This window comes from Schistocerca piceifrons, chromosome 2 (assembly GCF_021461385.2).
Source record: "Schistocerca piceifrons isolate TAMUIC-IGC-003096 chromosome 2, iqSchPice1.1, whole genome shotgun sequence".
Classification (NCBI taxonomy): domain Eukaryota; kingdom Metazoa; phylum Arthropoda; class Insecta; order Orthoptera; family Acrididae; genus Schistocerca; species Schistocerca piceifrons.
In genome coordinates, this window is record NC_060139.1 from 580,294,424 (window position 1) to 580,364,239 (window position 69,816).

At 38.9% G+C, this 69,816-nt stretch overlaps 1 protein-coding gene across 1 annotated transcript; it reads left to right on the forward strand.

The window, feature by feature from the left end:
* The first annotated feature begins 12,737 nt into the window (after positions 1–12,737).
* On the forward strand, positions 12,738–58,164 carry LOC124777105 (zinc finger protein 431-like). Its single transcript, XM_047252389.1, has 4 exons — positions 12,738–13,541; positions 15,893–16,957; positions 45,224–45,507; positions 53,782–58,164. Exons 1-4 carry the CDS (start codon positions 13,086–13,088, stop codon positions 54,527–54,529), a joined length of 2,553 nt encoding a protein of 850 aa, XP_047108345.1. The 5' UTR covers positions 12,738–13,085; the 3' UTR covers positions 54,530–58,164.
* The last annotated feature ends 11,652 nt before the right edge of the window (positions 58,165–69,816 follow it).

The following is a 69,816-nucleotide window of genomic DNA, read 5'->3' on the forward strand; positions in this document are numbered from 1 at the left end:
AGCTGTGTGACATTAACGAAAGTGGGTAGGCATGTTTTTACATCTGAAAGATGATGCACATTCAAATTTCACACCAATTGCATAAGAGCGGCACTAGTAATGCCACTATGAGGATGTAAACCAGATTTGCTTTAAATACACATTGTAATGGCCATAAGCCTTTCTTACCTTCGAGATTGGACATGGTGAGTTGATGTTAGCCACGAATGCCTTAAGGTGTCAAAGATGGCATCATCAACACCTCACTGAACATGAATGAGGTCATATAATAGGGCTATGAAGAATCAGAAAATGTAAAATGTAGATTCATGACTCATGCCTCTTTGTCCAGTGTATGTACCACACTGAGGGCATCTCATGATGAGTGTATGTTCCACATTGAGGGCATTTCATGGTGCCCCAGAGAGCTACAACACTACGAAGAATCACTTCTCAGCTTTTAACAAGATCAATGTGTAGTCTTCTTCTTCTTCTTTTGATAAAAAAATTATTTATCATAATATACAATACAATCAACAGCCACTTTTACATATTCACATATACCTTTACCTTTAACCTTTACATGAACACTTTCATCAGAATTTATTTTACGTTTATTACGAGTATACAAACTAAAACCAAGTGGAGAAAGATAACAGGACTTTCCAAAATCCTTATTGGCTTCTTCCCCAACATGGTAGCTGCGACAAGCAATAACATCACACTTAGAAAAATTATCTAGGCTGGTAACATTAATTAGATCAGTATGTCCCTTAACTATGGCTATTGTAAACACTACCATGGGAAATGTATCATTAACATCCAAACTAAAATTCAAATTACATCCTACAAACACAGATGGACCATCAAGTATAGAATAAGCTGCCACTGATGTAACAGGTATTTTATTCTTCTTATCACCAGATGAGGTAGTCAGCTCCATATTGTCTATTGACTTATACACTGTATGTCTTGAATGATGACAACATTTGATAATTTTGGCGTTATGTGATGTTATAGTTTATCGCACCTATCATGTTGGAGAAGTAGCCAATAAGGATTTTGGAAAGTTCTATTATTTTTCTCCAACCATTTTTAGTTTGTATATTCAAAATAAATGAAAAGGTAACTGTGATGAAACTGTTCATGTCTGCGTTAAAGTTAAAGGTGTATGTGTACCAAAATTTCATTACTCAACATTAATTATTTTTTTGGTGTTGTAAAAATGATTAGTGATTGTACTGTATATTATCATAAATAAAATTCTTGTTACAAAAAAGACTACACATTGGTCTTGTAAAAAGCCGAGGAACAATCGATCCTTCTTGTTGTAGCTCTTGGGGCACCCTGGGATGCTCTCAGTGTGGTAGATACACTGGATAAAAAAGGAATGAGTCGTGTATCTATTTGTGGCTCACAACCTTGGCTGGTTGCTACACTTCTGCCAGACGTTTATGACAGAAACTTCATTTATGATAATACATAGTACAATCACTAGCCATTTTTACATATTCACATACATCCTTACTTTAACCCAGACATAAACACATTCATCAGAGTTTATTTTATGTTTATTATGTGTATGCAAACTAAAAGCAGATTGAGAAATATAACTGGACTTTCCAAAATCCTTTTTGGCTACTTCTCTAACTTGATAGGTGTAATAAGCTATAACTGCATGTTCAGAAAACCGTGGAAAATTTTAATTCGGATTTTAATGATACTTTTTCTCATGCTAATTGCTTGTTTACAATAGTTATGGTTAGGGGACATAATAGTGTAAGTAATGTTCATGGTCTTGACAGTTTTTCTGAGAGTGATGTTTTAGCTTATCACATCTATCATGGTGGAGAAGTAGCCAACAATGATTTTGAAAGGTCCTGTTATTTTTGTCCATCTGCTTTTAGTTTATATACTCATAATAAATATAAAATAAACTCTGATGAAAATGTTCATGTCTGGGTTAAAGGAAAGGTCATGTGAATATGTAAAAATGACTGCAGATTGTACTATATATCATAACTAAAATTTTTGTTTAAAAGAAGACTACACATTGATCTTATTAAAAGCCAAGAATTGATTTTTCTTGGTGCTGTAGAACACTATTGCAGAAAGACTTGGCAGGAATGTAGCCACTGTATGTAATTTGATAGCTGGGAGTGGTGGTCATGAGAATATATGGTTGCGAGAAGTCCAGGCTTCAGATTATCACATGGTACTAACAAAAGGGAAGAACCATTGTATTCAGTGTGTGGCTGTGGCACATTGTACTGCATCTACAGCAGCAATCTGAGCAGAAGTTGGCACCAAAGTGACACAACAAACTGTTACAAATTGATTACTTCAACGAGACACTGAGCTAGGTGCCCTGTGTGTGTATTCCACTGACACCAAACCATTGCCATTTGTGACTTCAGTGGTGTCAAGTGAGAGCTCATTGGAGGGCAGGGTGGAGGTCTGTTATGTTTTCTGATGAAAGCTGGTTCTGTCTTGGTGCCAATGATAGATCGTTAGGAGGAGGCCAGTTGAGGGCATGCAAGCAACCTGTCTGCATGCTAGACACTTTGGATTTGCACCTAAAATTATGGTCTGGGGTGCAATGTCACATGACAGCAGCAGCACTCTCATGGTTATTCCTAGCACCCTGACTGCAAATTTGTATGTCTGTCTGGTGATTTGACCCATTGTGCTGCCATTCGTAAACAGCATCCCATGGGATGTTTTCCAACAGGATAATGCTCACCCACATAACACTTGTAATGCAACATGCTTTACAGAATGTCAACATGTTGCCTTGGCCTGCTTGATCATCAAATCTGCCTCCTGTCAAGCACGTATTGGACATATCAGACATGTACTCTAGTTTCATCCACAACCAGCATTATAACCATTCCTGTATTGACCAACCAGGTGCAAAAGGCATGGAACTCCATCACACAACCTAACATCCGACACATATACAACACAATGCATGCACATTTGCATGCTTGCATTCACCATTCTGGCAGTTACAGTGATTATTAATGTACCAGCATTTCACGTGTTCGTGCTTACATTAACCTGCGGTCCTGCAATGTTAACCACTCAAATATGTTACCTAGACAAATGTAGTACCAAAATTTCATTATTCAACATTAATTATTTTTTGGTGTTTGTAATTTTTCTTTCCATCAGTATACAAAGAAATGTCCAATATTACTCTTTCTTCCATACATGAATCACACAACATTCTCTCTTGTGTGTCCGTGCCTTCCATGATTCTCCCTCACGTGAAACACAGGATATACTCTTTTGTGGATCTGTGCATTCCATACTTCCTCCAGTTAAACTTGTGGACAAATGTGCCTGATTTCTTGCTGTACTCTGAACACTGTTAATGTACCTTTACTTTCATTAACTACCATCTCAGAGCTGCTGCATAGCCGCTTTTGTACTGTACCTATTCAACTGTTTACTTGTACTCAGTTTTACCTGTGGTTGAGCTAGTGGCTTACCTTTTTCACATTATTTACTACCTGCTTTGGCCAACATTAATTGTACAGCAATAATCAATCCCACACTCTCAGCTGTGCATCAAAATTATTATCTTCTTTACTTATTCCCAAACCATCATCTAAAACTGCAAACTTTCCACATTGGTGAGTTTTATGAGTTTCCATTGCTTCAAAATTTACTGACAAATTCATATATATATGTCAGACAGAGCATCCCATAGAGATTTTCTTTTACTTTGTTTATACGGTATGGTAAGTATTGCAACCTAAATGACATTGCACTGTTTCAAATTCGTGTCTTCGTTCTTTAAATAAAATCTGCACTTTCTACGATTTCATTTTGAAGTTCATGTTTGACTTATTTCCTCCTAGGGTTCCTTAACTTGACTTATGTCTGCCAGAATATTCAGTAATTTATTGCTAATCACCTCAGATTTATTACTCAGTTCAATGTGGAACTGTTGCTTTACATCTCTTTACATCTACCTTGTTGACAAAATTTAAGGGCAACAGCAGCCTGAAGTAGGTGAATCAACTCTACTAATGATTCAGCGTTAGCTTCAGCTTTTTCTGAACTATTAAGCTTGTTCAAAACAGTTTACTACGTTTCTGTACTTAGCAAATTACATGCTTTAGGTCTGTTGCCACTGTTTATGATGAGAAACACCCAACCCATAAATTCCTGGCAGTGCAGTAACAGGTCACTGTCAAGCCAATGTGAGAGCCCTGACTCCCTAAACATGTTGCAGTGTTACATGTGCATTGTTTTAAAGAGTGTTGATTCTTCTCAGCTATAACAGCTGAAAATAACAACTGCTACCACAAATATATTGAACTGGATAACAATATGTACATTTATGGTCTGATAAGAATGTGTGCCATTTTTGCTGAGAGAAAGTTGTCAAGAAAGTTATACAAGGCATACCTGAGTTGAGGTGATATAAGTGCATAAACAAGCATACTCTGGTTGTTGTGTACTGGTAACTGACTGATAGCTGGGGTATGTGTGCCTCTAAGACATGATGCATCATTAAAGTTCTTCTTAAGGAAACAACAAGAGAGTTTGTTTTCACACTGGTTTGTGTCTTCATCAGCTGTTGAACATTATAAAATAATAACCCTTTCATATTTCACAGATACAACAGAAAGTAAGAGTACTCATAGATCTTGGATCTCTTTTGTGGTATCTCTGCAAATGAACAAAAAGCAAGTAATCACTTGGCAGTATTTATGCTCAAGAGTCAGTCAATCTCACCTCGCATGTGCGGGATAGATTATGGTCATTGAACGCTACAAATTGGTCAGCCATATGTGTCTATGATTGTGTGACATTGCTGGTTGATTTTGATTCGTGCTCATCTGGTTATTCTTTGTTGCTGATATACTTCCCCCAATTATCTGATGAGATTTTTTAAATTTTCTTATACACTCCTGCATGACTATGCCACCAATGGTTCATTGATGTAACAACATGAGCGATGAGCTCTAGAATTCTCTACCACACCACAAGCACAAGCATTCGGATGAATTCATTCAACAATCTACTAATGTACATTCAAGTTTCCAAATATCACCTGCCTGCCATCTACATTAGTGCGTGTATATCATAACCACACATCTAATTGGACAGTGCTTGAACCTCACATGGATGTAAGAGATCCATCCTGCTCACCCAGGGAGTCTGTTGCTCCTAAGAGGAGTTTTTACAACTGTAGATTATAACAAAAAAAAGTAATGGTTAACATTCATATGATGCTAATGTACCATACCACATCACAACTATCCATAACTATGAGATATTTTCAGTGATCAGACTTCTCTAAGTGTTCTACCATATAATAATTGTTACACAAGATGTTTCAAAGATGATAGTTTGTGCACCTTTCAAATTGTCTAAAATACCTGAATGACATTTAAACTTTGTAACACAGCACAAACTTTTTGGCAATTCATAGATGAGGTAACAGGTGACACCTCAATCTACCACGTGTACATTTCACACGATGGAGAACACCACATTCTTCTGCAAATATTTACATGACTTGGTCGTTAATCTATTCAAAGGAATGTTCAGAACAGCAGAAGTATAGTGTCTCAACAACTCAGTTGGCATTTTGCCCTCTGTAAGGGGGAGAGGGGAGCACTATTACCATATTTACAAAGGCTTCTGCAATGCACAAGCTCAGGCGATTTCTAGGATTAACAATGTCTACTGGGACTCTTATGCAATCATTCACTGATCACTGCCCCACTTAATTAATCCTTTACATATTCTCCAAAACTAGCAAGTACATTGGAGTGTACAATTGCAACAGACATTAACTTTATTGATCTCAAGGCTAGTGTCACAGATGCAGCATTCGTAGCCTATCCATTGTCACAAGCACCTCTAGCCTTCACAGTACATGTGTCATCAAATGCAACTTTTTGCATTTTTCAGCCAGCATTTCACATGCCAACTGGTCTAAAGGTGACAGAGAACTTAATGCAGTCTACACTGTCATTAAAATGTTTCGACCCATGCTTGGAGGCCAGCAGTTAACACTACTAAATACACTTACCAGAAACCAGAGAAAGCGACAGCACATCAGATGCTACATGTAGGCTACAGGAACCAGTTCACGACTGATATCAGCTATTTCAGTGGTCCACCAGTTGTGCAGCTAGACAATTGTAAAAGATTAGGATTTCTAAGCTTTTACCAGTACACAGGAAGAAGCAGATGCATTAAAATGGCACATTGATTCTAAATGAGGCTTGTAACTTTTTCACATTATCATACAAAGCACATACACACACACTACTGAGATGTTCAACACCAAGAGCATACCTATTTACTACAGCTGAGTGTCAATACCAGGCTATCACCTCTTCATAAACTGGCCTATCCAGAAGTTAGTGCCAACACATTTAGAAAAGGAGTGGTAAAGTTTCATGTAACAATGTCACATGCCACTGAAATATAATTAGTAACCCACTTAGCACTTTCAGTCAACCAATCCAGCAATCTGAATATGTTCACATGGACAACTGATTACAGTACCTGCACCAACAGCGAAGAGAACTATTTCTGCTTCTCAGATACGATTGTAGATCATTTATAAATGACAAGAACAAGAGGGTACTCAACATAAATCACTGTGCTACACATGTAGGGATTATTCTCTATCCTGAAAATTTATTGTATACACTGCTTGGCTCTCTTAATAAACACTCTGCATTATTAGCTAGTGGGATGAAAACCAGTTACCAGCAAGTCTCTGATACCATAATATTTAACCTTCTCTAGATAAGACACAGTGTGACATTTGCCTGCTTTGTTTCTTCGTTGATAGTCCTCAGTGTCGACGTACTGCATTTTTGTACTGGCTGAAAAATGAGGAGTGGAAGTTCAACACTGACTACTGTAAATGGTGTAGCCGACAGTTGCACACTTCCGTTTCACAGTTCTTTACTCTCACTGATCACAACCCCACCAATATTACACAGAAATATGGCCAGTTCACTATTGGTAAATTTAGATAAAGCCTCATTAATAGCTCTCAGGCAAACATCAGCTTACCGCTACAGTAGTTTGCTGTTGAACAACTATGAGCAGTAAAAACCTAACTACACATTCCACAGCCCTTCAGAATAATATAGCACAAGACACACTACTACTCAAATAAATTGTACAGACACACTCATTGTTTTGCACAAAGCCTGTTTGTGTTACGCTAATTCCACTTCATTATTGTTACTCTTATCTGATACAGATTTCCTGTCTGAAAATCGGCCATGGACTGACTGCCTCAGGACCAAAAATTGGGACTTTATATATACTCACAATATTAGGCACTGAAACTATACATTGTTTGATGTTTTATTTACTGAAGTTACAATTAAAACATAACTCATTCAATTAACTGAATTGATTGAAAAATACCTCCTCTTTAACAGTTCCTTCTATGTCAAAGATTAGGCTGAATTATTTGTTTAAATGATGAAATTAACAGATATAGTTACACAAACAATACTTTTGACAAACCTGGTAAGTATTTTGGAATTAATTAACGGCTGGCTTTGCTAACATGTTTTTGAATAGTGCCAAATAAATACTTTAAGAATCCTAGTAGTTCTTTTTGTAAACTGAGTGAGGTGGCACAGTGGTTAGCACACTGGACTCTCATTCGGGAGGATGATGGTTCAATCCCATCCCACGTCTGGCCATCCTGATTTAGGTTTTCCGTGATTTCCCTAAATCGCTCCAGGCAAATGCCAGGATGGTTCCTTTGAAATGGCACAGCCGACTTCCTTCCCCTTCCTTCCCTAATCCGATGAGATTGATGACCTCACTATTTGGTCTCTTCCCCCGAAACAATCCAATCCAGTCCAATCTTCTTCTAAATGTTTATACTTACCACAGAAATTATATTTGTTTGTAAGTCAACAATAGAATCTAAGCCACGAAACAATTACTGATTTCACCCTATAACAAAAGATATTAAGTAGGAATAGTCAATATAGATCTGGTGCTATATTCTTTTATGAAAATGCAGATTATACTCAGGTATGTTAATACGCTTACTGCTACAATAGTTTGCTGTTGAACAACTATGAGCAGTAAAAACCTAACTACGCATTTCACGGTCTTTCAGAATAATATGGTAATTAGTCAAAAAAGAATTTAAGGAGGAACATGACAAAACAAGAAAGCAAGTAAAACGATCCCAGCTTGCTTTGTCACAACACAAAATGCCAATTGTCATTATTTTGTCACTTAAATTTTGTTTAATATGATTCATAAATTGAAAAATAGCATTTTCTGTGAAGAGATCCTTTTGAAGTCCAAAGTGAGATTGACTTAACTGTCTTATTTTGAGAGAGGTGTCTTGGGGTTCTTGCATATAATCTCCAGTACCCCTGAGGAGGATACAAGTAGAGAGACTGTTCAGTAATTATATCTTACTACTTTCCTAGCAAATGGCTCTGACAGCATAATTCTGGCTGTTTGGAAATATCTCCTGTGATGGTGATGAATTACATATTTGACAGAATATACTGTGTATATGTGAAGAATGGGATTGTAGTAATTTACTTGATGTATAATGGTCTCTTTAAGTGTTTTTGATTTCAACAGAGTTAATTACATTCTTTTTCTGTTTTCGCAGAGGATGGAGGAATTGTGATTTTTCTGTGTATATTCTGTTGCCTTATCCCTTGACCTACCAATCGTCTGACCTCCTTCAAGGAAGTGAGCATTAAATATGTTAGCTATCTGGCTGTAATCATTTATTATTTGCATGTTTTCTTTAATGGAAAATCCTTGCATCTGCTTAAGTTATTTCCTGGTTTCTCTTTTCTCTATTGTCCATGTAGATTTAATTTTATTATTGTATCATTAATATCAGATGTTACACAGAGTTCTTTGATTTTTAATTGCTTGCATCTCCATAGCTGAGTGGTCAGCATAAATGGCTGCCATGCAGAGGACCCAGGTTTCATTTCCAGTAAGACATGGATTCTGCCTCAGTAGGAGAATAGGTTTGGGGTGTACCCAGGCTTGTGATGGTAATTGAGGAGCTATGTAATTGACAAATAGCAGCACCAGGGCCTGGGAATTCAGCAAAGCAGCTGGAAGAGCAGAGTGCTGACCACATACCCCTCTGTACCACATTCGCATGAGGCCACATGGCAAAATATGGCATGACAACTGGTCAACATCCCCTCAGCCTCCAGGGCATGGACAAGAAGATTTACTTGTCTAACAATGGGAAGTCCAGTATGGAATAAGAACAGTATTATGAAACGATAAGATTGCTACTCACCATGTAGAGAAGACACTGAGTCACAGACAGACACAACAAAAAGATTGCTATATATTTTAGCTTTCAGCTAGAAAGCCTGCCTCAAAAGTAGAAAACGAAAAAAACACACACGCACCCACACACTGTCTCTGGCTGCTGTGGCTGGACTGAATAGTAACTGCATCTGATGGGAGCAGCAATCCAGTGGTGTGGGTAAGGAGGTGGCATGGAGTGGGAAAGGGGTTGATAGCAGGATGGGTTGGGGTATGGGTAATGCTGCTTATGGGGGTGCACAGGGACATTGTGGAAACAGGGTAGGGCTGCCAGATGCAATCAGGAGGTTTGGGAGGTGGTGGGGGAAGGGGCTGAAAAGAAGAGAAGGGGAAAAGGACTAGTGGGTGTGTTGGTTGAATACAAGGATGTGTTGTGCTGAAGTGGGAGGGAAACAGACGCTAGCTAAGGTTGAGGCCAGGGGGGCTTACGGGAACGCAGGACACATTGCAGGGAGAGTTTCCACCTGTGCAATTTAGAGAAGCTGGTTTTGGTAGGAAGGATTGTGGGAAGCCTTTCTGTGCCAACCTATTCAGGCATCTTGTAGAGGAATCCTTCCTATTCACCTGGTTCAGATTTGTTGTGTCATCTTCATGATCTGGACCAAGCGTTAGAACACCTTATCCACTTTCTTCCAGAACCTCAATATCTCTTCCCCTATTTCCTTCACTTGCTCCCTTCAACTGAATATGCCACTTTTCTCTATGTCGACATCTGCATCAAGGATAGCTACACCACTACCTCCGTCTATATCAAACCTATCAACCACTAGCAATGCCTCCACTTCAATGGCTGCCACCCGCACCAAGAAGTTCCTTCCATACAGCCTAGCCACTCATGGTCATCACACCTGCAGTGATGAGCAGTCCTGCTCCACATATACTAAGGATCTCCACAGAGGCTTTCACTGAATGAAATTACCCTCCCTACCATGTACAGTAACAGATCCCCCTTGCCTTGTCTCTTTATACACCTACCTCCCCATACACCCACTGTCCACCCACAAAGGAGCACTCTCCTCATGACTCAGTACCATCCAGGACTGGTGCAACCGACTAACTTTCTCCGCCAGGGTCTCGACTACCTCTCGTCGTGGTTTGAAATGACAAATATTCTCCCCAATCTTCCCACAGTGGTATTTCACCACCCAGTCAGTTATGCAATATCCTTGTCCATCCCTACTCCACCACTTCTCCCAATCCCTGCTTCATGGCTCATATCCATGCAACAGGTCTAGATGATAGACCTGTCCCATACATCATCCCTCACCACCTATACTCCAGTCCAGTCCTATCCTGTGCAAGTCAGGACTACCTGTGACCTACAAACTCAGCTCCAAACACTGATCATTAACAAGATACAATCTCTGTGCTGTTTTCTTGTGATCATAATGACTAACAAGCTGTTCCTCCATATAAATGGCCATTGACAAACTGTGGCCAAGTTACAGTTGGACCACTCAGTTGCTGAACATGCTGCATGACACAGTGCTCTCCACCTCAGTGACTGATTCACAGCTTGTACCATCTGGATACTTCCTACCAACACCATCCGTGTGGGAACTTCCCGTGCAATATATCCTACGTTCCTGTAATCCCCTGGCCTCAATTTTTGCTACCATCTGTCCTCCACTTACCTATTGCCTTCCCTGCTCCCATTCCAGCACAACAAAGCCTTCTATTTCACCAACACAATCACTAGTCCTCTTCCCTTTCTCTTCTTTTCCACTCCTCCCCTAACCTCCCACTGCACCTAGCACCCCTACACTGTCCCCGCCAATCTCCTGTGCCCTCCCATCCCCCTCCCCATCACGTGGCAGGCAATGTGTTAATATTGTTATTTACATATTGGCACATTCTTTTCCTGCTGTCACTGGACTTCGTTTTCTGTACACTCCATGTTGTCTCATTGAGGCAAATTCAAGTTCTTGGAATCTTTGTTCTAAACGCTTTAGTTCTTGCTTAGTTATTGTCTCCGTTTGTATCACTCCTGATGCATATGTCATGTCTAAAATATGTCCTTCTATAATAGTTCTCATTGCCTCATTACTAGTGCTAGACACATCCAGTTTGTTGTGTTTAACTTCATAGACATGAGTCCTAGGTTCCAAAGGGCCCGACTTCCAAATGAGTTTTGTTTTTTTCATTTAGTGATGATTAAAATAAACATATATTTTTCAGCATCCACATCAAACATTCAAGATAAATCTGAATGTAATGGTTGATGAGAGTTTTATTTTAACCACAGTAATGGTGGTAGAGTTCAAAATAGTGTGTGGTTGCTAGATTTTTTAAAAGTATGTATTCAAATGCTGTAACCAGGAAACTGAAATATAATTTAGCGGTACCATTGTAGTTGTTCTTCACCTTCATCAGTATTAATAAATGGCTATGCTGGAATTTGGTTGGTATGACATAGTCTTTGTGAATATTTTAAACAGTTCATTCAGTACTTCCCAAGTACAAGCAATGATATCTGTTAATACAACCACGACAAAATCATACGTATTTTATAATCAGTGTTTGACCACCTAGGAGTAGTGGTGGCTTCATAAAAGTCTGTATGCCATAAAACGTATTTTATTTATGGTGTTATGCTGTTTCTTAAATATGTCCAGTCAAGGAACATTTCTTTGTACATCACCTTAGCACGATTTGCATATACGACAGAAATGTAGGGAACAAGCAGGGATGGAAGAACTGCAAAATCAAAAAATGATGCATATTCTAAAAGTCAAAATACGAGCTCGTAAAAATGTTTTATCAAGAAACCTTCCCCATGGCCAACTTCGAATTTCTACTTCTGCAGTAGAAATACACAGGTACAATTTATTACCGAGATAAAATAATGCAGTTGCTAAAGCATGTTTCCTGGCTTCAAGTGATCAAGAAGAGTAATTAAATGGAAACGCCTTAAAATGCGAAGCCTACTATACCAGTTAACTCACAGGATTAATTTAGTTACATTCAAATTATTTTTAGCATTTGCAACTTGTAAATATGCACCATTTGCACACTGTGAGATCATTTCGTAACTAAGGCACACTGTGACTGGACTGAATAGCGCGCTAAAATTGAAAGGAACGCGCACATGGCATACTAAGCTGAGCTGATTGGTACACAATGTTCTTCCAATTTGAGGTTCAACCGTAGCAAGATCACCACTCAGCGCAGCCATCCTGCAATTCATTAAGTATGTATTCATACTTCATTGTTATACAGCAACATTAATTTTTTTTCTGTCTTATTTTTCTTGCTTCCGAATCCCAAACAAATGCAAAACGCCGGAGATGGGCTAGCCAACATACCGTACGTAAAAAATGAGGATACTTTCGCGGCGAACTCTAATAATTTTTGGTGAAGATAAAGCTACGCTATAAATTTACGTACGAACAGCGAAAGTTTACAATAAACTATTACGTAGAATGCTCTGCGGGAACGATTGGTGTTAGTAACTTGAAAGTCTGTATTACATGCTGTTGGCGTGCATGCTTTTTATTTGGATTCATGAAGCAATACAAAGGGGTTGACAAACACTGTTTGTGTTGTTTTGAATTGGGTGGAAGAAGACAGGAACCGTGAAATATCAACATGTTTGCGGTGTGAAAAATCCGTAGGTTATGGCGCTGTACGAACAAAAAAAACATTTATCCATACATATTGTAGTTTTCAATTACGATGTTTGAGTCTCTACCTATACGTGCAAGGTCACCCCTGATTAATATAACCTAACCTGTCAAATTATTTACCCTGCTACACTACATTTTCATTAATGAATGAATTATAAAATGAGTAATGGAGAAAAACAAAAACGACCTAACTGTTTGATATGTGGCGGTCAAATTTCATCCAGTAATTACGGTGTATTTTGTACGGTTGTACCTAATACTGATACGCTGCTTGCCAATGCAGTGGAGAAAATTGTATGCAAGAAACTTGTACGGTCTGTATTGTCAGCAGCATCCATCTGTGCAAAATGTTTTTCCCTTTTTGAGGAATTAGCGTGCGCCGAAACAAAGTGCACATCCATCAAGAAAAAAATTCTAACATTTTTTGAAAGAAATTCCCATAGAATAAAAAATGGTATACAGGATATTCAGGGTGTAGCGTGTCAGACAGAAGATGTGATAGAAATTAACAGTGTTGTTGAGAAACCAGATGATAAACTGAAAGAGGAGGAATGTGAACCAGATACTGAAAATTCTTGTGAGAAATCTACTACAGAACAGAAGGTGAGCAATAAAGAATTTAAGTATTTTTATGAATGTGTATGGAAAATGGAACACCTGAATTTTGTGTTTTGGCCCGTTTTTTTTTTTTTTTTTTTAAATGAAATATTGCAGAGCAATTGTTGTTATTGTCATCGTAAGACTGGTTTAATGTAGCTTTGCATTCTGGTCTATTTTCTGCAAAACAATTGCAACTTATATTTCATTGTACCTCTTACTGTGTTAAAGCCCTGTTATCTTTCTCTAATTTTAGTATGAGTTCCTTTTAACTGAAATAAACTTCTGTAATACAGGAAAATCCTGGGAGAAGCACAATTAGTGCTGGATTTAATTTTATGTTCTGCCTTATTTTACATTGTAAAAATTATGTTTTAATAGCGTAAAGCAAGACATTGAAGCTTCTATTAATATGCATTCATCATAGTTTCCTCTGCAGTACAGGTAGAGACAGAACATTTCACAGAGAAACTGGAAGGAAGCAGTCTGAGGTTCCAAAAGTATTCTCCAATGGCCAAAGTCTTAATGTGACAATGTTTCGCGTTTACAGTTCATTTTAATTATTCTCTTTCCTGTTTGTGTATTCCTGCTGCTTCATGATCACGCAACTTGATTTCTTCTGGGAGGTGTCTTTTGTACACACAGAGTATTACTATTCAGTTATCATTATTACAATGAAATGAATACCTCTGACTGCATACAGGCATTGATATAAGTCAATGGGGCAGTTGAAAATGTGTGCCCCGACTGGGACTAGAACCCGGGATCTCCTGCTTACATGGCAGACGCTCTATCCATCTGAGCCACCGAGGACATAGTGGATAGTGCGACTGAGGGACTTAACTATATATATAGAGGGAAACATTCCACGCGGGAAAAATATATTTAAATACAAAGATGATGTGACTTACCATACGAAAACATCTATCGACCTGCCAGCGCTTTTGTATGGTAAGTCACATCGTCTTTGTTTTTTTAATATATATATATATATATATATATATATAAAAAAAACAAAGTTCTTGGGGTCTGGAGGTTGATGGAGTCAGGTGAAAGGTTTTGCAGGGGGCCTAAGGTTCTGAGGATTCCTTGAAGCTCCGCCTGGACATCGGGAATGGGGTTACCTTGGCAAACTTTGTATGTGGTGTTGTCTGAAAGCTGACGCAGTCCCTCAGCCACATACTCCCGACGATCAAGTACCACGGTCGTGGAACCCTTGTCCGCCGGAAGAATGACGATGGATCGGTCAGCCTTCAGATCACGGATAGCCTGTGTGTGCGAGTGTATACCCGTCCTTTTTTCCCCCTAAGGTAAGTCTTTCCGCTCCCGGGATTGGAATGACTCCTTACCCTCTCCTTTAAAACCCACATCCTTTCGTCTTTCCCTCTCCTTCCCTCTTTCCTGATGAGGCAACAGTTTGTTGCGAAAGCTTGAATTTTGTGTGTATGTTTGTGTTTGTTTGTGTGTTTGTGTGTCTATCGACCTGACCATATTCTTCTGTGCAGATGCACAAACAGTGCCCGAACTCTTACGGGAATCGGCAGTAAAGCCACGAGTAATGAGTATAATGGGCAGGGGCACTATGAATATAGTGTGGGACAATGAATTGTGAATGTGGATCTCACGGGAGTCATGCCAGAGATGAGTCCCTGCAGTCACACTATCTTCTGTGTCCTCGGTGGCTCAGATGTATAGAGCATCTGCCATGTAAGCAGGAGATCCCTGGTTCAAGTCCCAGTCGGGGCACATATTTTCAACTGTCCCCATTGACTTATATCAACACCTTTATGCAGACAGGGGTATTCATTTCATTGTAATTTCATTCTACCAAGCTGCATGGTAACCAATGATATCTGTTCTTTTGGACAATACAGTTATCATTATTGTTCAGATTCCAATAATTGCCAACACATGTTGTACATCCCTTAGCACAGTATACTGGTTGGCCATCTGCTACTCTCTCTCTCTCTCTCTCTCTCTCTCTCTCTCTCTCTCTCTCTCTCTTTTCTTCCATTCTCTCTTTTTATCATCACCAGGAAAGGAAGTTTTGCATTTCAGAAGTTGGGCATGGGAAAAGGCAAATTTTCAAGTTGTGTCAAATTTCATGAACTCCTTTTGGGTCTTACCGTACTATATACATATTTTCCTCATTACACAACAACACTGGTAACTGTTCTTTGCTTGGAAACATTTGCATTGTCTAGGATTCAAAGGTGAACTCTCCAGCATAGCATGAGGGTCTGCTGTGTTTTTCATAGTAGTGTCTGTGTTCATTTTTCTACAAACATTTCTTTCTCCATTTATGTTTTAATAGAAAACATTTTAGATGAAATGAGTTTTTCTCTAAACCTTTCCAGACTGATACTGGCAAAGTTACCCCTCGAACTTCAATAGTTGCAGCTGGGAAAGCAGGAGCTTACAGTAAGAGAAAAGGAAGACCAGCACGAAAACCACATACACCTAAACAAATTTCTAACAAGTTATCCAGTGGTCAAGGAAAAGATGTTCATCGAGTTCGGCGTTATATACACCCATGCTCACTTTGTGGTAGACTTTTTCGTCGTCCTTGTGAGGTAAAACAGCATTTGTTGTCCCATGGGGGTGCAAAGCCTTATCAGTGCCGTGATTGTGGGAAAAAGTTTGGCTCAAAATCAGGTGCAGGTATTCATGCTCTGAAGAAGCATGGTAAAGATATAACTGAAGAAAATATAATTGACTTGTGTAAGGATGGTACTTTTATAAACTCTTCTTCTGACCAGGTAAATATGATGGTTGAAAGAGACAATAAAGTGAAGAAGGAAGTAGATGATCACAGAGACAATGACACAACAAGTAGTGATGATGATTTTGAGTGGAAAATGGATGAAGAAGAAATTTTTGGTATGTTTAGTAGTGAGGGGCAAAAATTTGACTCTGTAACCAACTCACCAGACAAAGGTACATCTAGTGAAACTGAACAAAATGGAACTGTTAATGTTAAAAATGAAGATGTTAAAAAAGATATTACTGAAGACAAGAGCAAAGAGGAAGAAGCAAAGCTATCTGATACTGGAAAATCTTCACAAGGACCAAGAAATAATGAAGAGAATAATGACAGCAAAGACGACAAGAGGGCCAGAAAAGAAAAGAAAAGAAAGCGGGAGCCAGCACCGAAGGTACCAAAACACGAGTGTGGTATCTGTGGTAAGAAGTGGCGAACTATGAGTGAATATAGATCACATGTTGCGACTCACAGTGATGAAAGACCATACATTTGTGAAATTTGTGGGCAAGCGTATAAACACAAACCAGCACTAGATATTCATGTTGGGATGCATAATGGTATAAATCCCTTCTGTTGCCCCTACTGCAACAAGGCATTCACCCAAAAGGGAGCACTTCAACGCCATATGCCCATACACACTGGGGAAGCACCATTCCAGGTAAGAAGCATATTTATTAATGCTTTTACAAATATTAATCAGAATGTTAATTCACTGGAATTTTTTGTGGCTTATTGTTGCTATTATTAATCTTAGAGTAATGTCCAACATATACATTCAAATTTCCAGCCAAATCTGTATCACATGTCTTTGGCCCTGTTGTTCCCCCTTTTACTTTTTCCTTCACCATTATGCTAAAGAATGAATGTTTTTTTTTTCCCCAGATTTCTGTGTCATTGTTCTCATTCCTTCATCACTGCCTTGACACAGTCTCAGAGTTTGACATATGGAGGTCATTTAGACATTAGACTTGATACACAATTACCAAATACAGTGATGTTTGTTGTTCGTACCATCTACTAATTTTATATGTAATAATCTACATCGTAGATTTACTTATTATAGTAATGAGCTGGTTTAGTACACTGTTGTTATACAAATTTTAAAAGTGCAATCTGTTGCACTACGACATGAAATGTAAAGTTAATTTGCAACCATTATCCAATAATGTTATGTTGAACTTAACATCTGCAATGAAATAATAGTAAGCCATTATCCAGTGATGACATGTATTTGATTCAGTAAAATGAAGTATGTCAAATGTATTACAAGAAAGTGCTCTGAAGATTGTGGTTGTTTGCCTGAGATTGCATGAAGTGCTGTTACAGCCAGTGAGTTACTCACCTACAGTTGCCCAAGCAACCTCAGGCATTGGCACTGTAGCAGAAGGCCGATGGTACTGGTGGTGTGGTAATAACATGCAGCTGTTTAATAATAATAATAATAATAATAATAATAATAATCCTGGTAAGATCAATTTACCCAAAGTATGACTTCATTCTGGAATAATTTTTTTGTATTGTATTGTATTTTTTATTGGTCTGTTGTCTACATAGCAGCTTATGCATAAGACATTGGACAAGTCAAGTTATAAATATACAGGCTGAAAGTCATTTCAAGGTGTACATATTTAAGGTTACAATAATACACTTTACACGTAAGTATTTATATAACAAATTTTATAAATTTAAATATTCTTCATTGGAGTAAAAGCAGTGATGCTGTAATTATGACTTTAGAGATTTTCCAAATGTATTGACCTCTGTGATAGCTTTTATGTTTTCAGGAAGTTTGTTATAAAGCTTAACTCCCATGTGAAAAGTACCTTTTTGAAACAGTGCTGTGCTGTTTTGAGTCATATGTAAGTTTCTGTTTTGTCTGGTAAAGTGATCATGTATATCACAGTTTTTTTGCCGTCTCCAGTCCTTACCTATTACATTTAATTTAAAGAACAAAAGTGTTTCCATAATGTATACGCATGGTAATGGAGGAATACCAGATTTCTTAAACAGGGGTTAACAAGAGTCTCTAGGCTTGCACTCAAATAAGATTCTAATGGCCCTTTTTTTGTAGTTTAAAAGTGCTATTAGCTGTTTTAGTGGTTCCCCTGAAGGTGACCCCATATCTAAGACGAGAATGAAAGTACGCATGATATGCCTTCAATACTGGATTCCGTAGAAATGTTGGAACACATGAGGCAATACTGGCCCTACGACTTATCTTAGAAGAAAGATTAAGAAAAGGCAAACCTACATTTCTAGCATTTGTAGACTTAGAGAAAGCTTTTGACAATGTTGATTGGAATACTCTCTTTCAAATTCTGAAGGTGGCAGGGGTAAAATACAGGGAGCGAAAGGCTATTTACAATTTGTACAGAAACCAGATGGCAGTTATAAGAGTCGAGGGGTATGAAAGGGAAGCAGTGGTTGGGAAGGGAGTGAGACAGGGTTGTAGCCTATCCCCGATGTTATTCAATCTGTATATTGAGCAAGCAATAAAGGAAACAAAAGAAAAGTTTGGAGTAGGAATTAAAATCCATGGAGAAGAAATAAAAACTTTGAGGTTCACCGATGACATTGTAATTCTGTCAGAGACAGCAAAGGACTTGGAAGAGCAGTTGAATGGAATGGACAGTGTCTTGAAAGGAGGATATAAGATGAACATCAACAAAAGCAAAACGAGGATAATGGAATGTAGTCGAATTAAGTCGGGTGATGCTGAGGGAATTAGATTAGGAAATGAGACACTTAAAGTAGTAAAGGAGTTTTACTATTTGGGGAGCAAAATAACTGATGATGGTCGAAGTAGAGAGGATTTAAAATGTAGACTGGCAATGGCAAGAAATGCGTTTCTGAAGAAGAAAAATTTGTTAACATCGAGTGTAGATGTAAGTGTCAGGAAGTCGTTTCTGAAAGTATTTGTATGGAGTGTAGCCATGCATGGAAGTGAAACGTGGACGATAAATAGTTTAGACAAGAAGAGAATAGAAGCTCTCGAAATGTGGTGCTACAGAAGAATGCTGAAGGTTAGATGGGTGGATCACATAACTAATGAGGAGGTATTGAATAGAATTGAGGAGAAGAGGAGCTTGTGGCACAACTTGACTAGAAGAAGGGATCGGTTGGTAGGGCATGTTCTGAGACATCGAGGGATCACCAATTTAGTATTGGAGGGCAGCGTGGAGGGTAAAAATCGTAGAGAGAGACCAAGAGATGAATACACTGAGCAGATTCAGAAGGATGTAGGCTGCAGTAGGTACTGGGAGATGAAGCTTGCACAGGATAGAGTAGTATGGAGAGCTGCATCAAACCAGTCTCAGGACTGAAGACCACAACAACAACAACTACAACAACAACAATTGTTTTCTCACTACAGCATGATTTTAATGAACAAAGAAGGTAACATGTTTTGCTCAGTTCTGCATTGAGATATTCAATATGCTTATTCCATCTGACGCTACTCTGCAGCCAAACTCCTAAGAATTTGGTTTCAGTATTGTTACCAACTGGTTCGTCATTGATAGAGACTGATGGGATAAACATGTCCTTGTTAGGAACATTGGGGAATTTTAGAGCAATGGTTTTCTTACTGTTTATTACAAGCTGATTACTCTGTGCCCAGCTGCTAAGTTGTTTCGTGACCACATTTACTCTCTGCTGTAACTGTTCATCGCCGTCACCTTTTAGTAGAATAGTGGTGTCATCTGCAAATGTGATTGTTTTGTGTGCATCAACATTTAAGCTTAGATCATTTATGTACAGAAGAAACAGAAGGGGTCCCATTACTGATCCTTGGGGTACACCACATTTAATTTGTTTATAGTCAGATAAGTGATTAGATACAGTTTTTAGTTCAATATTTGTGTGCTTGATGCACACTGCCTGCTTACGACTAGTCAGGAAGGAACTGATCCACTTGTTGGACAGACCTGGAGTACCATATCTTTCGAGCTATGATAGCAGAATTTTATGGTCCACCATGTCAAAAGCTTTTGACAAGTCAATAAATACTCCTATTGTTTCCTATTTTTTGTCCATTAGGTTTAGGATGGAATTGATGCACTCATGGACAGCAGTTGTCGTTGACCTCTTATTTCTGAATCCATGTTGTTCATTACATAGGATGCTGTTTTTATTTATAAATTTCATAAGTTTGTCATACATAACTTTTTCCAGTACTTTAGAGATGCAGGAGGAAACTGTGATGGGTCTGTAGTTATTTGCATTGTCTTTATCCCCTTTTTTATATACAGGAATAACTTTTGATGTTTTCAACACATTGGGGAAAGTGCCTGCCTGGAGTGAGTAGTCACATAAGTGTGTGAGTACTTCAATTAGGTTTGATGCGCTCTTCTTTAACATTGTTGCAGGTATACCATCAATACCTGCTGATTTGGAATTTTTTAGTCTTTTTATTGCTTTAGCTACTTCATTTTGTGAAACAGAACTGATGTACATTGATCCTCTACATGCACTTATTTTATATTCATTTGCCTGGGTGCTCTTAAAGTTTGATTGCAACATATTATCAGCAACACCTGTGAAAAAGTTGTTAAATGTGTTGGCTACTTCTAAGAGGTTTGTTTACTTTTTTATTTTTATGTGATTCTGTTTTATTTTTGCAAGATTGTCTGTATTCTCCACATTCTTTTTTTATAACACTACACATAGACTTTGATTTATTAGCTGAGTTATAAATGATATCATCATTATGCATTATTTTTGCTGCTTTTATTAATTTTCTTAATATTTTGGAGTATTTTTTATAGTATGTGCGTACTTCTGGTGAGGAATTTTTTGAGTTACATATTTCATGAAGTAGTCTTTTTTTCTGGCATGAAACCCTTATTCCCTTTGTGATCCAGCTGTCTGTTCTAGAGTTCCCCCGTATGGTTAATGTTTTCAGTGGGAATGCAAGTTCAAAGAAATGGGTTAATGTATCAATGAAAGTGTTGAATTTTTCATTTATATCGTTCATTTTGTACACTCCTGGCCATTTTTCTTTCTGTAATAAGTTGTTGAAGTAGTTTACATTATGCTGATTATAACTTCGATATGCTGTTCTGAAAGACATGCTGTTAATAATACTGCCTTGTACTTTTATGCTTAATATTTGAGCAAGATGGTCACTAAAACACGCATTGACAATTTTTAGTGAGGTGTTGTGTAAACTCTTCCTGACTAGAAACTGATCAAAAGCTGTTTGGCAAGTTTCTGTTACTCGGGTAGCTGCTTTTACTTCAGCCTTTAAATTGTAGGATGTTGCAAGGTTCAAAATGGTCTCCCTATTTCCACTATTCGTGAGGAAATCAATATTGAAGTCACCACAGATTATCAATTCACAGTCCATTTTATTTACTTTATTTAGCAATGACTCCATTTTGTTTAAGAAAAGTTCAAAATTCCCTGATGGTGATCGGCAAACTGTGGCAATAACCAGGTTGAAACTGAGTAATTTTTATAGCTGCAGTTTCATAATCCTTTTCGACATATGTCCTAGTTAAAGTAGCCTATCATGTTAACATTCTCCATTTGTGGTGGCAGTATTGTGTAAAGTGGATTGACACTCTAACATGGTGAGTTATTTCTACAAGCCTACCACATATGCTATTGAGCCCTAGTGAACACATACACAATTGAATGTCATCTGCACCACCTTACTTTGAGTCAGCCAGTTTGTTCATGAGCCATGCTTCTTTGTCAACCTGCTATTTGAGACCTCGTCACAGTTATTGTGATGAAAGAGCATTTGACATATTCAAAGGTCAGGCCAGGGTATTGCATTGCTGAGCACGTTGCATGATGGATATGGTATCAAGGTAGCAGAGAATAAAATAGGCATATGAAAACTGAACATTTAATAACATTAAGATAATTAATGTTCTGACACATAACAGCAAAATCTTTTTTAAATGTGATGAAACATATTACTGAATCCTCAAGTCAGTGAATTCGATGTAGTAAAGGCTTCGGAAAGCTAAACTTGGCAAACATATGACCTTCAGGGAGAGGCTTAGTGATGAAGATCAAATATACTGATTAGCATATGCCAAGAACAATGTCAGTTGTGACTCTTGGAACATAAAATTTTCTGTCAAACTAGGATTTTCCTCAATAATTTATAAGCCAGAACAGGTATACAGGTCACACGGTGTCAGTGTCCATCCCAGTTATATTCCATTATCTTGCAGTAGATGTGGGCTGTTCGGTGCTGGATGTGTTCTCTTAGACTTGGATGGCTTCATGTGGTAGATGGTAGTCATATTGTGAGTATTATGATTGTGTCAGTGTAACAGCTATACAACTGAAAAATTAATGTGTTTTCTGCAGGATCATTTTCTGGTATACAGTACATCCCTGGAGAAATAGTCAGTATTCAGGGATATGACAGGAATGATCATTTGAAGCACAAAAGTTGTGTAAACATGAGTTCTAAAATGCATACCTTAAGAGCTGTATGCACTTCTTCGTCTTTAATACTGTGAAACAAATCATTTCTGCTGCAAGCTCTGTGCTTTCTATATTTTGAAAGGTGGTACTATGGAGCAAAACAAGAAAAACATGTCCAGTAAACAAAGGCCCTAAAGTCTATGAGTACTTGTTCATCTGTGCTAATGGGAAACACATCTCATTTACTGAACAAGTGCTCATAGCTCTTAAGGTATGCATTTTAGAGCCCATATTTACTAGACAATTTTTTCTCATTTTGGTCCGTACTACATACTCCAAAAATATGAAAGCGAAGAGCTTGCAGCAGAAGAGATTTGTTTAAGGGTCTCAAAGATGAAGTAGTGTTCATAGCTCTTAAGATATTTGAGTTAATGCCCACATTTGCTAGCCTTGCTTTGAATGATCGTTCCTGTCATATCCTTGAATTTGACATTTCTCCTGGGACACCTGCATATATCAGCTATTGCACAGGAGTGGCTTGCAGAACAATGATATTTCTGGACTGGCTTCCTCCTACACCAGAGATTAGCCCAACTGAAAATATCTGGGCAAAGACAAAATGGACCATGCAAAAAACTGATGTTACCCTGCTCTACTAGCTTGTGGTGGTCTTTGGAATGCCACTTTAGTTGCTGGAGAGGAAGTGGGAGGAAAAAGAGTGATTTGCACTGAGATGAAAAAAGTTATGGGATAGCAATAGGCACGTATACGGATGACGGTAGTATTATGTACACAAGATGTAAAAAGGCTGTGCACTGGTGGAGCTTTCATTTGTCCTCAGTTGATTAATGTGAAAAGGTTTCTGATGTGATTAAGCCCACACAACAGGAATTAACAGATCTTGAATACAAATGGTAATTGGAGCTAGACTCATGGGACATTCCATTTCAGTTGTTAGGTGATTCAGTATTCCGAGATCCCTATTGTCATGAGTGTGCCGGGAATAACAGATTTCAGGCATTATCTCTCACCATGGTCAACGCAGTGGCCGACAGCCTTCACTTTATGACTGAGAGCAGCGGTGTTTGTGTAGTGCTGACAGACAAGCAACACTGCATGAAATAACTGCAGAATTCAATGTGGGACTTACGATAAACTTATTCATTAGGACAGTGCAGCAAAATTTGGCATTGATGGGCTATGGCAGCAGATGATCGACACTAGTGCCTTGCTAACGGCACAACACCACCTGCAGTGCCTCTCCTGGGATAGTGACTACATCGGTTACACCTTAGATGATTGGAAAAATGTAGTCTGATCAGATGTGTCCCAGTTTTAGTTGGAAAGAGCTGATGGTAGGGTTTGAGTGTGATGCAGATCCCACGAAGCCACGGACCCAAGTTGTCAAAAAGGCATTGTGCAAATTGGTGGTGGCTCCGTAATTGTGTGGGTTGTGTTAACTTGGAATGGACTGGGTCTTCTGGTCCAGCTGAACTGGTCATTGAGATTTATGTTCAGCTACTTGGAGTCCATTTGCAGGCATTCATGGACTTCATGTTCCCAAACAACAATGGGATTTTTGTAATGGATGACAATGTGCCTTGTCACTGGGCCACAATTGTGTGTGATTGGTTCCAATAAAAAATATTCTGGACAATTCAAGCAAACGATTTGACCACCCAGATCGCCCGATATGGAACAGAATCAAGAGGTCAGTTCGTGCACGAAAACCTGCACCATCAACGCTTTTGCAATTATTAATGGCTGTAGAGGCAGCTTGGTTCAGTATTTTTGCAGGGGACTTCCAGTGACTTGTGGAGTCCATGCCATATTGAGTTGCTGCACTACATCAGACAAAAGGGGGTCTAACACCATATTAGGCGGTATCCCCTGACTGCAGTGTATTATTCAGTTCATAGACTTTTTTTAGTTGAACATGATATTGAAGTTAGATAATATATTAAGTGGGAAAGAGATTACACACTGATCCTTTTGAGTACCAGAAATGTCTATGAAGAAAAGAAAAGTGAACTGCTCATTCTGTTAATTTTGTGTTTTCATTGGACAGGAAAAAACCTCACATGCTAACACAAAAATTAACCGTAAGTGTAATTCGGACTGAACTCTGCCATCACGTAGTTGCCTCCAGCCTGTCATTCCTGCCATTTACCTATGGAGACTAACACAGTGTACTGTAACCTCAAGGCATTTCTTGCCACTATTCTGACCTTGACTCCACCTGAAATCAACCTTACTGGTGGCTTGCAGAGTATCTATGTAGGTGTAGATATAGATATTTTGAATATGTCAGTAAGACATGAATGGATGGCTCTATATATTTAATTATTTATTTATTTCCTACTTAGCCTGACCAGATTAGGATCTTAACGCCCTCCTTACACTTGACCAGGAAGTACACATATTAAAGATAGAATAAAACATTCACAGCAGTAATAATAATAATAATAATAATCATAATCCCGTGGAGGCCCGGGAAAAGGATAGGCCTCCGGCATGTTCTGCCAGTCGTAAAAGGCGACGAAAAGAACAAACCACTAATAGGGCTAACCCCCCTTTTAGTGTGATTAGTTGGTTCAGGACAGAACTAAAGAAGCCTCGGACAAGCGCCGTCATGGTCGGGGACCACGCTTGAACCCTATGCCCGCCCACAATGGTAACGACACTGCTAGCCAACTGGAAAATGATTCAAATCCAAATAGAGGTGTTTTGCAGGATATGCTTCCTGCAACCACCCTAGAAGGAAAACAAAGACAGAGGATGAGATGGTCAGATGAAGTTAATGGACACCTCATGTTCTGTTATTACCAAGCAACAAACCTAGGAACCAACACAACTAGATACAGATCACAAGTATACACAACATTTATTACCAGATACCCAGAATTAAATTTTTTAACAGAACGACGACTAGCTGATCAGATCCGTGTAATAATCAAAAATAACAGGATACCCCAGTCAGAATTAGAAAACATCAAACAACAAGTACAACAAATACTGGAACAAAATAATGTGCAATCAGAAGAAGAAGAAAATACAGTAATGGACTCCAACATCCCAGAGCAAACAAACAAAGAACAACATGCATCAATTAAACAGTCAGAGGAAAACGAAATCTTAAGACAGCCACCACAACAAGCACAAATAGAACACGAAGTGACACACATGTTAGATATAGAAGAAAAATTTCAGCTGACATATATAGAATACAAAGACACAAATACAGACATTAGATCATTCTTGCATAGACCACCAAATAACCCACAAGTCGAAACAACAATAAAAACTAGCAACACAATCATACACAACAAAATAAATGAAAACACAACTATGGAAGAGTTACAACTACTGGTTTATATAGGAGCACTCACTACACTAAATATACACACTAGGCAGAGATCAGAACCAACCAACACACAGAAGAAACCCACAAAACCAGTATGGCAACGCAGGCTACAGATCAGAATAGAAAAACTGAGAAAAGACATCGGACAGCTAACACAATTTATAAGAAATGAAATGTCAGGAAAAAAAAAAAAAACGGAAAAGGTTAGGTAAAATCTCACAACAAGAAGTGATAGAGCAATTAGATGAAAAGAAGCAGAAATTACAAGCATTGGCCAAACGACTTAGAAGATACAAAAAAAGTGAAAATAGAAGGAAACAAAACCAAACATTCAACACAAACAAAAAGAAATTTTACCAGACAATAGATAACACACACATTAAAATAGACAATCCACCAAACATAACAGACATGGAACACTTCTGGAGCAACATATGGTCAAACCCGATACAACATAACAGGCATGCACGGTGGATACTAGCAGAAACAGATATGTACAAGATGATACCACAAATGCCTGAAGTGATAATTTTGCAACATGAAGTCACCCAAGCAATTAATTCTACTCACAATTGGAAAGCCCCTGGAAAAGATAAAATAGCAAATTTCTGGCTAAAGAAGTTCACCTCAACACATTCACATCTAACTAAATTATTTAACAGTTACATTGCAGACCCACACACATTCCCTGATACACTTACACGTTGAATAACTTATCTGAAACCTAAAGATCAAGCAGACACAGCAAACCCAGCTAAATATCGCCCCATAACATGCCTACCAACAATATACAAAATATTAACTTCAGTCATTACACAGAAATTAATGACACATACAACACAGAACAAAATTATAAATGAAGAACAAAAAGGCTGTTGCAAAGGAGCACGAGGATGTAAAGAGCAATTGATAATAGATGCAGAGGTGACATATCAAGCTAAAACTAAACAAAGGTCGCTACACTATGCATACATTGATTACCAAAAAGCTTTTGATAGTGTACCCCACTCATGGTTACTACAAATATTGGAAATATACAAAGTAGATCCTAAATTGATACAGTTCCTAAACATAGTAATGAAAAATTGGAAAACCACACTTAATATCCAAACAAATTCAAATAATATCACATCACAGCCAATACACATTAAGCGTGGAATATACCAAGGAGACTCATTAAGTCCTTTCTGGTTCTGCCTTGCTCAGAACCCACTATCCAACATGCTAAATAATACAAATTATGGATACAATATTACTGGAACATACCCACACAAAATCACACATCTGCTATACATGGATGATCTAAAACTACTGGCAGCAACAAATCAACAACTCAGCCAATTACTAAAGATAACAGAAGTATTCAGCAATGATATAAATATGGCTTTTGGAACAGACAAATGTAAGAAAAATAGCATAGTCAAGGGAAAACACACTAAACAAGAAGATTACATATTGGATAACCACAGCGACTGCATAGAAGCGATGGAAAAAACAGATGCCTGTAAATATCTAGGATACAGACAAAAAATAGGAATAGATAATACAAATATTAAAGAAGAACTAAAAGAAAAATATAGACAAAGACTAACAAAAATACTGAAAACAGAATTGACAGCAAGAAACAAGACAAAAGCTATAAATACTTATGCTATACCAATATTGACCTACTCATTTGGAGTAGTGAAATGGAGTAACACAGACGTAGAAGCACTCAATACACTTACACGATCACAATGCCACAAGTATAGAATACATCACATACATTCAGCAACTGAAAGATTCACATTAAGCAGAAAGGAAGGAGGAAGGGGATTTATCGACATAAAAAACCTACATTATGGACAGGTAGATAATTTAAGAAAATTCTTTATAGAATGAGCAGAAACTAGCAAAATACACAAAGCAATCACTCATATAAATACATCGGCTACACCACTGCAATTTCATAACCACTTCTACAACCCTTTAGATCACATAACATCAACAGATACGAAGAAAGTAAATTGGAAAAAGAAAACACTACATTGCAAGCACCCGTATCATCTAACACAGCCACACATCGATCAAGACGCATCCAACACGTGGCTAAGAAAAGGCAATATATACAGTGAGATGGAAGGATTCATGATTGCAATACAGGATCAAACAATAAACACCAGATATTACAGCAAGCATATTATTAAAGATCCCAATACCACAACAGATAAATGCAGACTTTGCAAACAACAAATAGAAACAGTAGATCACATCACAAGTGGATGTACAATACTAGCAAATACAGAATACCCCAGAAGACATGACAATGTAGCAAAAATAATACATCAACAGCTTGCCTTACAACATAAACTTATAAAACAACATGTTCCCACATACAAGTATGCACCACAAAATGTACTGGAGAACGATGAATACAAATTATACTGGAACAGAACCATTATAACAGATAAAACAACACCACATAACGAACCTGACATCATACTCAAAAATTGAAAAATACATCCAACTGGCTGAGGAAGTCAAGGACATGTGGCATCAGGATAAAGTTGACATTATACCAATTATACTATCAACTACAGGAGTCATACCACACAATATCCACCAGTACATCAATGCAATACAGCTACATCCAAACTTGTATATACAACTACAGAAATCTGTAATTATTGACACTTGTTCAATTACCCGAAAGTTCCTAAATGCAATGTAACATATACCGTACAGTTAAAAGGAAGTCACGCTTGATTAAGGTCCGTGTCACCTTCCATATTTATCCAGACATAACGTCTGAGACAAGAAAGAAATAATAATAATAATTGATCCTTATAATGATGATGATAATGACGATAAGAATAATACTAATAGAAGTAGTAGCAGCAGTAAAGCGCATTAAGAATGACATAGACTAGTTCAGCACTTTTGAATCCATATTTAGTATTATAGAAGCAGAAGGTGTAAAGAAAGAGGAGAAGATTGAAATGAAAGCAACAGTTGCTGTTCGGAAAGAAACATAATTTAAATAAAGAACTCTGCAAACATGTAGGAGGGAAAGTTTGTAGGTGAGGGGCGAATTGGCAACCGTGAGCTGCTGGCTAGTGTATGGGACAGGTGGGTATTGTGGTAGAAGGTATAGCTATCTTTTGATGTATGGAAGGAATTTAATTTCTCTGATATTTTGAGGAAGATTGTTCCGAAGTCGGGTTCCTGATACAGAAAAATGATTTAGAAATAATGGCAGTGTTACGTGATGGTATAGGCAACATTGGTTGCCCAATGTCATTTTTTTAATGTGGCGATAAACTAGCTGAAGGGTTTGGTATGCAGAATTAAATTTGTTTCCTTTTATGAATAAACTTGAATGTTAGTGTAACAGCCACATGATGTGAGTGGTAAATTTTATTTTTTAGTTTAGTTGAGTTAGTGTCATTACTTATAGACCAGACAATAAGGTTTTTGTCATCTAGAATAAGCAGTTGATGCACCACAGCATTGATGTGTGAAATATAAATAGCATTGACCACTGTATGCGCGCAGTGGGAAAGTACACCATTATAAAACAGCTCAATAGAAAACAGGGAGAGAGTAACATAATATATGAAATGAGCAGTGTTGCTGGTTTGTGATGCACACTTTCAGAAGTTCATGTCATAAATATTGAGTGTTGGTCAAATCTTTATACTGAAGTGTTGTTGTTGTTGTTGTGGTGGTCTTCAGTCCTGAGACTGGTTTGATGCAGCTCTTCATGCTACCCTATCCTGTGCAAGCTTCTTCATCTCCCAGTACTTACTGCAACCTACACCCTTCTGAAATACGTACATATAAATACTATGTATCCAACTGATCCGCACCATTGCACCTTACATAGAAGTCATTACATCTCAATGTCCTCCTGCCAAGGGCATATTGGGAAATATCCTTTGAAAATCTACTTCAGCCCATTCACATGATTGTTTATTAATCACTGGCATTGAATGCTATATTAAACTGACTGGTGTGGTGAGATCCAGGCTTTGTGGCGATCATTTCAATGAGGCTGGAGATGTTGCTGAAGCATGACCAATGCAGTGACCTTGAAAATGCTTATCAAGGAACTCGCACACTTGACTGGCAACGTGCACCGGAGTTCTACCTGTCTGTAACCACATGCAGTCCACGATTCCATTGTCATTGAGCATATCTGCAACAGTTTCAAAAAGGCAATTGCGTACCCTTAAAAAAAATGTGGTCCAAACAGGTAACATGATGACATCCTGGCTAACATAAGGACATACGTCAGGTTTCTTTTCATCTCTTGAACCAGATAGAGATTTTCCTTACACAATAAAACAACATTCATCCTGTGTGAACTGTGATATATTGCTCTTCAGTAGAAAATAGCACTCTTGAGTAAGACACAGCATTTGGAAATTGTACCATCAAAGCATGACAGGCTACAGCTCACTACTGAATGTCATTGTCAGGTAGTTCATTCACAAACATTGGTCTAAATCCTGAAATTTTCAAATATATTTTAATGTGATTATGCATTATAGATTGAGGTACTTGAAGTTCAACTGCTGTGTTTCAAATGGATTTCGATTTATTGAGTGACAGTAGCATCTTTTGTCTCACATTTTCTTATCCCTAATAAATGGCGTATCTCTGACATTGCGTGAAACATCTCTCCCAATTATGCAGGATTGCTTTATGGGATGGGGTGTTGCCAGTGTGATCTCTAAACACACTCACTGTCTCTTTCGTTGTTTGCCCACCTGTGGATCTTCATCCAAATCCTTCTCCCCCCCATGCATGCAAATGCCTCAGTATATGCTTCTCAATTGAAAACTGTATTGATAGAATAAAGGCTTCCACGACTGGATGGAACTGCTGCTGGTAAACCTTTCGGGATATAAGGTTGTCCACAGAACTCTTCTGTTCCTATAGTTTTGTTCAGCGTGGTAGTTCTGGATGAAATGGTATGAACGGGAGAGTTTTGTGGACCTTATACCCTGAAAGGTTTACGAGCAGCAATGAAAACTGCATTTTTTCTCATATCTACCGGGGCTTCACAAATGAATTACAGCAGTACTGAAACAGAAGTGTTATGAAGCAGTAGGGCAGTGGTAGAACTGGGTTGATTAGGTGCACTATGTTCCAAAATATTTTTTAAACATAACAATAAATATCAGGTCCCACTGAAAATTAAAATATTTTTTAAAATTAAATCATGTCAACGTACATGATCTGATCAAAAGTATCCGGACAGCCCTACGTAATGCAGAACTGAGCACTAGATGTCATGAGAGGCTGACCCGCCAGTACAAAAGCAGGTGGGGAGTGTTGTGTTGTCAGTAGAAAAGCAGTAGCAGCAGATTGTGTTGGTAAAAAGAGCTTAGTGGCTTTGAACCTGGACTACTCATTGAGTGTTACCTGAGTAACAAATCCATCATTGACATTTCAACCCTTCTAAAGCTGCCCAAATCAGATGTTGGTTATGTGGTTGTGAAATGGAAATTGTAAAAGCAAGCCCAAGTAGACCTCATGTACTGATGGACAGGGACTGTTGAGCATTTTGAAGGGCGGTTGTAAAAAATTACTTGAAACCAATGTAAGAAATCACTCGAGTTCCAAAGTGCTACCAACAGTCCAGTTAGCACAGGGACTGTGTGTAGGGAGTTAAAAAAAAGGGGGTACAATGGTGTCAAGCATCTGCTGTCATCAGTGCTAAGCAACATTGAGGTGATGTAAAGAGTGATACCATTGGGCAGTGGATTTGTGGAAAAAGAGTGTTGAATCATGCTGTACCCTGTTTCAGTCCAGTGGAAGGGTTTGGGTTTGCTAAATACCTGGAGGATATTACTTGCCTTTGTGTGTAGTGCCAACAGTGAAGTATGAGAGAGGTGATGTTACGGTATGGGAGTATTTTCATAGTTAGGGTATGGTCCCCTTGTTATGCTGGTTTCGGCTGTTTAGGAAGACTGGTTTATCAGTCTTACTCAGGCATTCAGGCACCTCATTGAAAGTGTCCCCAGCAATGTTCAAGCCATCATAAAGGTGAAAGCTGAAAACACTTCATACTAATATATAGTGTACAGTAAATGGCCATGGAACATTTCGTCGACAGACGAAACTCATTTCCATCTCCAAAGACATGTCACTGTCCAGAATTGCAGAATATGGGCAACGGAAAATCCACATACACATCAACCAATGCCACCTCTTTCTGCAAATGTGACGTGTGTGGTGTGGGGTGCATATTGTTTCAAGAAGATGAATCCTGTTACCTGTACCTTCATTGGTAAATGATAAGAGTGTCTTTTATGCACTAACATCATTCCAACCCTTCAACAGTGTGAATGTGTTGGTAGGATCATTTTTATGCAAGATAGTGCTCCTTTGCACATTCCACAGCCAGTGAACCAGCTGCTGCAGAGGCATTTTGGAAATGCTAGAATTGTCATCTGTCATTTCCCAGATCACCAGATTTTAATCTGTGTGACTTCTGGCTGGGGGTTATCTGAAAGATTTTGTGTTTAGTGCTCCTAATAGGAACGTAACTGAACTGAAGTCACTCATGCTCAATGCATTCTGAGCATGAGACACTCTGATCTGTCATGGAACATGCTTTTTTCTATTTTATTTGTGGCAGATAATGGTGGACAGCATATTGCACATGTATCATTATAATTAGAAACTGCCATGTTGCCTTTGGCATGATTTTTGTTCCCAGGACAATTAAAACCCAGTATCATTTTGGTTTTTATGCAGTTTTTGGCCCCAGGGCAATTAAAAGCCATTTAATCTCATCCAGTGTGTTATAACCTTGCCGTTGTGGATGTCATACCAAACTAACAGTGACACACCTGTTGACTGCCGAATTTCTGCAATCGTGCACATTGGACTGTATGGATGGAGTATTGTGCAACTCAAAACTTAGCCATCATAATGCAATTCATGTCTCATTTGTAGCCAACCCCATTTACATTAAGACGCGAGCAGCACCATCTATTGGTAAAAATTTGGTGAATTTTTTTCCCCACTATAATTCCCTCTGCATCAGTAATATGCTGTTCAAATTAGACATCATTCTGAGCAGTGGTTCTCTGTCTACAGCAATTGGAAGCTAGGATTTTAATTATGGAATATTCTATGTGTCACTGCCACAGGGAGTTTTTCCGGATAGGTTAAAATATACAATTGTTAAACCCCCTCATAAGAAAAGTGACAAGAAAGACTTAAATAATTGTCGTCCAGTTTCCTTGCTGATATCTGTTTTAAAAATATTTGAAAAAATAATGTGTTCAACAGTAGTCTCACATTTATGTAGAAACAGTTTACTTGGTGTATCACAGTTTGCATCCCAGAAGGCTTGCTATACTGAGAATACTATTTATACATTCACTCATTAGATATTACAAGCTTTAAATAATGAAATATTGCCAGGCATTTTATTGTGTAGATCATGTTACACTCTTAGAAAAACTCAAGTTTTGTGGAACTAATGACTTTACACGCAACAGCTTTGAATCATACTAAATAAAAGAATGCAAAAGTTGCACTGATAACTCAAACAATGTTGTTAGGGTCGAAAATTTTAGTGATTAGGGAGAAATCGCAAAGGGAGTCCTGCAGGGTTCAGTTTTGGATCCAATGAAATTCTTTATGTAAGTGAATGACCTTCTATGTAAAATTTAACGAGTAGAATTGGTTCTTTTTGTACACAATACTAGTGTAATAATAAATCCCATTTGAGAGAAAGCCACGGAAGAGATTGTTAATCTTGTTTTTCAAAGAATTATTAAGTGTTTCTATGAAAGTAGACTCACTCTACATTTTGGGAAAAAAAACTATATTCAGTTCTGTACAATAAATAGATTGGTAACAACTGATGTAGCACTTGAACTGAAAGAAGCACAGTACTGAGCTTGCCAAACAATTAAGTTCAGCTACTTTTGCTCTTTGTATGATTGCTAGTCTTGTAAAGCAACACATCAATCGCCTGACATGTTTTACATTTTTCCACTCAACAACATTTTATGGTAACACCCCACTTAGAAAAATATTATTGATCGCACAAAAGTGAGCAGCAAGATAGGTAAATGTGGTGTTTACCTGTGGTCGTCATACAGCTACGTCTTCAAAGAGTTAGGCATTTTAACTGCACCGTCATAATACATGCATTCGCTAATGAAATTCCTCATAAATAATCTGTCATAATTTGAGAACAGTGGTGTGCATACTTAAAACGCTAGAGAAAAAAGTGATCTTTACTACGTACTATTAAAGCTGCCAGTGGCTCAGAAATGAGTATAGTATTAAGCAACAAAATTTTTGATCATTTACCTAGTGACGAAATATCTGATAGGTAGCAAAACACATTATAAATTAACTTAAAATCGTTCTCCTAGACATCTCCTTCTATTCTATGCACAGATTTATATTTAAAAACTGGTAGCATGAAAAAGAAAGAAAGAAAAAGGGAAAAAATAATGGTTCATTAATGTTAACACTAATCATGTATACATATCCTGTAAACTGACTCATTCCACATCATGTTCATGAAAGAATTGTTCAGATAGTCTGTGGAACTAACTGATTAGCTAATCTAAAGGCAGTCTCCAATCTTAGACTCTTCATTAATAATAAAAATCTCACTATACCCTAATCCAGCAATGAAGGAAAAGATAGATTGCTACTTACCATAAGGAAGGCACGTTAAGTTGCAGACAGGCACAATTAAAACACAGTTACACAAAGCTTTTGGCCACAGTCTTCATCAGCAAAAGACTAACAGAGACACAAACCATTCTGTGCAGAAATGATTACAAGTTTAGTAGTCTTTTTGTTGTGCCTGTCTGTGATTCAAAATCCCCAGTAGTAGCAATCTGTCCTTTTCATAATATTGTAATTATGTATTTCTGCACTTGTACAGAAGCCAAGAGATGTACATGGACATCTTGGATACCCTGTATTATTAATTTAGAAACTTGTCAGAACAGCTAAAAAAATAAGAGACATGCTTGTTACTCATTCGTATTTAATGCAGAGAGTACAGAAAATTTAAATTGAAGAAGACGTTCAGTGGAATCTTCTCAATCTAAAACTTCGAAATTTCTTTTACAGACAATAACAGTAAATATCAGGCACCACATACAAGTAATTTGTTCAAATTATTACATATAGTTATGCCTTCCTTTGCATGCTGTGTGGTTCTTTAGTGGATACAGTAAGGAGGAACAGATGCCATTCATGCACAGAGAATTCTGATATTAATTTATTTTACATCTAATATCATATGGTTACAAATTCACAATGTAATCCTCAGTTGCAGTGTGTTCTCTGAAAACAATTGTCCATCTCATGTTGTGGAAAACTGCTCTCTGTTTCCAACAACCCACTAGAGGGCTTTCATGAATGTTGAGATTGGAACAGCATTCTTAAAATGTGTGATATATGCATGATGAACATCAACAAAAGCAAAACGAGGATAATGGAATGTAGTCGAATTAAGTCGGGTGATGCTAAGGGAATTAGATTAGGAAATGAAACACTTAAAGTAGTAAAGGAGTTTTGCTATTTGGGGAGCAAAATAACTGATGATGGTCGAAGTAGAAACGATGTAAAATGTAGAGTGGCAATGGCAAGGAAAGCATTTCTGAAGAAGAAAAATTTGTTAACATCAAGTATAGATTTAAGTGTCAGGAAGTCGTTTCTGAAAGTATTTGTAAGGAGTGTAGCCATGTATGGAAGATGGAAGTGAAACATGGACGATAAATAGTTTAGACAAGAAGAGAATAGGAGCTTATGAAATGTGGTGCTACAGAAGAATGCTGAAGATTAGATGGGTAGATCACATAACTAATGAGCAGGTATTGAATAGAATTGGAGAGAAGAGAAATTTGTGGCACAGCTTGACTAGAAGAAGGGATCGGTTGGTAGGGTATATTCTGAGGCATCAAGGGATCACCAATTTAAGTATTGGAGGGCAGCATGGAGGGTAAAAATTGCAGAAGAAGACCAAGAGATGAATACACTAAACAGATTCAGAAGGATGTAGGTTGCAGTAGGTACTAGGAGATGAAGAACCTTGCACAGGATAGAGTAGCATGGAGAGCTGCATCAAACCAATCTCTGGACTGAAGACCACAACAACAACATCAAATAGTAAAAGTAATACATAACTTTGTTGCTATGAGAATGTTTGAACATAAGTACACTCACCACTGGAGCTCTGGAGAGGGAAAGCTTGCATCTCATTGGCAGCAGCATAATCATTCGTGGCAGCACCGTTGTGCCGTGGTTGCAGCTGTAGAAAACACATAGTGTAACTGGCATTGCACATATTCGAAAGTATGGCCGACTGGATTGGTACCATACCACACACCTCCTCACCCAACTTAGAAGGTGTGGGGAGAGGCCTGTGCAGTGGACAACTGCTTGGCTGGGGGCAGATCAGACCCACTCACATCCTGACGTTGTGTCTCGCAAGCACCAGCATAACTGCCCAGGAAAACCATGCATAGGAAGCATCGAACAGCACAGGTAGATGCTTGTAGGGTGCTGCAGAGGTTGCTGACGACGAGCCAACATTGACAGCGTCGATGTTCGTGCAAGAGGTGACTTGCTGAGTTGGCGGCAACGGCATCACAGGTCGGTAGGCGGAGACTTCCATTGGTGAGACAGCTGTAGGTTGAGGCACCAGCTTGATAAGCTGCATAGGATGCTGCATTGTGGTAGACTGATGTGGCTGGATCACAGCAGACCAATATGGCTGCATCATGGCGGCTGGATAATGTGCAGTGAAGAAATCTGAAACAATTTGAGCAACAGGAGGATCACTGAATCACGGATCGATAGCTGATTTTGGTGGCACTGATGTGTGCCTGCGTTCTACATCTACATCACTCTGCAATTCACATTTAAGTGCTTGGCAGAGGGTTCATCGAACCACAATCATACTATCTCCTTACCATTCCACTCCCGAACAGCACGCGGGAAAAACGAACACCTAAACCTTTCTGTTCGAGCTCTGATTTCTCTTATTTTATTTTGATGATCTCTTATTTTATTTTGATGATCATTCCTACCTATGTAGGTTAGGCTCAACAAAATATTTTCGCATTCGGAAGAGAAAGTTGGTGACTGAAATTTCATAAATAGATATCGCCGCGACGAAAAAGTCTTTGCTTTAATGACTTCCAACCCAACTCGCGTATAATATCTGCCACACTCTCTCCCCTATTACGTGATAAAACAAAGCGAGCTGCCCTTTTTTGCACCCTTTCGATGTCCTCCGTCAATCCCACCTGATAAGGATTCCACACCGCACAGCAATATTCTAACAGAGGACGAATGAATGTAGTGTAAGCTGTCTCTTTAGTGGACTTGTTGCATCTTCTAAGTGTCCTGCCAATGAAATGCAACCTTTGGCTCGCCTTCCCCACAATATTGTCTATGTGGTCTTTCCAACTGAAGTTGTTCGTAATTTTTACACCCAGGTACTTAGTTGAATTGACAGCCTTGAGAATTGTACTATTTATCGAGTAATCGAATTCCAATGGATTTCTTTTGGAACTCATGTGGATCACCTCACACTTTTCATTATTTAGCGTCAACTGCCACCTGCCACACCATACAGCAATCTTTTCTTAATTGCTTTGCAACTTATACTGGTCTTCGGATGACCTTACTAGGCGGTAAATTACAGCATCATCTGCGAACAACCTAAGAGAACTGCTCAGATTGTCACCCAGGTCATTTATATAGATCAGGAACAACAGAGGTCCCAGGACGCTTCCCTGGGGAACACCTGATATCACTTCAGTTTTACTCGATGATTTTCTGTCTATTACTACAAATTGCGACCTTCTTGATAGGAAATCATGAATCCAGTCACACAACTGAGATGATACCTCATAGGCCCGCAACTTGATTAGAAGTTGCTTGTGAGGAACGGTGTCAAAAGCTTTCTGGAAGGTGGGGGCAGAGCAGACCTACTCACATCGTGATGTTGTGTCTCGCAAGCACCAGCATAACCGCCCAGGAAAACCATGCGTAGGAAGCATCCAACAGCACAGATAGATGCAGAGGTGAATAATGTAATGGGCTCTGCCAGCTGACCTGATAACAATGCTGGATTCCCATAAATGTGGACTGTTGTACACTTGATATTGCACTCTGACATTCGGGTGAAATTTTGTGGTGAAGTCTGAAGCTGGAGCAGAGTGGCGAAGATGAAGTAAATGTAGCAAGGTCCAATGGCATCTCCCATGTGAACGTTCTGCCAGTGAAATATTAGGGGCATTAAAAGTACGATATGAACTCAGAAACGTCAGTAAGGCATCTTCTGGTGAATGTGAAACTCGTGGATTTGACATTTGCGTCGTGAATGTTCGAATGAAACATTCAGCATTGCCATTAGACTGTGGTGAATATGATGCTGTCCTGACATTCTGTATTCCATTGTGTTTGCAAAATTGTGCAAATTTCTCTACAGAAAAAGGAGCTCCATTGTTAGAAACAGTTGTTTATGTCAAGCCTTCGAGCAACAATACAGAATTGAGCACCCTGATAGTGCTGGTGGCGTTTGGTGAATGCATTAGGATAACAGAAAGGTATTATTGATGATAATCAACCAACATGCTTGCCAAAAGGGGCCAGCAAAGTCTATATAGAGGTGTTGCCATGGAGTATCAGAATGTGGCCAGGAGAAGTATTTTTGGCGTGGAGCGTCCTGATGGATCACGCATGTGTTACTGTGCCATCACATGGTCTGTTCTTTTGTCCAAGCAAGCCGTGTACAGTGTTGGTGCACCAGCTGCTTAGCACGAACTGTTCCTCAATGACCTCTGTGTAGAAGACTTTCAATGAGACGGGTATTAACTCTCTCATCTGTTTGTTAGGCACGTAGCAGAATCACATCATTCAGAAGAGATAAACTGTTACGGTTCACAAAGTGTACTCACACTAAAGGATTGGGAATACATTTCTGAGAGCACAGCCAAGCTTTGCAAATGTAACTTTTTAGCAGTCATAGTGATTGGTCATTCTCCATGGCTTGTGTGATCCACCGTGAATCAGTAGGAAATAATCCAGTGTTTGTGAGACAGAAGAATCAATATGTAAACAAGAAACTTTCAATCCGTCGAATACTGCCTCTGTGCTGACAGGTAAATGAGACAGTGCATTGGCGCTTCCAGGTTGTGCCGACGGGCTGTACAGACTTTCATGCTGGTAATTTGACAATAATAGCGACCAGCTTTGAAGCTTTTGCACCATGCAGATGGGAACTTGTTTCAATGGATGAAACAGAGAAGTCAAAGGGTTATGGTCCACAGTGGGACCATTTTTTTGCCATACAGATAACGATGAAGTTTAGTGACACCATATATTATAGGCAGTGCTTCATTCTCCTGCTGACTGTAATTAATCTGAGCACTGTTCAAAGTTTTGGAAGCAAATGCAATGGGGTGTTCTGATTTGCCAATTTTATAAGATAAACTGCCCTGATGCCAAGGGGTAAGGCACCGCCTGGGAGCACAGGCAATTTGAGCGGATGGTAGTGCATTAGGCAAGGTTTATGAAACTGCATTTTTCAGTGTTTGAAAAACGTCCAATGGAACGGAACATTTTTGCATCTGATGCATTTCAGAGGCACACCAATTTGCACTGTATTAGGATCGAACTTTATGTATTAATCAGTTTCCCAAGAACAGCTCACAGTTCACGTAAATTCTTAGAAGATGGCAATTTCTGAATGGCTTGAATAATGTTTCATCGAAGCATGAGCACCATTGGCATCAATGAAATGTCCTAAGTATTCAGTCGTTGTGCTGAAAAAAGAACATTTTTGCAAGTTATATAACTTGAAAACGATTGTTCATTTTTAAAGTGTTGTTCCTGTGTTTGCCCAGAGAATCTCATGAAGATAATTAAAACAAAAAGACACCTTGGACATTACTTCTTCGAGAAATTTTTTAAATAATGCTGGCACTTCCGAAAGGTAGGCAGTATTCGCAACAAAAAATTTTCTTTGTCTCTCCACCCAACAGTAACTGAAGATAGACGTCTGCAAGATCAATTGTAGAGAAGAACTGTCCTCTCGTGAGGCAATCCAAAATTTCCTCTGTACATGGAAGTGGATAGGAATTGATAACTGTGAATTTACCATGTGTTTGATATCTGCACAAAGACAAATCTTCCCATTTGGCATGTGAATGGCGACTAAAGGTGATGCCCACTGACTTGCTGAAATAGGTTTTAAGATATCAATGGCTTCTAGTCTCTTAATTTCTGTAGCCACGTCGTCGTGTAATGTATGTGGCACATGGCGTGTGCAGCAAAATTTGGCTTGTGCATTAGATTTCAGGTAATGTGAGCGCAAAAATCTTTTGCACATCCTAGAGCACTTACAAACAAATGTTGATACTTTTAGTCATGTTTCTGTGTTTTGCAGGTAAGCAGCACGTTCCAAGCACAGAATTGCTGTTGCTGTTATAGGCGATGAGATGCAGACTTGATGTTTGCAAAGGTGGTTGGCCAATTTTTTCATACATTTCTAGGTTAAGCAACATGACAGAAGCTCCGGTATCTAGTTGAAAAGACACTGACTGGTTACAAATTCACAATGTAATCCACAGTTGCAGTGTGTTCTCTGAAAACAATTGTCCATCTCATGTGAAAAACTGCTCTCTGTTTCCAACAGCGCACTAGAGCGCATTCATGAATGTTGAGATTGGAACAGCATTCTTAAAGTGTGTGATATGTGCATTAAACACCTCTGTGTGTGTTTCCTGTGTCTTCCCTTGTCTAATTTTTGAGCAGGAGGCACAGAACCTGCTTATGAAATGACATTGATTCCCATCCTTCCTGCTTTTTCTTTGTTCCCATGAAACAGATGAGGGCTTTCTCAGTCTCTTGCAGACAGGCCGGTTGTGTATGTCCCATGCGATGACAAAAATTGCATTCAGCTAGTCTGAAGAAGCAGTTTTGATCATGGCTGACATAGCATTTCACACATGACTTCGCGTTGCGTGGAGTTTGGGCAGGGTAATTAGCGTTGGGATGGGGTGGCAAACACTGTATGCAGTGTGTTGGGCCTCGTTTAGGCAGTGCTTGTTTGTGTGTGGGGGGACCCGGGGCTATGACTGGGGCACTGGTTGCTTGTCTCAAGTGAAGCGATAACTGATAGACAGAAATCTTGCTCAGCCAAGTCTTGAATTTCACGTGCATCAATTACTTTTAAGCACTTCACTGAGGCTAGGTTTGTGATGCTTTAGAATTTCAGCCCTCAGTCTCTGATGTGATAGATTCTGAATAATCATGATCAGTGGCGCCACAGGCAGAATTGGATTTACAGTCTCTTAGTCATGCCCCGCAATTCCACAGTTATAGGATTGATCTCTACGACCTTCCTTGTGGAAAATTTTATACCATGCAGCAGCAATGTATATTAGAATCTCAAAAAATTTGTCTGATCTTGCATTTTATGACCCCATAGGGCTGGGTTTGGGGCTGACTGAGGGGAAACAATTTCACTAGGAGGTGCTAGGTGTATACTCCTATACATGAAAAGAACAATGCACAACAAGATTCGCCTGTGACATTGTAGGTGTAAAATTGTTGACACAGATGTGATATGTATTCTTTCAATGTTTTCTACATGTCATCGAACCTTCGGAAGGGCGGAGATGGTAGCTGAATTCCTCATTTAGGGCCGGCCGGTGTGGCCGTGCAGTTCTAAGCACGTCAGTTTGGAACCGCGTGACCACTACGGTCGCAGGTTCGAATCCTGCCTCGGGCATGGATGTGTGTGATGTCCTTAGGTTAGTTAGGTTTAAGTAGTTCTAAGTTCTAGGGGACTGATGACCTTGGTAGTTAACTCCCATAGTACTCAGAGCCATTTGAACCTCATTTAGGTTCTAGTGCTTTTGCTGCCGGGCTACTTGCAATTGTACAAGGCAAGAAACTCCTGAGAGCAATTCTGTTATTTGTTGACTCAGAAAACAAATAAGAGATGTTAGACACAGCTTAGCACGTAGATCCTACTCTCCATGGTTTGCCATGATTCCATAAATATCTCAACTTAAATATTACAACTTATGTTTTTCAACTTAACATATGCACACATACAAAAAAGAATTCAATAGAAAGAAAAAAAAATGTTGTGCTCTAGTATCCAAAGCTCCTTTTTCCACTTCTATCCCAACCTCATCACCAGTCTGTTATGTTGTCCTTTGCACACTGTGTGACTGTTTAGTGTGTACAGGAGCAAAGAACAAATGTTGTTCATGAACAGACAATACAGATATTAATTTTGGTATCAAATAGTAAAATAATACATAATTTTGTTGCTATATTTGCAGTGTCAGTTGCTAACAGTAGATTTTAATGTAGAAATACATACAGATACAGAGGATTTATATATCTGTCATTCTTCAATACAATGTCTGTTCAGAAGATGTCGAGACCTGGCCACTGTGAAAGTCTCTAAATGCTATTCAGATGGCAAATACATAATATGGGAAAAGTGCATGAATTTTCGAACTGAAGGACACCTGCCATCAGAGCTCCATAGTAGGGATGCCTGCATCTCATTGGCAGCAGCATAATTGTTCTTGGCAGCACCCGTGTGCCGCAGTGGCGGCTGTAGGAAATGTGGCGGCATAACTGGTGGTATGTGTGTTCGAAAGTACAGCTGACTGATTGCGACTGATAGTGCACATATCAACATATAACATCAAGGATGTTAACAAATGTGCACATTGCATTTAACAGTAATTATTGCAGTAACAGTAGAGCCTCAAAAATCATTCAAAAGGAGCTTTGCTGGAAGTTGCCCTATAATTGGTGACAGCACCTAGTGTGAAGTGTAAATAACTGTCATGCTGGTGGCCCACCATATTCATGAGCACTTCGGAGTTGATCGCCGGTAAAACTGGTGCTCTTCGCCCAGATACAATCATAGGCATGCCATCTTAAAAGTTGCTGTTCCGTCTACCTTGTGATCCAAGACCCTGTGGCCGCAGCATGTGTTCTCTTTCTTGGACAGTGTAGAGAGAACTGCATCCGTATGACCAAGCAGTGTCATCTTGACAGCTGCTGGGAAATTCAAATCCTATGCTGGTACCATGTAACCATCATAATACAAAAATATATAATACTGGCAACAGTGCTATTCCTTACCTTCAAAATAGGGATACCAATAAAACCGTTATGTATTTCCGCAGTTGTACAAGAATCAAGAGGCGTATGTGAACATTTCAGATACCCTACATTACTAATTTAGAAGGTTGTCACAAAAGCTAAGAAAGAAGAGAAGTGCTTGTTAGTCTGCAGGGCTAATTGTCAAGTGGAAGGTAATGTATGGTTGGAGACCATTGACGTTGCTATTAGAAAGGAATTTTTCATGAAAAAATAGTTTTACATTGTTTACAAAATTCTTTGTGTCCCAAGTGGACTACTCAGTTATTTTATTTTTTATTTTTCCCCCTTCTCTCATTCTAATGTAGATCTAAAGGAGGGAATCACAGATCTGTAGGAGGGAATCATATTTGTAGCTAGGGACAGAAGACTTACAGGTTCTTGTTTCAAATCTGTTCAGTTTCAAATTGTCTGTTGCTAACTTAATTCTGCTTATAAATGAACACAAATAATCTGTTTTGTCTGTTTTTCTCTGCCAAAATATTAAATTTTTGTTCCTACATATAAGCATTAATTTAATTGATCGCAGCAGATGTTACTTTATTTCCTTTATCATAAGAAACATTTAACCATATTGTCCAGAACAGCACTTATTGTATAATCTGTATGATATCAGCTACATCCTTCTTACACAAACTTCTCCTTTCATTGTAACAGAAAGAAACATCACATGTGAGTAAAGGCCATGTTACTATTTTGTGTGACAGGAAGAATTGGAACATAAAGGGCTAGCAGCCCATTGTCATGAGGAAGCACATAGACACAATGTTCTTGGTATTCTGATAGTTACACACCTGTTTATATGTATGCCTCTGAACAGCTTGTCTCATCCATTTCAAACTGTGTAGCACATCTCTAGGCTGTTGTCTAAGTAGTTATGATGATCACCCTCTTAAATGTATGTCACCTGAGAGACTGCAAGTGTAATTGTTAAATGTTACGAACAAAGTCAGCTCCTTTTTGGACTAAATATGGCCATACGTTAAAGGAGGCTAAACAGGGCAAACCTTTCAGACAATGAGTTTTTTTGTTCTTGAACTTAGTGTCATTTGATAAATTAAGAGGGAACAAAAATAGTATCACAGTTTGTCCGAAAATCACGAAATGGACTACCAACATACCAGGGTCTTGGCACAGTCATCTAAATACTGGGACAGCGTCTTTAGAGAGGCTATCGAAATTCGTACCAGGGATGGACTCATCAACCAAGATTACGGCTATAACCTCAGCACGGCATGGGAACCAGCATTGGGTCTAATTAAAAAGACGTTCAGCAGAGAAAATGCATGGGCGACCAGAGCGGACGAGGCAATTACACTGGCACCACCATAGACGCCGATGCGTGGGCGCAGACCGCGGAGAGAACACCACGCAGGGGGAGGGGGTTTAAGACGGCCGCTCAGTTCGTCAGCACACCTGACTGGACTGTTAGAGCAGGATATAACATTGTTTGCTTATTTCAGTTTTTGATGCACCACCCAGGGCATGTTAGGAGCCGACAGTCGCAATCAGTGTGGTAGTTAGAGGCTATATTAACTGATATTGCTAAAGAAATTATTTTTAGTATTTGTGGAACCCAGAAGTTGGCATTTAAAAAGCATAAACTTTTGTTATATAACATTGAATAGAAGGGGGACTAAAAGTTACAGTATTTGAAATTGCCAAATAAATTAATATGGAAGCCCATTGCATCAGAACAGGAAATTATTTTTTTTAATTTTGAACACAATCACATTTGTAATACAGTAACAGTCATCAATTTTGGCCATATATTAGCCATCTTCAGATTCTAAAACAAAAAGAAGGGTGTAATATCACAATTCTTCATACAGAGAATATCATTTTTTTGAAGAATGGGAAAAGCTTAGGATGAATGTATTAGTGTGATTTCTCTTGTATTGCTTGGGGAATCCTCTCTTTTTAATCATAATTCAATGGTTTATTTGTTCGTGACATTCTTTATCTAACAGTTGCATGTTGTATATTTTACAGTGTGAACTTTGTGGAAAGCGATTTGTGCATCATACAAGTTTCAATATGCACACATTGGCCCACACTGGTCAGAAGAGTTACAAATGTGGTCTCTGTGGCTTGGCACTGCTGTCTGGATCACACCTTAAGCGACACTCAAGAGTCCACACAGGAGAGCGACCTTATCAGTGCCAGACATGTGGAAAACGTTTTGCCGAGAGATACAACTTAGTTGCTCATACACGAGTCCATGACACTAGCTCTAACTCTGGTGTAAGAGATGGAGGCTACAAGAAACATCACAGGTACTTAAAAAGCATTATCCTGAAAGTCATTAAAGAAAAATTGATGTGTTGTATTTGAAAGTCCATTATGTCATATGTGATTAGTTGCTTGTAATCCTTCAGGTGAGCTTCATAGCTAGTGTTCTATAATAGCAAGTTATTTAAGCATGACAGAATACATCTGTTTTTTCTTCTTTCACAAATGTTACTATTGAAAGTGAGACATGTAATTGTATTATGGATAGAACAGGCCATATAATCATGTTTGCATTTCTGAATGAAAAGTTGATTTATCAATATACATATATTCAGACTTTTTTGTTCATATCCATTTTCATTATTCTTGTCTAATGGTAACAAAATAACTAGTGCAAAACTCATTAGAGCTGAAATGCATTTTGCTCACTATCTCTCAGGGCTGAGGGAAAGAGATAATGATCACCTCTGACTGTAGTTGCTTGTTGGTAACCTTCCCTTATCGTAGAGAATCTCTTCATTTTTCAGTGTAACTATACGTTCATGAAATTAAATAACACTTTGGTGCACATCAGTGACAGTAGTTGCTTCATACTGCAACTGAACGACATGTGTCCTACCACTGACTAGACATGTCAGATATTGTAGTAAATCGTGTTGCTGAGACACTACACTAACTTTACTACACTAACTTTACTCATGCTGAGTAACATGTAGTCCTAGAGGTTTAAGCCTGAACTTATTAGTGTTATGCCTAGATGACATATCTAAGAAAGAGCAACAACCTTTTTCTCTATCTGTTGAAGGTTTTGTGTATAGCACTTCATTATATAAATTTTTCTATTGTTGCTTACAAATTGCTTGACTTAAATGAATGTAAACTCGAGACACAACTAGCTACACCAACCAAATATTTTGTGATAACCTCATTAAATTCCAAGAATTGGGCTGATGGCACAAATGTAACAGCTAAAAATTTAACTTATTGCTGTAATGAAAATACATTAAGGTCAAGCAAAAATATATGATCTTAAGCTTGTCAGCAACAGAAACTTTCTGCAGCATTCACTGAGATAATAGCTCTAAGTCCATGCATCACAACAGTCTAGTTAGCATTTGCAACTCTTATCTTTTTGGCAGTTTATCAATTAGTCTCCTACCTGCTTTGTTACATTTGGCTTGTCTGCATTTCATTGTTGCTGTACTCTCTTCGCTTGCTCAAGCCTTATGCAAACATGCACTCATGGTGTCTGCAGATTTTCCATTGTGTGCTGTTGTTGGTAATGATTTGCACGATGAATCTTTAGAAGTTGACATGGTGCATCATGAGTGAGATGTAGGGAGCCAGTGAGATTCTTGTTGGTAATTTCCTATGATTCATAAATAAAGTTAGGTGATTTTTGTTATATAAGGTTATAACTTAACTGCATCAGTGGAATTTGTGGCAAAGTTGGAAATAAGACATACAAATAGAGTATTGCAATGACGAATGTATATCTCAGGCTATGCTAGACATCAAACTATATGGCAATTTTATTTTCGTGTTGAGGTTTGTTGGTTTCACCAACTCAGAAGAAAATTACCATATTCCAACATGATCTAGACCTAGATCTTGGACTAAGCTACAGATCAGTCTCTCACCACAAGCACATTTTTTTTTTTTTTTTTACTTTCACATTCTTTGGCTTCACCAACCCACAGTTTACTTTCACATTTGTTGATTTCACCAACTCACAACCAAATTTTCACATTCCAACATAACATAGGCCTCAGGTTTCAGTACAGTTCAGTGCGTACGCACATCGTGGTTTTTCCAGTCACCAAAGAAATACAAAAATCAGTAAGCAACCTTAAAATTCATAATAACCAGATCAGTAAAAGTTATTCTGGTGCTCGCCATATCAAAAACAAATATAACCAATTCATATCTCCTGCCAAAAGAAATCGTTAGATTTAGTGATTGTCACAGGCTACCGAGTAGTATCACCAGATTGCCTGTGACCAACGTCAATGAATTGCCAACATCCACGCACAACATAAGAGCCTTACCCTCTCCCCTAAAACCCACATCCTTTCGTCTTTCCCTCTCCTTCCCTCTTTCCTCCATATATATATGAAACATTCCACATGGGAATGGCCACTTTCCTTGATGTTGACCTCCACCTTTCCAATGGCCAGCTTCACACGTCAATCCACATCAAACCCACCAACAAGCAACAGTACCTCCATTATGACAGCTGCCACCCATTCCACATCAAACGGTCCCTTCCCTACAGCGTAGGTCTTCGTGGCAAACGAATCTGCTCCAGTCCGGAATCCCTGAACCATTACACCAACAACCTGACAACAGCTTTCGCATCCCGCAACTACCATCCCGATCTGGTACAGAAGCAAATAACCAGAGCCACTTCCTCATCCTCTCAAACCCAGAACCTCCCACAGAAGAAACACAAAAGTGCCCCACTTGTGACAGGATACTTTCCGGGACTGGATCAGACTCTGAATGTGGCCCTCCAGCAGGGATACGACTTCCTCAAATCCTGCCCTGAAATGAGATCCATCCTTCATGAAATCCTCCCCACTCCACCAAGAGTGTCTTTCCGCCGTCCACCTAACCTTCGTAACCTCTTAGTTCATCCCTATGAAATCCCCAAACCACCTTCCCTACCCTCTGGCTCCTACCCTTGTAACTGCCCCCGGTGTAAAACCTGTACCATGCACCCTCCCACCACCACCTACTCCAGTCCTGTAACCCGGAAGGTGTACATGATCAAAGGCAGAGCCACGTGTGAAAGCACCCACGTGATTTACCAACTGACCTGCCTACACTGTGATGCATTCTATGTGGGAATGACCAGCAACAAACTGTCCATTCGCATGAATGGACACAGGCAGACAGTGTTTGTTGGTAATGAGGATCACCCTGTGGCTAAACATGCCTTGGTGCACGGCCAGCACATCTTGGCACAGTGTTACACCGTCCGGGTTATCTGGATACTTCCCACTAACACCAACCTATCCGAACTCCGGAGATGGGAACTTGCTCTACAATATATCCTCTCTTCCCGTTATCCACCAGGCCTCAATCTCCGCTAATTTCAAGTTGCCGCCACTCATACCTCACCTGTCATTCAACAACATCTTTGCCTCTGCACTTCCGCCTCGACTGACAGCTCGGCCCAAACTCTTTGCCTCTGTATATGTCTGCTTGTGTCTGTTTATGTGTGGATGGATATATGTGTGTGTGTGTGTGTGTGTGCGTGCGAGTGTGTACCCGTCCTTTTTTCCCCCTAAGGTAAGTCTTTCCGCTCCCGGGATTGGAATGACTCCTTACCCTCTCCCTTAAAACCCACATCCTTTCGTCTTTCCCTCTCCTTCCCTCTTTCCTGATGAGGCAACAGTTTGTTGCGAAAGCTTGAATTTTGTGTGTATGTTTGTGTTTGTTTGTGTGTCTATCGACGTGCCAGCGCTTTCGTTTGGTAAGTCACATCATCTTGGTTTATATATATACTAAAAGCCTTTTAGGTCTCAGTAAATGGCCAAACAATGTTGTTTCCTGCTTCTAGGTAGTACCCATGAGATTTTCTTCTTTATATCCTGTAAAACATTTTCATTGATTTTATCTGTATAGATTATCTTCATTCTTATCACTCCTATTTCCATCATAATTCTCTCAGTTTTCAACAGTGGTTAACAAACTCATGTTTCTTCCTTTACATAGGAAGCAGTTTTTATACTTGTATTTGTTGTTGTTGTTGTTGTTGCTGTGGTCTTCAGTCCTGAGACTGGTTTGTATCCTGTGCAAGCTGCTTCATCTCCCAGTGCGTACTGCAGCCTACCTCCTTCTGAATCTGCGTAGTGTATTCATCTCTTGGTCTCCCTCTACGATTTTTACCCTCCACGCTGCCCTCCAGTACTATATTGGTGATCCCTTGATGCCTTAGAACATGTCCTATCAGCTGATCCCTTCTTCTAGTCAAGTTGTGCCACAAACTCCTCTTCTCCCCAATTCTATTCAATACCTCCTCATTAGCTATGTGATCTACCCATTTAATCTTCAGAATTCTTCTGTAGTACCACATTTCGAGAGCTTCTATTCTCTTCTTGTCCAAGCTATTTATCATCCATGTTTCACTTCCATACATGGCTACACTCCATACAAATACTTTCAGAAATGACTTCCTGACACTTAAATCTATACTCGATGTTAACAAATTTCTCTTCTTCAGAAATGCTTTCCTTGCCATTGCCAGTCTACATTTTATATCCTCTCTACTTCGACGATCATCAGTTATTTTGCTCCCCAAAGAGCAAAACTCCTTTACTACTTTAAGTGTCTCATTTCCTAATCTAATTCCCTCAGTATCATCTGGCTTAATTCGACTACATTCCATTATCCTAGTTTTGCTTTTGTTGATGTTCATCATATATACTCCTTTCAAGACACTGTCGATTCCGTTCAACTGCTCTTCCAAGTCCTTTGCTGTCTCTGACATAATTACAATGTCATCGGCAAACCTAAAAGTTTTTATTTCTTCTCCATGGATTTTAATTCCTACTCCGAATTTTTCTTATGTTTCCTTTACTGCTTGCTCAATATACAGATTGAATAATATCGGGGAGAGGCTACAACCCTGTCTCACTCCCTTCCCAACCACTGCTTCCCTTTCATGTCCCTCGGCTGTTATTAATGCCATCTGGTTTCCGTACAAATTGTAAATAGATCTTAGAAACATAGGTTTGCCTTTCCTTAATCTATCTTCTAAGATACGTCGTAAGGTCAGTTTTACCTCATGTGTTCCAATATTTATATGGAATCCAAACTGATCTTCCCTGAGGTCGGCTTCTACCAGTTTTTCCATTCATCTGTAAAGAATTCACATTATTATTTTGCAGCCGTGATTTATTAAACTGATAGTTCGGTAATTTTCACATCTGTCAACACCTGCTTTCTTTGGGATTGGAATTATTATATTCTTCTTGAAGTCTGAGGGTATTTCGCCTGTCTCATACATCTTGCTCACCTGATGGTAGAGTTTTGTCAGGACTGGCTCTCCCAAGGCTGTCAGTAGTTCTAATGGAATGTTGTCTACTCCCGGGGCCTTGTTTCGACTCAGGTCTTTCAGTGCTCTGTCAAACTCTTCACGCAGCATCATATCTCCCATTTCATCTTCATCTACATCCTCTTCGATTTCCATAATATTGTCCTCCAGTACATCGCCCTTGTATAGACCCTGTATATACTCCTTCCACCTTTCTGGTTTCCCTTCTTTGCTTAAAACTGGGTTTCCATCTGAGCTCTTGATATTCGTAGAAGTGGTTCTCTTTTTTCCAAAGGTCTCTTTAATTTTCCTGTAGGCAGTATCTATCTTACCCCTAGTGAGATAAGCCTCTACATCCTTACATTTGTCCTCTAGCCATGCGTGCTTAGCCATTTTGCACTTCCTGTCGATCTCATTTTTGAGATCTTTGTATTCCTTTTTGCCTGCTTCATTTACCGCATTTTTATATTTTCTCCTTTCATCAATTAAATTCAATATTTCTTCTGTTACCCAAGGATTTCTACCAGCCCTCGTCTTTTTACCTACTTGATCCTCTGCTGCCTGTACTACTTCATCCCTCAAAGCTCCCATTCTTCTTCTATTGTACTTCTTTCCCCCATTCCTGTCAATTGTTCCTTTATGCTCTCCCTGAAACTCTTTACAACCTTTGGTTTAGTCAGTTTATCCAGGTCCCATCTCCTTAAATTCCCACCTTTTTGCAGTTTCTTCAGTTTCAATCTACAGTTCATAACCAATAGATTGTGGTCAGAGTCCACATCTGCCCCTGGTAATGTCTTACAATTTAAAACCTGGTTCCTAAAACTCTGTCTTACAATTATATAATCTATCTGATACCTTCTAGTATCTTCAGGATTCTTCCATGTATACAGCCTTCTTTCATGATTCTTGAACCAAGTGTTAGCTATGAAAGTTATGCTCCGTGCAAGATTCTACCAGGCAGCTTCCTCTTTCATTTCTTCCCCCCAATCCATATTCACCTACTACGTTTCCTTCTTTCCCTTTTCCTACTATCGAATTCCAGTCACCCATGACTATTAAATTTTCGTCTCCCTTCACTATCTGAATAATTTCTTTTATCTCATCAATTTCTTCGTCATCTGCAGAGCTGGTTGGCATATAAACTTGTACTACTATAGTAGGCGTGGGCTTCGTGTCTATCTTGGCCACAATAATGCGTTCACTATGCTGTTTGTAGTTGCTTACCTGCACTCCTATTTTTTTATTCATTATTAAACCTACTCCTGCATTATCCCTATTTGATTTTGTATTTATAACCCTGTATTCACCTGACCAAAAGTCTTGTTCCTCCTGCCACCGAACTTCACTAATTCCCACTATATCTAACTTTAACCTATCCACTTCCCTTTTTAAATTTTCTGACCTACCTGCCCGATTAAGAGATCTGACATTTCACGCTCTGATCCGTAGAACACCAGTTTTCTTTCTCCTGATAACGATGTCCTCTTGAGTAGTCCCCGCCCGGAGATCCGAATGGGGGACTATTTTACCTCCGGAATATTTTACCCAAGAGGATGCCATCATCATTTAACCATACAGTAAAGCTGCATGCCCTTGGGAGAAATTACGGCTGTAGTTTCCCCTTGCTTTCAGCTGTTCGCAGTACCAGCACAGCAAGGCTGTTTTGGTTAGTGTTACAAGGCCAGATCAGTCAATCATCCAGACTGTTGCCCCTGGAACTACTGAAAAGTCTGCTGCCCCTCTTCAGGAACCACATGTTTGTCTGGCCTCTCAACAGATACCCCTCCGTTGCGGTTGCACCTACGGTATGGCTATCTGTATCACTGAGGCACAAAAGCCTCGTCACCAACGGCAAGATCCATGGGTCATGGGGGGTCCATGTATTTGTTATCTTTCTGTAAAACACATGTTTTATGACATAATCACTTTTATTTTCATGCAGATCAGTTGTCTTTTGTACTATACTGTGTAGAAGTTACCTGTATGTTGCACTTTATTTATGCTAACTTTTGTCAACCATTCATTTTTCTTTTCGTTTCTGGAGCATCATCATCTTGGTTTTGACAATGTTAATTTTTCACTGCTCTATTACTGAAAAGATTAAATAAATGGTATGAATGGAAAGCTACCTTGTCCTACTCCTACCCCTTTCCTAAATCTAGATTTGTTTTTATTTCTGTGTTCACAGATTGGGTTTTGTACACATTCAAAATTGTTTGGTTTCTTAAAAAGAGGAAGCTGACTACACGGTTACAAGGATGGCAGTTCAAATTCCCATGTGGGCATCCACATTCAGTTTTTCTGTGTTTCCCTGAATTGCTCAAGGCAAATGCTGTTGGAAAGGAAGTAACTGATTTCCTTCCACAATCCAAGCTTGTATGTTCTGTAACAGAGAACATTCCAATGAATTTTCCATTCATAGCATTCTCATTCTAAAAGTATTTACTTATTTGCAACTATGACACACAAAAAACAAAAATCAGGCATACCAGTTAAAACAATGTCATCAGTTCAGTTGAGTCAGTTGAATGTAAGATATTACTACAGACATTTTTTCATCACTGTCTTGCAAGTGTATTAGAAGAAAATATGAAGTATGTGAAGTTGATCTGTCATTCAGCGTATCCATTGGGAATTTTTAGTAATTTAGCTGGAGGTATGTTTTGTCAGTTTTAGTTGTTGACAGAATGCAAAATCAGTCTTGTTTTTTTCTTTCTATTCTGTCTTCATCAGTTGTATTTCAAGATCTTTGATGGTTTGTTCCAGTCCACATCATCAGTTTTGTTTCTTAGAAGATGAATATTTTCTGTATTACCATTTCCTTCATTTGTCCCATGGTGTTACATTGTTACTGTTATTCATTGGTATACTGGCTTTTGTTGTATACTTGTGTTAATGTAGTTCTTGTATCCGGTATAGCTTTTAATCAGATCATGTGCCTCATCTTCCTTTGTTTCAATACCTTCCTATCAACTGAGTCGTGTAGCACAATGGTTTAGCCAGTATTTTAAGTTTTGGGAGGAACAGGCTTTGAATCTTGGTCCAGCTTCCCTGATTTACATTTCTCGTGGTTTTTGTACCATATGCTGTAACCTTTCATATCAGTTACTCTACTTAATGGGAAATATTCGTAGTAATTTATCATGTAAAATATAAGCATAGTTAAACAAGCTAACAGTACAAAGTTATTTGCATCATTTGCCATCACTATTACTTACATGAATGAATTTCTTACCTTTCATGTTGAAATTCTGTAACTGTCTGACTTTGCTGGCAGGTGTCAGTTGTGTGGAGCAAGATTCGACCGAAGACCGAAGTTGGACCATCACATGGCTCTCTGTCACAATAAGCTAGGAGAGTCAGAAGACAACCAAAAATGGATAGGTCATACTATGACTGAAGAGTCAAGTAAACAGACAGCCAGTGATCTGGGTACTATGATGCCATCAGCGACACTGAGTCAACCCCACTTGCACAATGTAGCACCAACTTCTGCTCATCAGCACCGCCCGCTTTTACTTCACACAGTTCATGGACAAACACATGGACCAGATCATGAACATAGTCACACTCATGGTTCAAAGGTGACAGCAGCTCATTCACATGGTCATCCCCATGCACATCCACTCCTGGCAGCTGCAGCAGCTCATCAGACTCTGAGTGTTCCAAACCAGCACCAGCAAAATTGGCATCAAATTATTTTTGGTGGAAATGGTGGTGTGAGGGCAGAAGATGGAGCAGGTAACTTGTTAGATGGAGTTCCACAAGTTAAGGTAGGAATTCAAAGTGCAGGTATAAATGGAACTGCACAGCATCGGCTGCTTACAGAGATGCCATCTTTGGGGCACAATACTCAAAACCACAGTGTTGGAGTAAGCATAGGCACTGGTCGAAATGTACTGGCATCTTGCTTAGCAGCTGCTGCACCACATCATCTTGTGGCAAACAGTCATGCTCCACATTTAACAAATCATCATTCAGTTACACAGTCTCGAGTGAATATGTTTTCTTCTGGTGAAAGCTGAAAATTTTTGAGTCCTTCCTTAGATCAAATTGGTATTGGTGCTTTCAGTCAATGCTTTGACAAGGGCAGTGTTATCTCTTCACAGAGAATGTTGTAGCAACCTCAAGGAGATTATAAAGGTCAGTTTCCATTTTGCAACACTTAGTTGTAAAAGTGAAGTGTTCTGGTCATATCTTCATTTTCTACCATATCAGATTTATGCAGTGTGAGAGAACATCAGAGAACATTCCAATGAAATTTCCATTCATAGCATTCTGATTATAAAACTATTTATTGGTTTGCCACTATGACACAGAAAAAACAAAATCAGGGATACCAGTTAAAACAATGCCATCAATTCAATTGAGGCAGCTGAAAGTAGAATATTGTTATAGACATATTTTCATCATTGTCTTGCAAGTGTATCAGAAAAAAATATGAAATACATGAAGTCGATATGTCATTCAACTTATCCATTGGGAATTTTTACTAATTTAGCAGGAGATATGTTTTGCAGTCGACATTAGAGATGTGTCTAGAAAGAAATCATGACATTTGTGGATGAAAGGGAGGAAAGTATTGGAAGTTATAAAGGTCTGTTGGCACTGCATATCATAGTTATAGCAGAAGTTAGAAACTAGCATATATGAAATTCCGACAGGAGATGAAGAGGTTCAGTCCCATAAATCAGAATCAGTTTGGAGCATGAACACACAGAGCACATGTAGATTATTTCAGCCAATAAATAGAGAATCAGTTGGTTACTATTGTGAATACTTTCCATAGTTTGTAACAGAAGAGTCTGTGGAGTGTGGGAGCTCCGTCCAGCTGTGATTGCCTTTGTGGTAGGAGCTGTGTGAGAAAGCAAGCTCTGCTGTCCTTTTGCAGTGCTGGTTCCACAAATGAGCTGGGTGCTTTATAATGGGGAGCTGTACCTTTTCTCTGTTGAGTCATTGCTTCATCACTCATTTTGAAACACACAAACAAAATGCCTTCAAAATGACTTGAATAATTGAAATACTTTTTTTTGCTAAGTGTTCGTTTGTTTATCATAACCCTTCTCTTTTCCCCAAAACGAAACAGAGTCGTGTTGAGTGCTTGTTGTTCGTAGCAGAAATTAACTAAGCTTTCTGGCCTAGTCTGTTCAGAAAGTATAAAGTGGTGGAGAGAATGCTTTGTGTTTAAAAGTTGTAGGCTTTTTTTCATACTAAATTGCAGAATTTTTATTTCATTCACCATTTTGTATCCCTCTGACTATTTGAGAATGTTCTTATTTTTTGTCATATTCCACCCACATTTTCTTGTGCTGATATAAGAAATTCATCTGACAAAAACCTTGTGGTGTATACTAGAACACAATGACTGTGTAACACTTAATATGACATCCAAAGCAGCTTTTGACATTTAAGTCTTTTCACAGGTGTGCTGTATTTCAACAACCCCTCAATTTATGTAGTATTTCCTTGTAGACAGGGTCTTGACAGTGGGTGACCACAGTTGTACTATCTTCCTCCAACAACTAATAGCACTTTGTGAATTTCTATTAGCACATATTTGCATTAGTGTGTTTGTTAACTCTGTGCAAGAGAATTAGGAATTAATTTGGTCTCTCTCTGACACACACACACACACACACACACACACACACACACACACACAAAGTGTGTTCTGAAAAGTGATAATGCCTCTGTATTGTCTATGTGAAAACTCTTAAAGCTTTTTAAATGAAACAAATGTTGTTAACCTTCAACATCTTTAATCTTGATGTCTACATATTTTTTTCTCAACATAGTCACCCTGGCAAGAACACATTTCTCCCAATGAGAGACCATTTTGTTGATACCATCACTGTAGAATGTTTGCACCACTTCATCAGTATCTAGTTGAAGTCGCTAAAGGTGCTCTTTTAAGTTTTGGAAACATATGAAAATCGCATGGAGGATCATCAGTGACAATTAAATGAGGGAGTTGCATTGTTACAGAAGTTCCAGCACTCATGTGTGGTCTGGCATTGCCATACTGTAGGAGAGAGCACTCCATATGTGGACAAACTCGTAAGAGTTTTCACATAAAAGTTTCAGAGGAATTGCTTTTAAACACACGCTTACATATATATGAAATGGTTTGTTAATTAATAGAGTATGAAGTAGTGGGATATGTCATAGGAATAAAGAAGAATTTGCTTAAACTCAGGGAGAACTGTGCAATGTCCAAATAGTATGGATATTTGCAGACAAAACGCATTAGTTATTTTGGATGCCATCTCATGATTTAAAATCAGTGATGGTGTAAAGTCTTTGCAGTTATTGTGTTGAAAACTGTAGTACTTAAGAAAATTATATTTTATAGCAGCTAGATATGTTGAAGTTCTGTTCAGTATTGGAAACATGTTTCTAGAATTTATAAGACGAAAGCTGTTTAATGAGAAGTGTGATGGAAATTAATGAACTGGATTCCTGCACTTGCAAAGTTACTGTGATAGCAAGTTGCAGAAAGGGACTGAAGCTTTAAATAGATAAAATGATATTATTTTGACCTTTTTATTGGATTTTACTCACCATCTAAAATTTATGCAAGGTGTATGACATCAGATTTTTGTATAATGCTCAGATTTTTATTGTATGTGTAATCATCCATAAATTCACAGCATATCAGTGACTGAATGGAATAAACTCCAATTTTGATGTGCTGAATTTGTGACTTTTTGTACCATATCTGTATTACTAGTCTATTTGATAGGATTATATTTTATGAAATATTTTGTGATGCAGAGTTTATCAGTTGGTCTGCTGAATTAATGACCATGTGTCACAGTACTGAACATTGAATTTTTTAATAAGAAAAACCTGAACATGTTCTCAAGGGGGAAAACTTCCTCAAGAGCAAAAATTGCTTGAATGATATTACTTAAAGTTCTGCACTTAGGTTTCAGATATGTATGTCTTTTTGTAGTATATGTCTCTGTAAATGTCTTTCTTTCAAGCAGAGCTTATGTTAATTTGGCAAACTGATAAGCTATTTATGATAACATTTGCCAGTCATTATTGTACAAAGTATAAATATCTACCTAATTTCAGTTCTAATTAAAATGAAACCCAGTGATTTAGATGCCTCTTTACATTAAAATGTATCATATGTTAAATTTTACTTTATTTGCTTAGCCCTTGCATCATATAATGTATGGATGTACAGTATACAAGACAACTAGTACATGTATGATTCTAACAGGATACGAAAGAAAGGAAATTAATATTTTCAGAACATACTTTTTTCAAGATTTAAATTATATAGGGCATGAGGTTGGGGTCATATAGTTAATACAAGTTTGCTTTCAGGTACTCAGCAACTGAATAAAATGTGTGTTTCATTAGGATTTCTTTTGCTTTTCAGTATAAAGTATTGGTTTTCTTTTGATAGATGGGCATAGTTTGTTGAAGAGTGGGCTTGCCTGTATTTGTCATCACATCATGATTTCTGTTGAATTTTTGGCACATCAGATGAATGTTTGCCTTGATTCACATGTTATGGTTGTGCATTTCTCCGTTTGTCACAAACAGATTTATGTTTTTTTGGAGAAAGGAGAGTTTGTAGAGTGTAAATACAGGGCACTGGCAATGTATTTATTTTTTTTGAATATATATGTGGTGGTTGATTGCATTTGTACTCTCTTCATTACTCTTATTTTTCTATAAGGAAAATTATTTTGTGAGCAGCCATCCCAAAAAGGATGCCATTTACTGTTACTGAATATGCAAGTCCATGAGACATAGCTTTCAGCGTGTTTGTATCAAATGAAAATGAGATTGCTGGACACTTAGCAGACTGTCCAGTTTTTTAGCACTTTCTATATGTGGTGGCACCACTGAAGTTTACTGTCAGTTCAAACTCCCAAAAAATGTTGCCTCTGCTACGTGTTCAGTTTCTTTGCCACCAATTTTTAGGGTTCCATGTGGGCTGGCATACAAACAAAAAATTAGAAACGGTGAATACTCCCATGCAGGTGAATAATGGGCGTAGAAAGTATCAGAAACACTTCACTTTTGACTTTTTGTTCTTTTTGTAGTAGTCTCTCCACCATCTTATGTGTGATCGTTACATGAATTTATTCAAATTTTGCCACTGCTGCTGAGAGCAGTCCATCTCATCTCCTACTTCCCAATAGCCCTCCTTGTCCCAGTGTCTTCTCCCATCCTGACATCTCCAATCCTTTCCCTGCCAACCTGATTCATCTCTCCCAGAAGCCACTCGTAAGCATGATTGCCATGGCTGCAGAGATGTGTATGTGGGTTAGTGTGATTTTGTGATGTTTAAAGTGTGACTGCACCACTCATTCACTACAAGTGATAGGTTATCTTTTATTGTTTCATGTTTCCTTCCTTCCTGTGACTGACCACTCATTCACTACAAGTGATAGGTTATCTTTTATTGTTTCATGTTTCCTTCCTTCCTGGAATACCCATGGTCATAATATATTAATATATTATTCTAGAATGAGATATAACAAATAACTTCTCATTACATCATAACCTTTTCTGTTTTCATCTTGAAAGATCACTCAACAGTTACACATTAACTTCAGTTTTAAAATAGTATTGTACATACAATGGCTGCATTAAGGAAATACACATTACTCTGAGAAAAGTGTCACACAGTTTACACTACTGCACTCATGAAATTCTGTTTAACTACATATTCCCACATCCTGCTATTTAAATTCTGCGGAAGACAACTTTTGAAACATAACAGCCAAATGGAAGTGTGTGCATTTAAATGTTGTTTTATACTGAGGAGCAAACCTAGGTATTTGCCTTATGGCACACAGAACTCTTCAAACAGCTAGAGGTCTGCGTGGATGTGAATACCTGCAGTAATTGTTACCTTGCGTGGAAAAAGTGTGCGTGATTGCGGATACCAGCAGGTTATCTGTTGATATCTGCAATAATTGCTCTGTAACTAAAAATTAAAAGACAACTTTATTGTATGCTTTATGAAAAACTATGCACTGCCACAACCATATCTTACACACAATCTGTGAAACACGTTCTGGATAACACTATGAGTATGATGTCGGTGAAGATGTAAGGAACAACTAAAGATTAAAAGAATCTGCTGTGCCGGAACATTTGATTGTTCACAGCAAGTGACAATACTACAAGGTGTGCCAGCCCATTTGATTGTTTGCCACCAGTTGTCTACTTTTCTAATGGAGTATGAATTGCTGTAACACATTTCATTGAGCTTTACAATTACTTTTTTTTTTTTTTTGTTTCTGAGGCTTGACTACCACTATATAGGTGTGATTGTGCAGTGCCCTGGAGAAGGATATGTGCACTGTTAACATCCACTGGGACTAAATATCACCTTCTTCCTGGTTTTTCACACTTAAATGTGTATTCTGTTTCCATCCTGTAAGGAGCTGTCTTGTATATAATCCCTGTTTCTCTTGCAGTAACAGAGCTCAGTTATACAATCTTGGAAAGCGACCACAATAAGGTAACTAGGCTCTACTAGGACAAGCTAATCTTTGGAATTTTCATTTTATAATTTCTTCTCTGTTTGTTAAACACATATGTCATCATTTATGTTAAGTATATTTAAAAGTACACTATGCAGTGCTTGATACAGTGAAAGGAGTAACATGTTGACATAATTTAGAATTGTTTTAATTGATGTATGTATGATAAACCAACGAAGTGACTAACATTTAACAGTATGCACCAGTGCACCATATGACAACTTGTGCCACTGCAAGCTCTCGCCTCATAATTTTAAGAGATCTGATCGTGATTTTAATGATTGGCTATTGGACTATAGGGTGAAACACTTACATCAGCCATAATCATTTAGAAAACCAAATTGCAGCCTGACTGTGCTTGACATAGCTGTAATTAACCATAACAGAAGGTATGGTTTTTCTGAAATAAAAGATGACGTCTTTTACATTATTTTATTCATCTTCAAACAGTGGAAAACACATCTAACTGTATCACACACATTACACATTCCTCTAGTGATACTGGCAGATTATAAAGCTCATTCACTCTAAAAAATGGAAAAAAGGCCGCGGATGATTCATCATTTCTGTTCCAGTAAAATATTTCGTTCAGTGCACTATTAAAAACTTTATAATTCAACTTCACATATTTATGGCTCATGCCTCATTCATTACATGTTCACACAACCATGTCTGCCCCGCTACTGTCTCACATGCTCATTACCAACTGGCATTGTCATCGTGATGGCGTAAAGCTCTGCCTACCAGAAAAGGCAGGACACAGCAGAAAGTTCAAGAAGCTAAAGCTTGCCGGTGAGCACCTGTACTAAGTAGCAGCGTGCAAGGATACTGCCCATGGTATCTTTACATTCCCACACTTAATTGTTTTGCAAAATGCAAATTAAGTCAAAAATAAAATTCAAAATCCTGTGACATTTACAAACACTCCGTGTAGATTAAAGTACAACTTAGACATTGAAACACTCGACAGAACCTCTGTGGCTTTGCTACATTTTTCTGTGGAGCAATACTCCAACTAATTCATTCCTAAACAATTACGTCATTTTACTACTCTGACTTCAGTTACTGATATCGCAGTAGAGATTATTAGTATAAAAATGTTAACCAAACATGAAATACAGAGTATCACAGAAATTGGATACATGAAAATCATATTGAAAGATTTAACATTCTGAAAAAAAAACAGTAAATATATAGTAGTACATTAAGTAAGTAATTAAAGGTTTGTCTCTGTGTAATTTTTTCAATTAGTCATGTTTGTCATCGAAAAGTATAAATTACACTAAGTATTTTCTGTACATATCATATTTCAAGTGTAAATAAACAAGTGTTAAGAAAATTGTTAGGAGCCCAGATGTGTAAATAATGAAGATTGGAACGTTGCAAGCATTATGTACTGCTACATAAGTTGCAAGTATAAACATTGGTTTGAAATTTATAATTATTAAACAGTCAGTGCCCAGAAATAATCTAAATCTGGGCACTGACTGCTGAATAATTGTAAATTGTATATTCTTTTCATTGTTCATGTTGGTTTATTCCCAGCCAGAATGCTATTACTAAACAAGACATACATCAACAACAATGATGTAGGAAAAGACAGATTGCTACTTACAGTAAAGACGACATGTTAAGTTGCAGACAGGCACAATTAAAAGACACTTACATAAAGCTTTCAGCCACAGCCTTCATCGGTAAAAGGGAGACACACACCATTCCTACACACAAGCAAGCACATTTTGTCCACACACAACCACCAACTCCAGCATCTTGGGCTGGAATGCAACTGTCACATGAGATACAAGCAGTAGTTTGGAGGAGATAGGGAAGTGGAAGGGATAGTATTGTATGGGTGGGGAGAGAGATGAACACTGTCTGGTGGAGTGTGCAGGGACTAGGAGGCCAACAGGAGCAGTGTCAGGAGCTTACAGGGCAGGGAGGTGGGGAAAAAAGGAAAGGAGCAGGGAAAGACTGGTGGATGGGTTGGCAGAGAGTGGAAAATAAATGGGGTGGGAGATGAGAATGAGGAGGAGATGATAGTACAGAAGGGGGTGGAAATTGTTGGGTGGAGGGTGTGGGGACAGTAGTTCAGTTACTGTAGGTTGAAGCTGGGATAATTATGGGAGCAGAGAATGTGTTGTAGGGATAACTCCCACCTGCACATTTCAGAAAAGCTGGTGGTGGAGGGAGGGATCCAGATGGCTTGGGTAATGAAGCAGCAATTGAAATCAGATGTGTTATCTTCAGCTGCATGTTGTGCCACAGTGTAGTCTACTTTGCACTTGGCCACAGTTTTGCAGTGGCCGTTCAGCCTGGTGGACTTCTGGTTGGTACCCATACCAATATAAAAAGTTCTGCAATGGTTGCAGCAGAGCTGGTAAATGATATGACTGCTTTCACAGGTGGGTTGGCCCCTGATGGGATAGGATAAACCAGTCACAGGATTGGAATAGGGAGCGTTGGGTGAGTGTGTTGGGCAGGTTTTGCACCTGTGTCTTCCACAGGGATATGATTCTTGTTGCAAGGGGTTGGGACTGGGAGTGGTACAGGGATGGACTAAGATGTTGAGGAGATTGGGTGGGTGATAGAACACCACTTTAGGAGGGGTGGGAAGTATCTCAGGTAGGAAGTCCCTCATTTCAGGGCACAATGATAGATAATCAAAGCCCTGGTGAAGCATGCGGTTCAGTTGTTCCAGTCTGGTGTTGTACTGGGTTATGAGGGGGACACTCCTTTGTGGCTGGTTCTTGGGGGGGGGGGGGGGGGGGGCAGGAGACTGGGGGTATTAGGGGAAGCGGCACAGGAGATGTGTTGTCAGACTAGGTCTCAGGGATAGTGTCAGTCTGTAAAGGCCTTTGCGAGACCCTCGGCATACTGAACAAGGGATTACCTATCATCAAACCCTGAAATGAGGGACGTCCTACCCAAGACACTTCCCGCCCCTCCTTAAGTGGTGTACCATCACCCACCCAACTTCCACAACATCCTAGTCTATCCCTATGGCATACCCAATCACAGCCTTTTGCAACAAGTTTATTCTACCCCAACTGGGACCAGGCCATGTGTGAAAGCAGCCATGTCATTTACCAGCTCTGCTGCAATCATTGCACAGCTACTTACCAGCCAGGTGTCCAGCAGGATGATTGGGCACTGCCAAACTGTGGCCAAGAGCAAGATAGACCACCCTGTGGCACAATATGCAGCTGAAAATAACACACTTGGTTTCAATGGCTGCTTCACTACCTGAGCCATCCAGATCCTTCCCTCCATCACCAGCTTTTCTGAACTGCATAGATGGGAGTTATCCTTACAACACATTCTCCGCTCCATAATTATTTTGGCTGCAGCCCACGGTAACTACTGTCCCCACAGTTTCCCACAGTTTCCACCTCCTCTGTCTTGCCATCTAATCCCCATTCTCATCTCCCATCCTGTTTATTTGCTGCCCTCTGCTAATGCATCAGCCTGTCTTTCCCTACTCCTCTCCTTTTTTCTCCACCTCCCTGCACTACAACCTTCTGCTGCTGCACCTATTGGCATCTAGTCCATGCGAACTCCGCCAGACACCATTTGTGTCTCTCCCTACCTGTACACTACCATTCCTTCCCATTTCCCACCTTCTCCAGATTGCTGCTTGCATTCCACATGACAATTGCATTCCGGCCCAAGATGCTGAAGTTGGTGGTTGTGTGCATGAGGTGTGCTTGCTTGTGTGTATGAATAGTGTTTCTCTCTCTTTTACAGGTGAAGGCTGTGGCCGAAAGCTTTATGTAAGTGTCTTTTAATTGTGCCTGTCTGCAATTTAGCACGTCTTCTTTCCGGTAAGTAAGGATCTGTCTTTTCCTATATTGATGATATTACTACTTGCAGTTTTCTTTGCTTGATAAACAACAGTGAATTAGCACGATGACCCTTTTTGCAAAAGTGTCTGTTGTAAGAGAAACAAAGAAAAAGATACATCTGCATTATTAATGCCTTGCCATTTTCTAAACACTGCAGTCACTTCCACTCTGAAGTTTTTATTGTACTGGAAAAACTGATGTGTGAGTAGGTGCAGGTAGCCTCCTGCCCCTGCTGGACTTGTGCTGCTGTCAAATCAGCAGCATATGGTAGCAAAGCTGGCCCACATCCAGTGACACAGTGGGTAACTCAGTGAGCTGCCCAACTTTTGTGGCTTGCAGACAGCTTTGCTTATGAGTAGCACAACCTTGATTATATATGAAGGGAATGCAGCCTGCTTTGGTTGATGCGTTCAGTGAGCTGCTGCTGAGTAGACCTTTGTTGTTGTCAAATGAATGGGAGGGTGTTGCCCTCCCATAGGAATGCTGTTTGTTTGGATAGCACCTAACGCTGTCAGCTGTGGACCTATGGTCATCTGTTGGTATATCTTTTGCACACCTTCCACACGCACATGGCATGATCTTGCCCCCTCCTCTTAGGCTCTGCAAAATCATTATGATGCTAGCTCCTGGGCACACTGTGCAATACTATTCCTGGCTACACCATCTCCGACTGGTCCTTCAATAAACACGCGGCAATCGCGTCGCCCACGTTGCTCATTTTACGTCTACATGAAACAGTCCAAAGCACTACTAAATGCCAGGTATCGCTGAATTTTCGCACTTGCGCATGCAGTACTTAATTAGCGTATATTCACTGGCCTTACTGGCATGCTTTAAACTAAAAGGTCTTCTTCACTGCTACTTCTGCACAATCTAATCACTGCATAGTATTTTCTTTACCTACACTGACTCAATATGGCTGAGTCTGAAACACTCGCTTCTTCTCTCTGTCAAAAAACATAATGATTTTAAAACAGGCTATGCCTGGGCATTGCTGCTACTGCATATTCGGACAATTAATATTTCACAGTTTGTATCTGATGACTATCTGTTATGCATGAAAAACAACAGCAAATTAGAAATAAGATTGGACATTGCACCAATTCATGGTTCTCCTTCAACAGTCTTATTATTTTCTGTGTGTTCTTTCGCAAACGGTTTCAGCGTTTTTGGACATTCCAGTTCCTCTGTGTTTGGGTGTTGCATTACAGTTATCCTGTATGGACTCTCATACATGAAGTGGAATTTCTTAATCTTCCTGTCATATCTTTTGGATTGTGGGTGCATTCTGCACCCAACCAAGTCTCCTAAACAGTACACAGTAGGATTGACCACTCTAATGAACATAACCTGCCTGGCTGTGGCTCTCTATACCAGGTTCTCTGCCACTGCCTCAATTTTCTGTGCCCACCCTCACCCACATAGTCCTACAAAACCAGGTGAATCAGGCCCAAACCTCGTTGCAATACTTCTCTCGTACCTCACACACTGAAAATATTGGCCTCCAAGAACAAGAGAGAATAAATAACGCCACGTTGAAAAACTTTTCAACTTCTTCACCTCCTATTTCCGCCGTGGAGTACTACTAGCCACCAGCTGTACATCAGCTCCAAACCTCACCCGCACCCCCTCATAGCTGATAAATCTCGCCTCGCAGACTTACTACTTTTACCCCATCTTCAAAAATTCTCTATCACCATACAGAATCGAGAATGTAAACAAATCCAAAATACAGTTGTGAACCTTTCCTCTATAAGCATTAATCCCATAGAAGTATCAGTCCTTTCCAAAGGCCTTATTTTTGCACGACTCCCAAATTCAATCATGCTGGACTTCTCTCTTTTTCCTGGTCCCTGCAGTGGAAACACTTTTTCGCCACCAATCCCTCCAATCGGACTCAACCAAACAGCAATTTTGAACCCTGCCTGACTTGATTCACTCCTCCATCCATCTGTGATCCCCCCCCCCCCTTTTACTGTCCCCTACCCCTACCGTGGTGCTCCTCCCCCTCCCCACCCCAGCTTCCTCCTTGCCCCCTCCACCCAGACTGCTTCTCCCATCATGTGCTGTTGCTCACAGTCTGGACTCGGCAGACAGAGACAGTGTTCATGATTGTGTGAGTTGTGTTTGTGTTAATGTGTGTATGCATTCATTGTCTAAATCAGAAGAAAGCCTTTTGGTTGAAACCTTACTTGTATAGCTTGTTTTTTCATTGTGCCTGTCTGCAACTCAACATCTTCATTATATGGTGAGTAGCTACCTATCCTTTGCATAATATTGTCATTATTCCATCCTGAATTTTCCATTGTTTGATTTTAACTTAATTTATTCATCTTTAAGCAATGGAAAGCATGTTTAACTGCATCACATTCTTCCTCTGATGATACTGACAAATTTTAAAGAGCATTCATTCCGAAAAAGCCGTGGATGATTCAGCATTTCTATTCCAATTAAGTACTTTCCTCAAAGCACAATTAAACACTTTATAATTCAACTTAAGGCATTTCTGGCTCACAACTATTTCATTACATGTTAACTCAACCAGTCTGTCCCACTATTGCCTCGCGTACACGCTGTTAACTTGCATTTTCATCATGACAGTGCCCTATTCACCAGAAAGGCCGGGAGACTGTAGAAAGTTATAGAAACTAAGGATCACCAGTTAGCAGCCGTTGCTAGATAGTTCGCTGGCAATGTATTGATCATAATATCCTTACACCACAACTTCATTTGACTTTCCTATGCAGCAAAAATATCCACATAAAAATCACAAAATCAGCTTCAGTAATTATGACTAGGTTATTATTTGCCAACCACATAAAAAATATGGCATGCCACATTGCATTAACATAATGCTTATTTAATTATGAGGTCCATGCTAAAATGTTAAAAATCTGGTACGAAATTTTCTCTTGTCAAATGGTTTTTCACATAAATAAGGAACAAATACATTTTGTGCCCTATTATATGAAAAAATAGTTTAAATCAAACAGTGGAAAATCCAGGATGGAATAATGACACTATTATGAAAAGGATAGATTGCTACTCACTACATAGTGGAGATGTTGAGTCGCACATAGGCACAACAAAAAAAAACTGCAAAACAAGTAACCTTGTGGCCAAAAAGGCCTTCGTCAGAGTTAGACAAAACACACACACACAAAAACTCACACATACATGACCACAGTCTCTGGCTGGCTGGCCTGTGTGTGCGTGCATGCGTGTGTGCACATGCATGTATGTAATTTTGTCTAATTATGATGATGAAGGTCTTTTTGGCCAAAAGCTTACTTGTTTGACAGTCTTTTTGTTGTGCCTGTATGCAACTCAACATCTCCGCTATATGGTGAGTGGCAGCTTATACTTTTCATAATATTGTCAAAAAATTACCTTAAATTTGATGTGGCTGTCATTATAATTGACATCAAAACCAAGTGCACACTTCAGGAGACAAAAATTCAGGCAGGCAAAAGCCTTTTCTCAGAGCAGTGATGGGTTAAATTGGTTTTAAAACTTTTAATATAGCAATATTGTATACTCACAATGGTTTATTTAAGTTGCAGAGAAATAGCAAAGAAAGAATCCAAGAAGGTGGAAATAGATTGTGAATTAATATGAAATCTAGGACTTAACATGTATGAACTGCTTCATGTCGTACATTATAAAATATCACGTGGCAATCTACACTGCTTAATTGTTGCTGAGGCACAATCATATATAAAATTTTAGTTCTGTGAAGGTGAATACAATTACAGCCAAATAACTTACAATAATCTAGAGAATACACTGATTCTGTTTCTGTAGTATTGTTCGAACTCCACACTATGAACAGAAACACGATAGCAGAAAAGCAAAGTGATAATCAGAACAGTATTGTGCAGCCAAAAGAGCAGGGTACAATTATTCTGTTTGGTACATTTTTCACAGAAGTACTATGGCTAAATTGCTGCATACCTTCCTGTATATGACTTGCATATCACCACTGTACGAAGCTGACAAAAATTATCAAACTTTATTTTTTATTGTTGAAACCAACTATTGTATCGGGGCACATGCACTCTTTGTGTTTGTAGATAACGAGTGTGTGCATGCCTGAGTTTTTTCATGACTGAGGAAATAACCAGTCGCTTGTTAGCCATTGAGAAGTGAACATGTGTAAGTGGTAGTTGTCGCATTTTGCATTGTGGGCAAAATGACAGAAAAAGTGGTACAAAGTTATCGCATTAAATGTTGTTTTAAGCTTGTCAATTCTCAGTTTGAAACAATCCTGGCACCACACATTAAAGGAGTGGTACAACTGCTTCAGATATGGCCGCCCATAAATGAAAAGTGAAGCACACTCAGGTGAGCCCTTTAGGCCCACAAATGAGGTTGTTACTGATCACAAAAGGACCCTGTTGATGCAGGAGATATGAATCACAAACAGAAAACTTGTAGATTAGGTTAAAATTAGCATTGAATCTATTCATTCCAATTTGACAGAAAATTTGGACCTCAGGAAGCTGTCAGCAAAATTTGTACCAAAGTTGCTAACAGCTGAGCAGAAGCAACTTCTTTCGGAGATCGCACAGGACATGCTGGATATTGTGAACAGTAATCCCAACTTTTAACCCCTTCAGACCTTTTGGCTAAAATTGTGTACATAAACATTTACTGTGTCTTAGCTGCAACAGAAGCATTTTTTCCCAATGGAAACCTGAGGGTACATATTTGTGGATGTTAACCTTTTCAACATGTGCAAGTGCTGCCAACTGTTGGGCATCACTATGAAAATATCAGCAAGTCAATGTAGCAGTATGCAGCAGCTTGTGACCACTAGAAAACAATTCCACTGTATAGTTGAATATTGTTATTTTTATTTTGCATGGTAAATATTGAATGATCTTTTTACTGTTTATTACAATAACGAACATTTTGTAATTAGTTATGTTAGTCCATAAAATGAAGCCAGGTGTACAAAGTATGTTTTGAAAACAGATGCATTTCTTTATATAAATCTTGCATCTAAAATCATAAAGAAAAATTTCCCTTCCTTAGAAAAAATTCAGGTCTGAAAAGGTTAATACAGTGATCATTGGTGATGAGTCCTTGGGGCAATAAACCAGAAACAAAGTTCTCATGGCACTGGATGCATCTGTCATCCCCCAGAGCCAAAACAGCGAAGCAAGGCAGCAGCAATGTGAAACTTATGGTGGCTGTCTTTTTTTTTACTCCAATGGCATGGTCAGTCATAAGTATGTCCCAGAAGATACTAACATCAGTAAGGAATACTACCAAGAGGTTCTGTGTCACCGTGAAGTGATGAGGCACAAGCATCCAAACTTGTGGCCAACAGGCAGTTGGCACCTCCACCACAATAATACGGCCACTCTTTGTTCTCAATTAATTTAGAGTTTTTTGGCCAAACAAGATACAGCTATGGTTTGTCAGCCTCCATATTCCCCTGACCTAGGAATGAGTGGCTTCTGGCCTTACTCTAAACTGAAAAAGACTCTGAAATGGACTAGGTTTCAGAACAGGGAATACATTATGCAGTTGTGCACCATACCAAAAGAGACTTTCAAGCAATGCTTCCAGCAGAGTTGGGAGAGGTGTTTAGAAGCTGAAGGGAACTACTTAGAAGATGGTTAATGTCAAAAACTTTCTCTTGATAAAGATTGATTTTATATATAAAATTCAGATGCTTTTTGAACAGCCTTCATATTTATTCCTATATTCTAATTAATTTATGCACTAGACACCTGTCAGCTCATTGGGCTAGGAAACCAGCACTGAGATTCTCCAAATCTCAAGTTTTATCCTAACCCTAGCACTACTTGTACTACAATGCCTATAGAGTACTTAAAATTTCAGAAACATGAAACTAAATCTAGCAGAAAAGAAGAATGCTCCCCACTAACAAACTAGGGAGCATACATTTTAATTTAAGCAAATAGTGCAAGTCCATTAGTT

Bases quoted from the DNA above. Each gene is read 5' to 3' on its own strand.
- LOC124777105 (XM_047252389.1), top strand. From the start codon at position 13,086: ATGAATTATAAAATGAGTAATGGAGAAAAACAAAAACGACCTAACTGT. The intron at 13,542-15,892 runs GTGAGCAATAAA...AAACCTTTCCAG, and splicing joins AATCTACTACAGAACAGAAG to ACTGATACTGGCAAAGTTAC. The intron at 16,958-45,223 runs GTAAGAAGCATA...TATATTTTACAG, and splicing joins CTGGGGAAGCACCATTCCAG to TGTGAACTTTGTGGAAAGCG.